Here is a 72,089-nt window from a genome sequence, read left to right on the forward strand (position 1 = left end):
ATCTAGCCTCTAGATTTTTATCTGGAGAAGTTAAGACATTATTCTAAAGCTGAAAAATTAAAATAACCTAAAGGTTACATACAAATGGATCAGACAATAAGTTATACTTGCTACCAGTGCAAGTAACTGTCACCAAGTCCGAAGGCCCATGCTTGTATATCCAAACACTAGAAAGGCTAAGGCAAGAGGATCGGAAACTTTATACCAACCTTAGTGGCAGAGGGTAACCCTGTCTCAGACATACATAACTCTTAAATGTTTAATTTTTAAAAATGGTAAAGGGCTGGGGAGATGGCTCAATGGGTAAGACCACTCATATGCAAGCTTGAGGACCTGAGTTCAAATCCCCAGAATCCATGTAAAAACCTGAAGTGGCTGGATACACCTGTAACTCCAGGGCTCTGAAAGGTGGTACGGGGGACCAGAAACAGGAGGATCTCTGGGGCTTGCTAGCCACCAATGGAGCTACAGTTTCAGAGAGAAATCCTATCTCCTGTCTTAAAGAAACAAGGTAGAGAGTGATAAAACCAGATGTTTGCCTCTGCCTTTGCATGCATGTGTGTGCACACGCTCGTGCACAGACACAAATCAGTACTCAGTATTTAGAAGAATATACTGCTAATTATATTGTACAAGTTATAAATATATCTGTCTAACTATAATAGACATATAATAGTCTCAAGAATATTAGCCCAAATCCTAAGTGATTACCACTGAGGAGTGTGAAATTATGATTGATGGCTCTTTCTTTCAACTCTTTATATTTACTGGTTTTTCAACAATGCCGATGGAAAGAAAATTTGTTATAAAAAAGTCTGACTACTGATACGCTTTCCTCAAACATTCATTTAATTCTGGTTTTCAAAAAACAACTATGAAAGAGTATGGTAAAGAAGATAGAACGACGCCAACAAAATTATGGGATTCCCAGCAACACGGCCAGAGAATGGAAGGCGTTAACTTCTACTTGAGATGAGAGCAAACTGAACAATCCTTTTCAAGCACGTGGTAATGAAGCTAAGTCTGAATGACAAGAATGATCTGCAGGGGCAGAGGCAGGGAGCACAAAGATTTCTGTGATATATATATATATATATATATATATATATATATATATATATATATACACACACACATAGTATCCAGCGTGTTCTAGGAAGGTGTTGTGCCAGGCCAAGACAGAAGGCTTACAGCAGGTTGGAATGGGTGCTGAGTCAGGACGGTGAGGACACAGCCAGACTGGAGATATAGCAAGGCGTCTCTGCACTTTCTAGAGAACAAACATAAAAGTTTCTATAACTCTATTCATCTGCAAGTCCAGAATAGGGGGACCTAGAGAAGCAGAAAGGGTTGCCCACGCTGGGGTGGCGAAGGAGATGGAAATGCTAGCGGAGGACACAGGGCTTCTTCTAGAGGCAAAGAAATGTTGTGACGTTGGCTGTAGTGAAGGCTACAAATACACGTGACCACTGAAAGCCCCTGGCTCGTACACTTTGAATGAATTTTATAGCAAGTGAATCACATCACGGTAAAATGGTTTTTTAAAAAGACATCAATCGTGTGGCTATTGTAACACACCAAGCAAAATACTAAGGAGGTTATAAAATAAAAAGGCAATGGGGGTTGGTGACACAGGGCATACATGCTTGGGAGAGGATTATTACCTAGCATGTACAGAACCTAGGTCATATACCTAATACTACCCACCCTCAAAAACTAGACTTGGGAAAAAAAAGACAATGACAAAGGCCATGAAAATGGGGGGAAGAATGGACAGAGAAATGCCACAAAGATAAATGTGGCCACATGCAGAGTGAGGAAGGACAAATAAAAACTGGTAGAGAAGTCCCCACTATAAAGGACTGGCAGAAGCCAAGCACGATGACACATCAATCATCCCAGCAGCCAGGAGCCTCGGGCAAGACTATCAACTGAGACCCTGTCACAAAAACAAGGATAGAAATGGCTGGGAGAAGATGTGAAAGCTTTGGGCAGGAGACTTGCATTCATTTTCCACACGGTGAATTCAAGGAGGAGCAGAGAGCAGCGTGCGGTTTTAATTTAGAATCCTTTTCCTGACAACCATGGATATGACTGTCTAGTGACTGGTGCCAAAAGCAGTTATTCACTGCATTTGGTGCTACCATTCGGCCCCAAAGCGGTTCTAACTCATGCCTAGGAATAGACTCAGGAGAATTGGCCAGAAGACGGGAGAAAGAAAGAAATGCCAACCTTCCGGCTACACACCGCACTCTGGGTGTTTACAGAGCTGATGCTTAAGCACTCGAAGGAGAAATTCATCAAAAGGGGCACTGCTGCCATCACTGCTACAAATGTCTTGGGTTAGCCTACGATTCCTCACTAGCTGGGGGCGGTGGTTGGTTCCTATTACCAATGAGCCTCTCCAGAGCATTATTTTGTTTATTTTAATCAAAGACGACAAGAAATGACATAGGAACCTTCCAGAAGTGAATTTGAAAGTTTAAACGAAAGCTTTTGGTCACACCAGAGTTAATAGATGTAAAATAAATGCAGAAGGGAGGAGGGGTAGCTGTGCTCTGCAAAGCAAATCACCTTCAAAAGCCAAATGGTCACTTCCCATCTTTGCATATTTCATGTCTATCAAATTAAGACTCTGAAGAACAAAGAAGTTTTTGCATGTTGTGTCCTAATGGCCCCTACCCCCATGTAATAGCTATGACCATCAGGAAGGATAAAAGTTGAGGTCGCTGTAGGGAAGCTATTATGAAACAAAAAAGCTCCCAGTCTCCGGAGAAAGGATCCAAAAAAAGATCTGAACTGAAAGATTCATCTATTTGTACAACTTCAGGGGATACATCCAATCCCTCCAGTGGGATTTTCCTGTCCGATGCTACCTGAAACAGGGGCCCAGTTCTGGTCCCTCCACTGCAACAAGCACTCTCTCCCACTCCCACATGGGGCAAAGACCAAATTTTAACTAATGTTTTTTTTTTTTATTCCTAAAGCTAAGGGATGCTCAAGAATTTAGTTGAGTCAAGGAATGAGTAATTGAACTAAAGCAGAATATAGTGGGAATTGGAATAGAACAGTAGCAGCATTGCATTCGGAGGCTCATCAGTCCAAAGGGGGGCCCAGCCAAAAGAAATGGATTCTGCGGGTGTCATCTTGCCTATCATCTTAGGGATGAGGGGGACTGCTATGGTCATAACTCTTTCTCGTGATTGAACCCCAGGTCAAGTTCAGGCCTCTACTGAGGTAGTCAAGTGACTAAGCCCCTGTGTGAGAAGTTGGAAAAGTTTCAGCAACAAGACCAAAATAGAGTTCAGAAAGGGGCTCACCTGAAAGGAGAAAGCCGACTGTGAGTGAGAAGGGACAACAGGAGAGAGAATCTAGCCTCTCCAGCTCTATCTACCTAGAATGGGGTGGAAGGCGAAGATGGTGACCATGGTCTTCAAACAGGTGTCAAACCTAAGACAATATCCTAACAGCATCTACATTCACAAAGCAGCAGTGAGTGTCTGGCACTGTCCTCAGTGTGCCATAGTAACAGGCATGTCTCATCTAAAACACACCATACAGCAGCCCTCCAAGGCAGATGTGGCAGTGACTAATTTTTACATGACAGAATCAAGAATGGGGACATTCCTCATAATCATACAAATGGTGACGTAGTGAACCATTTATGTATTTCCCCAGAGGTCCAGGACCCTACCTTAATGATGAAGACTCTTAGGCCAGCATTGCAATGGAAGCTGAAGCATCACCCACCTCCTATAGATAAGAGACAAGACCATATCCGGAACATAGCGAATGTGCAGTTCTGAAAATATTTGCATTCTCTGAGGCTTGCACTCTGGGGCCTTTGAATATTGTCATCAATCATAAAGGATGACTTCCCACATCTAAGGCTCAACTGGATCTGGTTAGTAGAGAAATATGATGTTCTTCTCTAAGCTGTGTGGATATATTAGGTACAATTCTTTTGTGTTTGAGATATTTCACCTTTTAGAAGAATTTTGTGTGTGCTGTCATCAGTCACGGTTTGTGTATGGAGGTCAGAGGACACTCTGGAGTTCTCTCATAGGAACCAGGGATCAAACTCAAGACTTCATGCTTGCCAGTAAGAGTTTTTATAAGCTGAGCCATTTCACCAGCCCTCATCTCTATTTTAAACACCTTCTAGCCTGGTCTTGAAGGGACAGCTCCTAAGTCAGATGTAAGCAGGATCCTGGTTTTCTGTGGGGTTCAGCATACTGGAACTGTTACAGCTATTGCACCCACAGATGAAGAAAACCTCAACGCCCAGGATGGTGTGGCCCTGGCAGTGTTCCTCTAACTTAGGGTAAAGTTGAAAGCTCCAGATGTGGCCAGATCTGTGGCAGAGATGAGAAGCTGCTGAGAGCTCACCCCCTAGAGCCCAGCTAACCTTCTTCTCTCTTACTCTGTCACTCACCATGTGGACCTTAGACTATCTTGTCACCTACGATATGGGACAAATTAGATATCACCCTTCTGCAAGGGCTGTGGGGAGAGAGAGGGTTCTGAGAATGGAAAGCAGGCCCATCTGAGCTGAGCCCCCTCCCCTCCCACAGGCACATGACTCTCTCAGCCCTGTTACTTTTTCAAAGCTCTTTTTCACAGATGCTACCAGATTACAAACATCAGGCTCTTGCCTCAAGCATCATACCCACTGAAATGGAACGTACTATGGGTGCTTCTTGGTCATCTTGAGCCTGTGAGCTCTCCTGCTGAGTGTAGCAGGCTCTGCACGTCTTCTAAGATACCTCTCCCTGAACGCTGCTTCGCCACTTAGATTTCTCTCCCAGTGCCTCTGTTCTACTGGGCTACTCAGCTCTCTCCCTTCTACAAGGCAACCTGGTCTGGTTTCGATGGCTGTTCTTGCTTTTTTGTATTCCTTCCTCAAAGGATTGCTGGTCTCTTGAAATATTGGTGGCCTTCATTCTTCAAGAATCAGCCAACATCTCATCTGCCCCATGCACCCCTTTCTCAATTCTGACCATCGTTACTTTAAGCATTTCTGCTCTATTACATTGTTGGCAAATGTAACTGACATCATAAAACCCTGTCCTCACAAATCATTCCACAACATTTCTCAATTTTTTTTTCCTCCAAGACAAGTACCTGCCCTCCAATTGCTTTGCAACTGTAGTAACTAAGTACAAGGAATTTTAGGCTCTATGATCTTAGGCAAAGGATTAAGAATTCAAGGCAAGGTTGAAAATTCAAAGCTAGCAACATAGAAAGGCCAGAAAGATGTGTCAAGGCCCTGTTTCAAAATCTAAAGTAAAACACACCTGTCATGCAGCAAATTTCAAGTATTACCTATTGTTATTATTGCCCTTATCTTCATTGCTACAAATATAAAGCCCCAGGAATAATACTGCTAGCTAAAAAAGATCCAGCAAAAACAGCACTGTGTTGCTCTTGAAAACTATATTTACCTAATCTTAAAAGTAGAAACCTTTTTATAAGGGGCCAGGTTTGCAGAACACGGGTCTCTCTCAACACTCTGTATTGTAGTATACAAGTAGCCATGGACAGTCTATGAACAGATGGTTATGTCACGGCCTCATGAAAGTAGATGGAATGTTATTTGATTCTTTTTACATGTCATATTGCCCTTCTTGGATTTCCTGAATCATTTTTAAATGCACAAGAAGGTGGGCCTGGTAGGAAAGATCTATAACCCTAACTACTCATGATTCTGAGGCAGGAAGATCATAAGTTCAAAGACAGCCTGGGCTGCCAAGTGAACTCAAGGTCCATTCTAACAGGCAACCTATAGGACTTTGTGTGAATATAAAGAAAGGGAAACTAAAAAGAGAGCTGTGGCCATCACTTGGTGGTCCAGTGCTTGTCTGGCATTTGTGAGACCCTGGTTCAAGTCGCAGTACCATAAAGCAACAAAATAGGGGGGAAATGTACTACAGTGTGAATGTCAAAGAATAAATAAGGCATTTCTTAAAGCAAAAACCAAATGCACTGGGACAATCTTGGCTTACAAACTATATATATATATATATATATATATATATATATATATATATATATGGACAGCAAACTGAATGTACCCTGGGTAGCTCATATGGTCACACAAGCTCTTCCCCAATATCTCACTGTATGAGCCTCGTTCCCAGAGAAATCAGTTATGGCAGGAACTGAACTGCTTTGTACTGCAGTCAGCCAGGCTCATGTGACTAACTCCGACCATGGTCTGACAGGTGCAATGGAGAATATAGAAGACCCAAGTTGTCCTCCCTGCCATAGTTTCCATGGAGGAGACACCATGAGAATCAACAGCCTGTACTGCTAAACCACTGCATAGGGCAGTTCTCTGGGAGAGTTGTCCAGAACCTTGGGGATTTTGGAGTGATCATAAAATAGATTTAGGAACCTTGAAATAACTGGGGGTCATTGTCATGCCTAACCTGCTCTCCTCACTTTAACACAATGTCTCTCTGCAAGTATAAGCCGAAGAACAGTATTAAGATTGGATCACTAGGGCCAGGAGTTGGCTCAGTGGGTGAAGTACTTGCTGCACAAGCATGAGGACCTGAACTCTAGAACCTGCCTGGTAAGATGTGGGCACAGGTGCTTATAATCCCGGCTCTGAGAAGCCAGACGTGGGTTGATTCTGGGGGTTGCTGGCCAGGCAGTCCAGCTCAAACAGTGAGCTTCAATTTCAGTGAGAGACCCTTTCTCACAAGGAAGGGAGAAGGACTATTGAGGAAAAGCCCAGTGTTGATCTCTGGCCTCCATATGTGCCTACGTGGGTAATCTCACCAGCATACAAATGTGCAAACACCCCCCCACACACACACACACACACACACACACACACACACAGAGAGAGAGAGAGAGAGAGAGAGAGAGAGAGAGAGAGAGAGAGAGAGAAAGAGAGAGAGAGAGAGATAGGAATGAATAAACAGGGCTGGAAGGATGATTCAGCAGTTAAAGGAGCTTGCTGGTCTACCCCAGCTTCAATCCCCAGAATACAGGCACTGGAAGGAGAGAATTGAGAAAGTATAGCTGCAGGATGAACTCTGACCTCTATGTGCACACACGTAAATAAATGAATATAATAAAAAAAAAATCTAAATGAGTGCAAAGTCACCAAGCATTACCTGGTTTATTATAGCACTTCATTTTGAGGTCATTTAAGGAAAAACGCCCAGGCTTATAGGCAATTCAGTGAAGTCAGATGTATTTTGTCTTCAAGTTTTCTCACCAGAAACCCAAATCATCTTGGAACCATCTTTTCTAGACATAATCTTGCAACAACCAGAGAAAAGGTTCCAAACCAAGAGATTTGATAAGTTAGGTATCTGATTTGTCTCACCCTTACATTATAGGACAGCAAGAAAAGAAAAGAAAAGAAAAGAAAGATGGTGGCCACATTAACACAGAAAAGCAAGAAGTGTTTACTGTTCACTGTTTGTAGAAATCTGGGTGACATGCGAGAAGAGTTTGTCATTTCAGAAATCCATAGCATCAGATTGGCTCTTCACCCTGGGCTGTCGGGCTCTCTAGAGATTTTAATCTTATATGGCCAGCACTCAGGGCCTTGAACATAAATAAGAAAACTTAACCCTATACCATTGAATGATAAAATAAATCTCAACGTTCATAGGAGGGCATGCCTGTGGTGCGATGCTTGTAAATGAATATTTAATATTCTCAAATGAAGGTTTCTTTTCCCATATCCCCTGGTGGCTAAAGAAGCCCTCCAATGGTCTACAGCACATGCTACGGCTCCAGAAGGACTGTGGCCTTTTTTCTAGATCATTAGTAAAAAGGAAAGCAGAGAGATAACTAATCTACCCAGGGCTGCCATTTAATCCCACTTTCAAAAATACCACCACCCGAGGTAAACAGAAGTCCCCTACCCAGGCCCACAGCAGGCTAACAGGTCGTGAGTGACAAGATTCCTATTCATGAATCCTCTCTCAAGCCACTGAGAGACCACAGCCTTCTCTGTTCCCTCCCTTCTCAGAAGCCTCTCACACAGGCTGTGAGATCAGGCTCTACAGGGTATGTGTAGCAGAGCCCTGGGTTCCCTCGCCTTCCCCAGCACATCTCTCTCAGGAAGAACCTCAAAAGACAGATCTGTGGTCTAGACAAGAGATGGGGTAGGAGCGGGGCATCGTTCATTAACAGACCTAAAACGAAAGAAACAATGGACAATTGACCTTTGGTGTCAATAAAACATGGCTGACCATTAAGGGAAGGGAGAGGAGGACAAAAGTCAGTCAGCTGATGATCCAGTCACCTGTGAAGGAAGCGAGAGAGCGGGTTTCAGGGGTGGGCACTCTCGTTCCTAAATCAGGGGTGGGAATGCGGCATGAAAGCTCACCTGCCCTCACGCCTGTTAAATACCACCTCAGTTAGCCACGTGTCCATGGTTTGAAACTTAATATCTAGACTCAGCTCTCACAGGCGTGCTTGCCTGCTGCGCCAGACGATGCTCTCTCAACTCTGGTTTTTAGAAATTTTTTTCACAAAATCAGCTCCTCCCCTTCACTGACTTTCCTGAAGGTCTATGCCAGCCTCAGGCTCTGAGCTGCCTGTACCACCAAACTCAGCAGATGTGAAGAGCAGGCAAAGGAGCGGAGGGAATCCAGACAGATGTTGCACAGTCTGCCAGGGCCTGTGTGAGGACAGCAATCAGGAGGGAGTGGCCTCACAAAAGCGAACTCCATTCTGAAGCTGTGAGGGAATTAGAGATAACTTTCAATCACTAAAAGTGAGTGCGGGGAGAGCAGCCATGTGGAGAAAAAGGAACATCGGCTTCCAAAGTAAAAATGTGATACTTCCCTCCCCAGCTTGGCCACAGCCCTATTCATTTGTTCACGACACCCCCTTTCAGCTTCTTCCACTGCAACCCTTACCTGACTCACCAAATTACCAGCAGATGGGACAACAGAAGCAGCCCTTGAGGCAGACTTAATTAAGTTCCTCCCTGATAAAGGAGATAAAGGTGGGGGATTTCTCTCTGAGCGGGACCTCTGCCCTAAAGGACCTATAAGGCTGGAACTCTATGAGTTAAGGTGAAGTTGCTGTGTAAAGCAGAATTTTATCTATTCAATAACCCAGATCCAAGCATCCTCCTGTGTCATCCACACTAAGAACAGGCTCCGTGGCTCCACCAGCTGAAATCAGTTTCTAGAACTGCTCACTGCACTTATGTGGCCTTTAGCATTGACTGGCTTGTACCCTGTATGGAGGGAAGTGGGGACTCAGTCTACCTGTGAGAGGTCGCTAGAAGGCTAAAATAATGAATGACCTTTTACATAGTTTAAACTCCCATGTTCCCAGGCAAAGGGCTACAAATCATGAGAGCTTGATCAACATTTGTAAAATGAAGGGATGGATGGGTGTACACACTCAAAGACGCTGAACCTTCTCCGGGAAAATGTTGGTGCAACATAGATACATCTTGCTTTTATTGTGTTGTCCTTTGATTATGAGGGGCTGGGGAAACGGTTCGTAAAAGCATAAAAACCTGAGTCTGGACCCTCAGCATCCATGAAAAGGTTGGAAGTAGTCCTCACACGTATGTAGGTCTACTGCAGCAAGGCAAGGACAGAATTCCCCCAGAGGTCACTGGCCAGCCAGCCTAACCTAAATTTTACCTCCAGATACAGTAATGGGACATGCTCTCAAAGAATAAAGTAGAAAACATTTGAAAAAGACACCCAGACGATGACCTTTGGCCTCACAGGCTCATACAGACAAAACATACACATACACAGACATTCACATAAGCAAATACTTGAACACATGTACATACAATGGTGATGTAAGCTAGACTGCACCCTTTTATGGACTGGTGAAATAAGTTTAACCTAAACAGTTTATGACTCTAGGCCTCAGTTTCCCTAGCTCCATCACAGAATAGACATGTTATCAACACAGAACAGATACTTCATGGGGATATAGTAAGAATCAAATGAGACAACGTCTCGACAATTTTCAACGTCTAGTTAAGTGACCTAAGGAGACATCAGAGCAGGGAAAAGGCCAGTAAGAAAGGGGCAGGGAAAGTGAGGTGCATGAGTAACGCACAACAGGTAGATTGCTGCAGCAAACCCAACGCTTGATTTCTTTGCGGAAGCCTTAATCTCTGCCTCAGCTTCCCATTCTGTAAAATGAGGGGTCATACCTGTAGTTGTGCATGGCTCATGCTAAGTACTTAATGTAACTTGACACTGAGCAAATCTCAAAAAGTGGTAGCCCACTACTTACTTTTACTATGAGCATAAGTACCACCATTTTTATGCCACCTCTACATAGGAGGAATCCTAAAGTGTTCCTAGAGATGATTTCAAACATTAGGAACGCTTACTAGCCCCACCCTCTTCTGTATGCAGTTAGACAGTATTGCCCATTATTACAGATTAAGACAGCCAACATCATCTTGCTTCTTGGGAGTAGGGCAATGGGATGCCATGGAATGCCAAAGGAAGCCAGTCACTTTGCATGCAAAACAGCCACAACACAACTGCAAAGAGGGGACACAGTGGACTAGTTCATCTATCATCGTTGAGACGGAGGGTCACAGATCTAACAGCATCCAGACTGACATAAACGACAGAAATATCCCCCGGTTTTGTTTATCTGAAGAAGACAAGGTTGGCCAATTACAGCTCCCAGCTGAGCACTGCTCTCCTTGTTGAAATGCATCAAGAGATACTCACGACAGATTTCAAAGGCAAACATCTCGACACATCCCTGTGGGACCCGAGCCAGGATGAGCCAGGAGGTATCTGTGTTAAAGTGATGTCTCATCTGAATGACAGCCAGTCTACCTAGGTCCCAAGCTGTGTATGCCGACAACAGGAGAAAGGTGCTGAGTGGTTTTGGTGAAGAGCCCAGGGTCTTTGGGCTTCCAGAAGCACCTGCGCTTTTCTGCGTTGCCTGGGTTTGCTCCACGGAGGAATGCAAACAGCTCTGGCCACCCATGTGGGCCAGGAATGACTGATGACCCAGGTTGACAGTTTACAATGCAGTACGACAGGCAAGCCCCCAAGAAAGCAAGGGCAGGAATGGCTTGTAGGGCCTGAATTCCCTGTCCCAAACGAAAAGGACAAGGCTTCAGAGCACAAGGAGTCAGTACAAGGGCTCAGCACCCCTTGGAGTGATTCCTTCTCCTGAGAAGAGCTCAGGGCTAAGCAGTCACCAGCTCTCACCACGCTTGGGAGCGTGTAGTTATTACCAGCTAACCTTGCAGAACTCAGCTCCACTCTCTGCCCTTCTCTCAAGGCCCTCTAAAGAACACTTGCACTTACAGCAGGAGAGCTAGACTTTGTTGGGGGTGGGGGAAGGGTGGCTTGCGTAGGGGCTTCTGCAAAATCCTAAGTGGCCTGCAGCCAGGCTAAGACTCCTTGCCTAACCTGCCTGATCTCATCCCTGATTCTGAATATCACCCTACCACCCACAGGAATACCCTCCCCCTACCCCAGGGCTTGGACAGAAGATCCACAACGAAGGTAGGCCGGCCGCATCCCTGCAGAGAACTTCCCCAAGCTATTCTCCTCCTACCCCCACCCTCTTCAAGGAGTTAAAGCACCCTCCCTCCCTAACCCAGGGAACCTTTCTCCTCCAAGGAAGCTGCACAGGCCGCCCTGCAGGGGTACCAGATTCCTGGTAGGACAAAGTTTTCCAAGCAAAATCTGCAGTTTCTCAAGCAGACAAAAAAGCCAGTTTCCCCCACCCGTCTGGTCCTCCGTGGATCAAAGGAGAAGGAACAGTAAGGGTTTTATTTTTAAAATAGAAGGTAAAAAAAAAATGCTCTGCCTACCTCTGCAGCTAGAAGACAGCTATCCCCACACAACTCCAAACCAGAAATTCTTTTCCTATCCCAATATTAAGCCCAGGGAGAGTCAGACACTTGCAAAGCCCCAAGACACATGACCATGCTCCCTTTGAGGGGAATTCTGGTCCCTAACACACTGCTTAGGGAGCTGCCTCCCAGAGAGGTCAGAGGCTGCCTCAGCTGTGGCTAACCCTAAGTGCCAAGGAAAAGGCTCCTCAGGGAGCCAGTCAAGATCCCAGCCCAGAACAATCCCAATACACAAGAAAGGATATCTCTGTGTGGAGTCCCCTCTCTGTGTACAACCACCGCAACCCCTCAAACTTGGAAGCTCTTTTCATTTTCTGCTAGATTCTCTCTAGAGCCTCCCAACTCCTACAAACCCCTGACACAGAGAACATGCTGGGGGGAAATACCACAGCACTATGGGTGCTAGCTGAGTCAGGGAGAGTACTCCAACTTTTTTTTTTTGTAGGGTTTGTCACCCCTATCTTGACACTTGGATGCCCACCCAGTGAGACAGGCTTGTCTCAAGGAGACCTCCTGAAGGAGGCGAGGGTGCTGCCAGAACACAGGGGAAGAAAGACGGGAGAGGATTCACCTTATCCATCCTCCACTTACCAGGAGAGCTTGAATCCTTTCATTAGTACAGTCACGAGAATCCGCTGACCATGTCCTTAGCATCCCTGTTACAGCTCCGGAGGTCCCAGGACATAGTGGAAAAGATGACGAAGTCCCAAAAGAACAGAATCCCATACAATGTGACTTCAACACAGAGAAAGGAGAGGAGGAGAGGGAGAGAAGAGAGGGAGAGAGAGAGGGGGGGGGGGGGGGGGTGCTGCTGCTTCTGTTCCCACTGCCTCTCTCCCAGCTCTCAACTGGGCTCAGATCAGAGGCCAAGGGCAGCTTGGGCAAATCCAGCCCCAGGCTGGAGCCGGCTGCCCTGGTTGTTGCCGCCACTGCCAGGCTCTGATGAGGATGGGTACTCTGGCAAGCCTGAGCTGAGCGAGCCCTTGGAGTTGCATCCACAGTCAGGCTGGCCGCCAGCCACCCACCCTCACCTCCTGCCGGCCGGCCGGCCGCGAGCAGCCTCAGGGAGGAAAAGCAAGGAGGGCCGGAAGGATCAGAGCACCGACCTAGCAGAACCTGCACTCTCCTCCCCCAGGCGGCAGCTCCATGTAATCTCCTAATCAATGCAGTACCCAAGCAAAGCACCGCCAGTCACTTCCGCCCATTTAAAGACACAGCACATGTTTTGTCCCAGAATGGGACAGATCACCAGGGATGTGAGGGATCAGCATGCGGCAAGGAGGAAAGTGGTACCGGGAAGAGGGAAGAGGCAAAAAGTTCTGAAGACACTACAGTCACGGGCACCCGACGATATTAATCAGGTGAGTTAGTAGGTCACACCCTTGGCGGGGAAGGGGTCCTGGACAACCTCAGGATTTCTTACCGGAGCAGACCAGAGAAATCCTAGCTAGTGCCTATTGTTCCAAGGAAGGCTGCTCAAGACCACCTAAACTGTCAGTTCCCTGGGAAGCGAGCTGGGTTAGCCAGCAGGCTCTGGGCAGTTAGGTCTGAGCACAGAGAACTCATAGTTCCCTTCTCCTGCTGGGGACACTGCCCAGATTACCAGAGCATGTGGTGAGCAGCCTTTTGGGTCACCTCAAGTCAGGAATCCTTCCAAGGTGGTCCCAGCAGTCTAGAGACAAGCAGACTGACACCAGGAACACTAAGTGTAAGAGAAAAAAAAAAGTGGACTTTGAACTTTTTCAAGTGTGGAAAATGCCCACCACTCGCCAAACCAACTCTCTAGGTTGGAGGTTCCCGTACTAACTGCTTCTCCGGTTGTACCACTCGCTCCTCTCTGGCCTTCCCCCATATTATCCATTATCTGGGTCAGTAATGCGGATGGGTGAAAAAGAACAAAGAGGAGATTAATTATGAAATAGCAACCTTCAGCTGAACCATAATAAGCTTTTCTACTAAAACTGGCCTGAAACACTCTACAGCCATGCCTGGGCTAACTACACAACACCCCAGCTTGACTTTCTAAGGTAATGCTCTTTACGAACACAGATGGGCAGACACTACTCATCTCCTGCCCCCTTCTGTCTATTGGGTACCCCCAGGAAGGCAGGGAATAGGCATCTCCTCCCACTCAGTGTAAAATCACCCTAGATAGGAGGCTTGTTGGTGGAAGGGGTCCTGTTAGTAATACTTCCTTAATATGATATTAAGCAAACAACCAAACTCTTGCTGTCTCCCTCCAGCATTTGACCAGACAGAAGCAACACTAGGATCCTGAACTTTCAGAGATATGCCAGCCAAACAGCCATGACTGGTAGACTTCCTCTCCATCCATAACCCCTGCTAGGTGATGTTCAAATGCCTCTAGGACTTCTGAACACATCCCCAATTGTATGTTTAAGGATCCTTGGGCCTGTATCCGGGCCATACATTCAGCAGAGGAATTGACGAGATATACCAGATTCCAGCATGCTCAGAATTGTACTCCATGACTGGGTAATTTGATCACTGGAACTCGCAAATCTCATGATACAGCCCCTACGTTAACATCGCTCTAGATCGGTGTCAGTGTTCTCTTTTGGTCCCATTGCTCCAATCATGGGGACACTTCAACACCAGCCCAGAGCACCCCAAGCATCACCCAAAAACACATTTCTGAAAAGGTGAAATTCTTTGGCCTTTAGCCATCAGCTACTATTGGAAAACTTCATAGAAACCCTTTTTTGCCACTGCTAACTAGAGTACATGGCAGGGCTGTGGAGCTAGCGGTTGAGCTAGGCACGTAAGTCCGCACTTGGGTTCCTACATGCAGAGGCTGAGGTGTTTGCCAGGGCTGGGCCTCAGACACGACAATTGAACAATGCCTAATGCTGAACAGTCAGGGAGAAGTGAGTCAGTGATATGAATATAGCCATGTCAGTCTCCAACTCAATACCTGAGCATGTTTAATAAGTAGACAGACAGACAGACAGACAGACAGACAGATGATGATAGATAGATAGATAGATAGATAGATAGATGATAGATAAATGATAGATAGATAGATAGATGATAGATAGATAGACAGACAGATAGATGATAGATAGATTAGATAGATAGATTAGCTAGCTAGATAGATGATAGATAGATAGATGATAGATAGATAGATAGATGATAGATAGGTAGGTAGATAGATAGATAGATGATAGATAGATAGATAGATAGATAGATAGATAGATAGATAGATAGATGATAGATAGATAGATAGATGATAGATAGATGATAGATAGATTGATTGATAGATAGATAGACAGACAGACAGACAGATGATAGATAGATAGATAGATAGATAGATAGATAGATAGATAGGTAGGCGTAGAGAAAGGAAATGGCTCATGGCTCCAAGGATAAAGATGACTTCTGGCCTAAGTAGAAGGCCCAGAGTTCCCACCCCTGGCACCAGTGTAGCAGCAGACACAGAAGCTCACATTGGAATCCCAGCGCTGGCAGAATGGAGGCAAGCAGATCCCTGGCTTTGCTGACCCACAAAATCAGTGAATTCCAGGACCAATGAGAGGCTCTGTCTCAAAACCAAAATAGAAAATTACAGAAGATACTTAACACCAACTTGACTTCACATATGAATAATAGGTAAGTATGCATGAATATACACGTGCACACACACATACACACACACCACACACCTTTTCTCTCAGACATGCTGGTTTAGAAGAGCTCATTTAGTCCAAGACAGAGACTAAACCAAGGCAGCCTCTCCATTACTGATGAGTGCTGAATGCCAGTGTATGTGACATGGAGGTCTTGTGGGACGGGTGACAATCACCCCACAGACTCCTGGGACGGGTGACAATCAACCCACAGACTCCTGGGACGGGTGACAATCAACCCACAGACTCCTGGGACAGGTGACAATCACCCACACAGACTCCTGGGACGGGTGACAATCAACCCACAGACTCCTGGGACGGGTGACAATCAACCCACAGACTCCTGGGACGGGTGACAATCAACCCACAGACTCCTGGGACGGGTGACAATCACCCACACAGACTCCTGGGACGGGTGACAATCAACCCACAGACTCCTGGGACGGGTGACAATCAACCCACAGACTCCTGGGACGGGTGACAATCACCCACACAGACTCCTGGGACAGGTGACAATCACCCCACAGACTCCTGGGACGGGTGACAATCAACCCACAGACTCCTGGGATGGGTGACAATCAACCCACAGACTCCTGGGACGGGTGACAATCAACCCACAGACTCCTGGGACAGGTGACAATCACCCCCACAGACTCCTGGGACGGGTGACAACCCACAGACTCCTGGGACAGGTGACAATCAACCCACAGACTCCTGGGACAGGTGACAATCACCCCCACAGACTCCCTTTGGCCGTGGATCAAGAATTTTTCCTAGTGCTCTGAAAACCAATGCCATGCTTTTCAGGCCATAATGAAAACTCTCCAAATAGTATCCAAACATGGCTAATGTGACACAGAACACTTCATATTCCTAGAATAAATTCATCATGATGGAGACCATGAGGGACAGACAAACGCTCATCTTACGGACTCTCCCTGCCTTACCTTCTTGTGGACAGAATTCTGTACAACCAAAACAGTTCCCTTCTTGGGAAATGGAACACACTGGCCTAAGTTCTAAGAACGAGCATGTGCCTTCTCCTGAAGTCACCCGCCTCTCCATGGGCTGGCTGCTCCATAATATTTATGTATCTGAAAGCGCACAAATTATTGTAAAGAAAACTAGACTGAAGGATTCTTTATCTGGCAAGATGACCTCACGGACTATAAAACAGAAAGCCAAAAGGAAATTATTTTAAAATGCCAAAAAAGTTAGGAATATGTTAAGTTCAAACACTTAGTGATGGCAGAAACAAATGAGCCTGGGCTTTAGTTCTCATGGCCTCAAAGCACAGAAAGAAACTCTAAAAGCCCACTAGTGGTAGGGTTTTAAAGGAGATTTTGTAATACGGTGGCATTGCCCAGATGACTTCCTGCTTGGCTACACCTCACATTCCTGGTACAGTGGATCCCCCAGGCTCTTGTTTGGCCTCATCTCATCATAATGATGAACTTGAAAGCGGTCAGGCCAGTCCTAAACCTTGATCTACAACAACGGACAGAACAAATGGTCCTCAGACTGAGCTTCCTAGCAACTTGGTAGTTAGAGTGTATGAATTTCCTAAACAAATCTCTCTCTCTCTCTCTCTCTCTCTCTCTCTCTCTCTCTCTCTCTCTCTCTCTCCCTCCCTCCCTCAAACTCAAACACACACAGACACACACACACACACACACACACCTGCAAAAGAAAAGGATACCTGACCAACTTCTTGTCATTCAAAGAAAAGTTGGGGAAGGAGGTCGCAAAGGTTTTGCTAGGAGGAAATATATGTAGCACATATTGAGAAAAGGACTGTTTGGATGTTTATTAAAAAACTCCTATAAATCCATGAGAAATAAGCACAAGGAAAATAGGCAAAAGCCTTGAATGAGGGCTTTCAGAGGAGGAAACAATAAACATTTGAACAGACTCACACCTTTCACAAGAACTTGGGAAAAATACAAATTAAGAAAACTAACACAATGCCACTTCAGACCCATCTATCTGATTTGCCAAAATTTTTAAATCAAATAATATCAAGTATTGAGAAAGAGCTAGTGGAAGGGCATATTGACTCAACTACTGAATTATGGAAGAGATGAGCATCCTTACCCCATCAATACTGTGGGCCATTCTACCACACTGATGAAAGTAAATTACACAAAACCTTGCACACACAAGAATCTCAATACAGTACACCATCTAATAATGAGGACCTGTGAGAAAAGCAAAGGTAACTGTAGTATTTTCATGTAGAGTATTATACAGCACCGAATATGCACAGTACTGCAATATACAACAGGGTGGGTAAGTCTCAGAAACACAACACTGAAGCAAAAACAGGAGTTGGTGAAGATTTTATATATTCTCCTGTAAACATACAAAGACTAAAACGCATACATGTATTCTATATCCATACAATTAAAAACTAATCCTAAACCTTGACGTTGAAGAAAAGAGCAAGCGATAAAGAAAATAATAAGTCCTTCAGAAAGTTGGCCAAGGGACCAGTGTTAGCCGAGAGGAGTTTATTTTCTCTTCTCTATGCTTTATGCCTAATTTGCATTTTGTCTTTATCTTTTCTCCCCAAATTGGAATATGACAATTAAAAGTGGTTCCCTGTCAGTAAGTTTTCTAGAATATTTTTTAGAGCTTGTAAATATCCTTTTGTATCTTCTCGGTGCTTATGAAAACACATTTAGGAAAACAGAGCAATCTGAAACCACTCCCACATCAATCTTCTTTGATATGGAGCGAGGTCTGACCCTGACAGTGTTTTATATTATTCATGGTTCAAAACTTGTTTGGGGCTGTAGCTCATAGATACCCATTTGATTATCATAAAGTTGCCTTGTGTTATTCTAAGCCTTTTAAGGTAGCTCTTCCAAAAGGTAGAAAAAGTGTATTTTTATTTTACCTGCTCCATTTTTTTTTTTTTTTTTTTTTTTTTTTTTTTGGTCTTGGCCTCCTCCAAGTCTTGAGGTTTCCAACACCCTGGTGCTCTTTCCTGTCTAACCAAACAAAAGCAATGACTGGCGTTTCTTGCCTCATCTGCAGATAAGGACTGGAAAAGTGACTCAGCTGGAGCATGCCCCATCCACATACCCAAGATCTGACCAAAGCCAAGTCCAGAAACGTGTATCAACAGTCAGGGTCCATGGACAGATTTGGACAACTAGAAGAACTCAAGGGTGTATTCAAGACTTTCAACTTCATCTCCCCATGAGAGTCCTTTCCCAAGAGCAGAGGGTTGGACCGCCTCCTGACCTTGCTAAGTCACTTCAAGCAAATAGTTCTGTATCTAGAGCAGAAAATGAATGGCGAGATTCCTGAGGCTCTCCTTGTATCTCAAGTCCTCAGACTCTGGCCACAGTCCCTAGGCCTACTCCTTCTCCAGGGCAGCAGAGCTAGCTGCAATAGAGCGGCATCTCTAGCTGCTGGCAAAACTGGGACAGAACGGTGCTGCAGTCACACGCTGGGGAATCAAAGCTCCAAGCTCCGGCAGGAGAGTCATCAGGCGCTGAGTGTTATATTTAAGGAGCATTTTGGAGGTCAGGAAGCAAGCAAGAGAGGAACGAACAGTGGGGGAGGGCATAGCCTCCCAAACACTCCATTTCAACAACAAACCTCCTCATCATCCCCTAGCCAGAATCCTCTTCCAAACTCCAAATTGCAGTCAATAGAGGCTGTGTGAGGGGCCGGCAGATGGCCAGGGCTGCACTGATCAGGTGCTCCCTACCACTTACTTCCCTGTTCCTCCCCCTCCCTCCTCCCTGCCTCCGCATTCACCACTCCCCACCCTCTGCCACTATTAGTCACAGGTTCTGGGGTGACAGTGTAGGCTGGAGGCATTGGCCTTGCCTTCTGGTCTGTTCATCTGTGTCAGCTCCCAGCCTGGAGCCTCCTGAGCACCCCCCTTGTCCTTAATATCCTTGGTGAACACCCAAGCCCTCTAGCCCCACATCCCATGGAGTCAGCGCTGTGCAGGAGGATGGTAGAGGTTGACAGACCTGTAGGCAAAATAAGCCAGGATTTTTGTGTCTAGAGTGTTTCCTTCTGCTTCTGTGACCCCAGCCAGGGATTCACTTAAGGTCTTGAAATTGATATATTTAAACAAAAAAAAAAAAAAAAAAAGACAAAAACCACTTCCTCTTCCCAGCCTTCCCTGCTCCCTCTTCACAATCTGTTAATCCAGAATGCTCCTTCAGGCAACAACAGCAGGAGCAAAGCCAAAACCAGACTCCAATCAACTCTAGCTTCCATCCTGCCCCCAGGAAAGGGAAAGCAGGACCAGGGCTGCCAAGGACAGACAACACACCACTCCAGAATGTTAAGTGGGGGTGCATATATGGTGTTTCATGGACCTCAGGTGACCCAGTTGAAAGTTAAACAAAATTGAACAGGAAAGAATTAACACTGGTTTGAGGAAGAAACCAGGGTTTGGTGATGTCCAGTTTTTTTTTTTTTTTTTTCCCAACACTACCAGTTACCACCAGTTTCAGTGTAAGTGGTACTAAGGCCCTCTGCCCTCACAGGTCCTGCATACAGGATTCCAACCTTGGCTACAACACATGCCGAGAAAAGCTGCATGTTTACATGTGAACATGCTTGAGTTCATGTCTCATTATTCCTCAAACGATACAATATAACAACCAATTACATAGTATTCACATTGCATTAGGTAATGAAAGTAACCTAGAGACGATTTAATATGAATACTTACTTATACAAACATGCCACTTCACATAGACTTGAACACTGGTAGATTTGAGAAGCAGAGCATCCTGGGACCAAGACCCTGAGTAAGTCCAAAGAATGCTGTTGTGGAGGTTTAAATGAGAATGGTCCCCATGGGCTCATATATTTGAATACTTTGTCACCAGCTGGTGGAACTGTTTGGGAAGGATTAGGAGGTATGGCCTTGTTAGAAGAGGTGTGTCATTGGGGTTGGGCTTTGAGGTTTCAAAAGCCTACACCATTCTCAGTGTGCTCTCTAGCTCTGTCTACTGCTTATGGATCAAATGTAAAAGATCTCAGTTGCTGCTCTAGCACCCTGTCTACCTGCTGCCATGTTCCCAGGAGGCCATGATGATCACAGACTTTAACACTCTGAAAATGTAAGCAAGCTCCCAATAAACTCTTTACCTATAAAATTGTTTTGGTCATGTCTCTTCACAGCAGTAGAAAAGTAACCAAGACAGAAGTCACTGGTAAAAAATGGGAAAAGATAAAGGGACACCTAAGGACCACAAGACCTCTGTCCTCTCTAGCCTGGGAACCTCTATAGCCAGAAAACACATAAATGATCTGTTACACTCATGCTGGCTGAGAACCCAGCTAAGCTTCTTTTTCTTTTCCATGCTCTTGACATACCTTTAAAAAGACAAGGAAGGTCTCACTTTGTAGCCCAGGCTGGCCTTGAACTGGAGGTGACCTTCTACCTCTACCTCCTCCGTACTAAGGTACTTACACCATGACACCCAACTTGGCAATCCTCTTCCAAAGAAACGGTCTTGATGACACAAGACATGTCCTTAGTTCTGTCATAGGAGCGCTCAAAGATGGCCCTCAGTTTTCCTTCCTACTTTCTCATCCCCTTGGAAACACACCCCCACTTCCCAAAGGCTCTCCCGCTTGCCTCAGATTTGGTTTATCTGCATGCCAAACACATCCCCATGTCTTGGCTCACAGGACCTCTTCTGCCCATAGACCGAAGGGCAGCTCCAAGGAAGCCAGAGCTTCCCCACTAGAGAAACCCTAACCCACAAAAAAAAAAAAAAAAAAAAAAAAAAGCACTGGACTCCCTTTAGCATTCTAAGGTCACACACGGCCGGAACACACCTGACCCCTGCCACAGGAATAGGCAGGCAGATTTGTAATGGCCTGCTGCTCCTCCAGGCTCAGGACAACCTCCGGGTGAGTCAGTGTGAGAAGCCAGGCAGGGCCTCCCAGGCTCTGATTCCCCCAGGAGGGAACACCTAGCCACCCACAGCCAGCAGCTGCTTGCTCCCCTACCAACATGAGCATTTCTCGTTTCCGACAAAGCCAGAAGGTACATGAGGACTGCCGTGGAGGGCGGGTGGGGGGACGAACGGCAGACGAATTGAGGGTTCCACACTTTCACAGTCAAAGTCTCCTGGCCGAGGAGATGGCGAAGGAATCTCTTGTTGGCCAAGAAGTGGCTTGTCCCTAAAAGGAACCTAAAGGAGACACATCCTCAACTGACCCCAGCCTCACCTTAGTCCCAGGGGAATAGAGATGCAGGTTCTAGAAACAGACATCAATTCAACTCCGTACTTCATAGCCACATGGCCTTAAGAAAGTTTACTTATTTCTCTCCTCAGCTCCATCACTTATTCAAAAAGGCAATGATGACTGCACCATCAGGCTGTCAGGAGTCCATAACATACACAGAACATGCAAGGGCTGAACAGATGCCAGCATCTACGGGAATTGCTAAACCAGTGTCCACAGATCCACCGCCATACTCTAGAAGAGCCAACGGCTCTGGCTATCCCTGCTGGCATACGTTTTCGCTACCTTTTCCAAATTTTTCCTGTTAGGCTGTCGTTAGGGACCTATACTCGTAAGCCTAAAAAATACAGCAGAACATCAATTTACAGGGAATTTCCACAGAATTAAGTATTATAAATAACCTAGAGATGTTTGTGCCTTTTGGGTGTGTGATACTTTTTAGATCAGTGGGTACTATGCTCGTGACGCAGAAACAGCATAAGAGCATTGCAAAGACAGGCCCAATGAACTCCTTGGTCTCTAATTTTAAAAAGGATAAGACATGGCATTAACTAAATAACAAAGTATAGATCAGTAATTCACAGGGAGAGGCATATCTAGTCAAGACACATTACCTCTGTCTTTCCAAATGAACACAGTCTGTAAGCACTATGCTAATTTATCAGATGACAAGTCGCGGTGGAATGCTTAGCTAACCTACACTAAGTCACTTTGCAATAAAATAAATATTTCTTTTTTTTTTTTTTTTTTTTTTTGGTTTTTCGAGACAGGGTTTCTCTGTGGCTTTGGAGCCTGTCCTGGAACTAGCTCTTGTAGACCAGGCTGGTCTCGAACTCACAGAGATCCGCCTGCCTCTGCCTCCCGAGTGCTGGGGTAATAAATATTTCTTGATTAGTCTTCTCTACATGTGAAAGTGCTGGCCAGAAAAGGTATCCAGTATGTGTTGCCATCCTTTACCGACATGGCAACTTCCTACTTGTATGGCAGGTCCAGAAATAGTGCAGTTATGTTTTCTGCTGCCATCACTGCTGATGAATACAGGCTTTTTGGGATGCAGCAGACTGAACCGCATGAGCGTGGACTTTGAATGTCTCACTTTCCACCAGCAGGACATGTTCTTATCTCTGCATAGGACTGAGAGAAGGCGGCAGGTGTGGGGGTTGAGGGTGGGGGCCTAGAATCACCTAAGGGTTCTGACACCAGATGCGTTCTTTCAACATTCCAATAGACATTAGACCAGCCTACTACAAGGTTCCTTCGTCCTGTAGCTGGTGCCCTTAGTAAATGTACCTACTGCTTTTTGAATTATGCCACAGATCATATTTGGTGATTATGGGGCTATGGGGCACCAAAGGCTTGTATGGATTATCAGAAAGGATTGTTTTTGTTTGGTTGAGACAGTGTCTTACAATGTAACCCTGGCTGTCTTGGAACTCACTATGTAGACAAGGCTAGCCTCAAACTCATAGAAATCCTCCTGCCTGTCTCCAAGTGCTGGGAATAAAGGCATGTACCCAAGACCTGGCCCCCATGATGAAGCTTGTATATGAATCCATGGTGAGCTTGGGAATAGTTAGAGGAACATAGTGAGTTTTAAAAGGATCGATGTAATCAATTATTTAATTTTCAATAGTACCTCCTTTTTAATTTTGTGTTAAACTACGTCTTAAATATTAAGTAGGGCCCGTGGTAGTTTTATATCTTAATTTGGTTACCTTTCATGGATTCAGTAAAAAGCTGGACATATTTCCCTCTAGAAGAAGGCTATTGTGATTCTAAGAGTTCATGATCCAGTATAGGAGACTGAGAACTGAGACAGGATCTTCTGAGAGCTTCTGTCATTCCGTGCTATGGTAGTTTGACTTAAATTGGCCCTTACAAGCTCACAGGGAGTGGCGCTACTAGGAGGTGAGGAAGTGTCCTCACTGTGGGGACAGGCTTTGTGATCTCTTTTGCTTCAGTTTTACTCGGGGTCACAGTCCATTTTCTGTTGCCTTCTGACCAAGATGTAGCCAGCACCATGTCTGCCTGCCTGCCACCATGCTCCCCACCATGATCATGGGCTGAACCTCTGAACTGTGAGTGATCCATCCCAGTTTTTCCTAATAAGACTTGCCATGATCATGTTACCTCTTCCCAGCAATAGAAACCCTAAGACAAACACCGTCTGGGTCACAGAGGTCCCTAATGAGTACACGAAAGTTTTAACAATGCCTTGAAGATATGCTGGTAACACCCAACTTTATGTGGGCTCCTACAACCACTCCCTTAACCTCAGCAACAGAGTCCCATTGCTCCTGAACAATTTCACCAAGATGCCTCCCGGCACTCAGGTTATCTAAGCCCGGGTCTATACCTCCTGACTGGCCTGCTGCAATACTGCAATGAATGGCACCATCAGTGATCCAGTCACCTATTCAGAGACAGAGAACTCACCTTAGATGCCTTCGCTCTCACCTCTCATTCTAATTAGGTAATAGGTACAGTGCTCCAAGCTAGGGCTAAAGTTTATCTTGGGCCAGCACTTTTTTACCCATTGGTCCGTATCTTTCTGTCTGAAGCTATACTCTTGCCTACTAAGAACCGTAAAACTCATGGTCTAACAGAGAAAGTCCAACATGTAAAAAATAAAATGAGCAGGCATGGTAGATCATACCTATAATCCTAACAATAAGTAGATTAAGGCAGGTAGAATATTTTGAATTTAAGGCCAGTCTGACATAGTGAGTTTCAAGCTAGCCTGGGCTATTCTTTTGAAATCATAGCTCAAAAGAGCAGTCCACTGATAACTAAATAAAATATCAAAGCTGGAGCTATGAACACGAGAGATGAGGAAACTATCATATGTGTCTAATGGGGAGCGGGAGGGTCTTCTTCCTAAGCAGGTCTGATGACAGCTCAGAGTCCCTGTCCCCAGCTTTTCGGCTACCTCATTACATTATGAGGCGTCAGGATGTTTTTAGTCCAGGCTTGTATTTTTCATTTCCTCTTCAGCCTGTCTTCTGCACAACGCTAAACCCCAAGCATGGAGACACCAGCTTGCTGGCTCCCTCTACTGTCTAAAAGGCCTCCACAAAAGCAGCTTCCATCAGTGGCCATTCATCTCAGCTTAGCAATGTCCTTGAGTCTCCATGGTGGCTCTTTGGTGTGATTCATGAAGAAACAGACCAGCAAAGCCCAAGGTAACTCACTGCAACTACCACAATGTTCAACAAGGTGTGGCCTTGTTGGAGGAAGTGTCCTCACTGTGGGGACAGGCTTTGAGGTCTCTTTTGCTTAAGTCTCACTCAAGGTCACAGTCCATTTTCTGTTGCCTTCTGACCAAGATGTAGCCAGCACCATGTCTGCGTGCGTGCCACCATGCTCCCCACCATGATCATGGGCTGAACCTCTGAAACTGTAAGCGAGCCACCCCAATGAAACAATGAACATGCAAGAATCCACCTCCACTCATAGCTATTCCATTTCCCTGTGATCTACCCCACAGCCACTTTCCTGACCACCTCCTTTACAGGCTGCCCAGTCAAGAAGTACGTCTGTCTCACCCTCCCCGTGACAGCCATTTCCCTTCTGCTTATTACCTTGTTTTGTTTTTGTCTTTGTTATTGTTATTGTTTTGGCCTTTTGAGACAGGGTTTCTCTATTAAAGAGCTCTAGCTCTTCTGGAATTCTCTATGTAGACCAGACCAGCCTCAAACTCACAGAGATTTGCCTGCCTCTTCTTTCCAAGTACTGAGATGAAAGCTGTATGTCACCATGCCCAGCTGACCCTCATTATCTTGTACTGCCGTAATTTGTTTACCTAGCTGCCTCCCCACAAAACTGGTAAGCAGCCACCACAGTAACTATGTGCAGTTCTTCTCTGAAACCTCACACTTGACTCTACTGCCATAAAAGTGGCATTTCCTCCACCTTTACTGAAGGATCCCTAAATGCTTTTAGTCTTTCTTCTCAAGAGATTAAAAACTGTCTGAACACAATATGTATCTTAACAGATCAAGATGTGAAATAGCACAGTCTTAAACCAAAACCTTAAACAAAACAGGGAGTGTCACGGAAAGGTAGTCTCAGAATCCAGACTCCCGGAAATGAAGTCACACCTCTAAGCCCTCCTCCAGGAAATGAACATAATCAAAAAAGGATGTTGTCACCAGAACTGGCCACACCCCCATCAAAAAGCTGTTTCATTCTGTAGTAACTTAGCCCAGTGTGTTGAAGCTGGGGGGGGGGGGGAATTCTGAAAGCCACACGTCAGAAATACAACATGGAAGGCTAAGGTAAGAAGGTGCATTTACGTGTATTTAGACCCATGAATCATAATATGAATTTTTATTCAGCTATTTGCAGGCTTTTATACATTCTCATGGGTCCAGGGAATCCAGTCATACCATAGTGTCTCTGTATCTGGGCTTCGGGCCTTCTCCCGGACCTACACAACCGAGCTCCTCATGGAAGGAACATCTTGGATCAATTTAAGACTGTTCAGCTTTGAGTTATAAACTTTGTGTAGAACTGATGGAAATCATGGGCGGTATCTTCATAAAACCACATACGTTATACTGTATAAAGTTCTGTGTCAGAGTGCAGGAGGCTCATGGGCCCTCTACTATAAAGCCCAGTCGTGGCTTGATGATCCACAAGCCAAGATGGAGATTCCTGGAAGAGCTGTTCCAAAGAGCTTGAATCAGAGAAAGCTAAAGAAGTCCCCAGGTTGAATGCTCTCAGTTCCAGCAACTTTGTGGTCCAGAACCTGAGGGCAAATGCTAACCTCAGGAATGATCCAGCTGAGTTCTGCCTTTACCCCAGATGACCTGAGATCTAGACTGAAGAGCAGAAAGGCCTAAGAAAAACAGAGCTGTGTCTGCTTCTACCTCCACAAGCAAGTAAGGACACAACACAACCCATCTCTCCAAACTAACTCCAGAACCCAGTGGCCCCCAAGGCCACACCTTGCCCAGGCTTTATCCTACTAGTATGGCCCAAGAGCCAGTAGGTTGATGACAGACCACTTACAGCTTCAAGAGCTAGGTCACTCACTGACCTCAGCATGACACACATCAGGGACAGCAGCATTCCAACCAGACATCAGACAGCACACAGCAACCCAGACACGGCACAGATGCCTGCTCCCACAGCTGCCAGTGCACACTACCAAGGAGGAAGGGGTCACAGCACCCTGGGCCATCCCCTGTACAGAGTGGATATTTAAATATTCGTGAATTGGGAAAAAGAGAAGCAGTCCTGGAAAATCTGTTCTCACTCAGTTCTTTTCCCTAGCTCCTCTTCAAGTGTGTGATAGGTCTCATCCGATATGAACAACAGATAAATGTCATTTTCACCTTGGAATAGGCTAGAAGACAAAAGCTCAGAGAGGTTAAGGAACTTGGTTCCGACCATGCAGCACATAGGAATGGAAGAATGACTAAGATCTATATTCCAAGAGACCTGTCCAGGCAGTTCTGCTTACAGCATTCTGGCTACTCAGGCCTCCTTTCTCATAATCTCAGTCATACACATCACAGGGGACCCAACCTGCTCCAGAAGTCTGAGCCTCTCCTGGTCTTCCACCTCGGTGAGAATGGAGACACTGCCATCCGGCCAAACCTGCAAAGCCAGAGTACAGGTGTCTCTGCACACACACAGGGGTTGGGGAGGGGCTGTTGAGACTCCCCTCCTGCAATACCCCATCCACTCCCAATGGTTCAGGTTCCGTGTTTGGAAAAAAAAAAAAAAAAACAGAAAAACAAATTCCCAATTGCCAGCAGCAGTCAGGAGAATAAGAACGCTACTCAACAACGCCCTCTAGTGTGTCCAGGACCACAGGTGCAGCAACCAGCCACAGTTCTCTGGAGGCTCAGACCAGCGTGGAGGGAGGGGACAGCACAGCAACTGCCACTCAGGCACCAAGGCCTCACCAATCCCAAGGCCAATGTCTGCTACCGGATAAGGTGTCTCTGCTCCTGAGCCTTCAGCTCACAACTCCTCTCAGCCCTTACACAACAGCAGGAGAAGTGCAAGGTTGCCAGTGTCGGGATAAACCCATGGAGCAAGAGAGTCAGGAAGAGGTAGAGGAAGAAGCCAAAAGGAGACAGGGCAAAGATAAGAACGGAACACTGAAGAATAGCTAGAGAAAAAGACAGTCATGGAAAAGTGAGGCCAGGCAAATGCCCTAGGCACAGCCACCCTCCCAACCTCTTCCATCCACAGGCTCCCATGGGTGGACACAGGAGGTGGCCAGTGGGCTGTGGAGCACCAGGCACACCCTCCCCTCTCCTGAGGTCATTTCCCTGTACTGACACAGCCCAGACTGCTCCTGAGTGCTAGCCGAGGGAGAGGAGGGGAGAGAAAGTGAACCAAAGGCGGAACTCGCAGAGCGAAACCACTTACGCACAGTGCGGCCGGCAGCATTTCCATCCTACCTTTGCGGTCGCCACGTCGGCCGGATCCATGATTCCGGCTTGGCCTAGGCAGCAGCAGCACCATCCAGGGAGAAAAGGCAGAGTCACAAATGTCCACCCAGAAAGAGGCCACCACCCCTCTGGAAGGAAGGCCAGGAGGATGAGACCTACTTCCATTCTCCAGAGGCCCCCCTGGGACCTCCTCTGTTGGCAATGGAGGAAAGCATCCTGGGTCTCCCAGTCAGCTGGGGAAGCAGGCAGTCTGTATGTAGCCTCACAAATGCCCATGAGCCCCAAGTCAGTCCATTTCCCCTCCCCTGCTACCTGGTCTCAGAAGGCCAGTGTGGGTCTCCCCAGGCTCCCCCTGCTGGGGGAGAGGATGCAGAATAGAGGCCCTGCCCCCCATCACTGTCAGTTGGTACCCAGAAATGAGGACTAGGAGCACATGTGGGCTGGAAGGTGCTGAACCAGTGCTGGGGTAGAAGGGAGGGCAAAGGCTTGGGTTGGTGGGGACAGGTGTGAGGTGCAGGCACTCAAATGGAAGCAGGGGAGAGGTACTGTGCCAGGAGGAGCTGGAGGCACAGAGCTGAGTGGCACAGCAAAGTAGAGGAGGCAAAGGGAAAGGAACTCCCGCAGTGAAGCCACTCACCTTGCAATAACATTCAGACTGACTGAGGCCTACACAGAAGCCAGGGGCGGGCGGTTCACACACCGCCCCCCAACTCCACTCCCAGAGACTCCCAGCCTCTGTCTAAAAGGTACATGAGAGCAGCAGACAGCGGGCTGGATCTGCAGAGGCCCCTAGCTCCGTTGGAGCAGCCTGATTGGCGGAGCAGGATGACTTCATCCAGCCCCATTCATCACTCTAGGTTTTCTGCCCAGCAGGGACAGTCAGCTCAGCTTGCAGCCACGACTGCTTCCTCTCCTGCCTTTGGAGCAAGCCACTCAGGGTAGGCGCTCTCGGTCAGGGGGCCGCTGGGCAAAGGGAACTGGCCGGAGTACTCCCAGCCTCAGGGAAGGAGGAGCACGCTGCTGACACTGCCAAGAAAGAGCGGAGCTCTCACAGCACCTTGCCAATATTCACAGGACGTATCCTGTCTGCCGAGCCAGCTCCGCTAGAAGAGAGCAACATCCCTAAGAGGACACTTGGTTGGAGGCACTGACCTTCCCGGAGCAGCTGTAAGGTGTACTTCCCCACAGAAAATAATACGTGGAAAAGACAGCCAAGTCCTCAAGCATGCTTCCGTCCCCCTCTGTGGGCATTTTCTCCCCACCAGCAAGGCTCCCCTGACCCAGCTGTAAGGACATGGATTACCCTTTTGTCCAGCATGTCAAGCCCATAGAGTTTTTCCAAAAAATGGAAGCTTACAAATACACTTTACGAATTATGGATCCAAGTCCCAGAAAAAAAAATTAGTGGATCAATGCAAGAATATCAGCCTCCAGAGGTCATCTCCACAGAGGCTTTTACTTCTAGAAATCTACTATTGGGCTAAGGAGATGGTTCAGTAGGCAAGGCATTTGTTGACAAACCTGAAAAACCGGGTTCAGTCCCCAGGATACACATGATGGAGTGAACAGATCTCCACACGTTGTCCTCTGACCTCTACACTGAATGCTATGCCATGTATGGGCAAGCACAGACCCAATAGATGTCATTTTTAAGATATAATTATATCCCCCCAAAAGCTATGGTTCTTAGAGAAATGATCTGTCTTTTTTTTTCCCCAACTCCTACCTTCCTCCCTGGACTGCTCAAAATCCATCCCCTAGACCACAGGAAAACCCAGGAAGGCAAAGATCAGACATGAACTTCGAGTGGAAAAAAGCCATGAACCGAGTGATGATGTGTCCGCTTCCTCTCCAGCTTCTCTTCATTCTTTTTCTTATTAGCGCCCTTAGTTCAAGCCCAACTTCACAGTCAGGAGTTCAGGCAGGCACAGAAACCCATGGAGAGACACACAAAGAGCATCAGGAGTCAAGGCTAACATAGCTGGTTACAGAGAGATGTGAGGCTTCTGACTGAAGAATGCTCACTACCTGGGCAAGCAGGGAGATTGTGTCTGTATGCTGATATATTATAGCCCTCCAGAACAGCAGGCTTGTTTAGAACTCAGCCTGCTCTCTTCTGCCTGGTGGGAAGTACTCCTGACACCGAATCACCATCAAGGAACACAAAGTGTCCATAACCCAGCAACTGCAATCTGGCCTGCAGTCCCTAGACATCTCCTTTGCTATCCACTCCCCTGAGGAAGACTTAGAAAAAAAAAATCTATGAGCCATGTAACTAAACAAGTCAATCTAAGAGCCATGAAGTCTTAACTCCATAGCCCATTTTCGGTCATGGTTGCTTGAATCAATCATGGTGGGCACAGCCCTTAAGGGGAACAGCTTTTTTTTTTAAAATGTTTTGAATTACTGCCATTTCATTAAAGAGAAAACGACTCAGTTTTCTTTCTCAAAACATCACCACACAAACACCATTCCCAGTACTCATCAATGCTCAGGAGTCCGGCTTAATAACCACAGCAATAAAACTGCCCACTCTCCATTTTCACAGGACTCGATAATTTGTGTCTCCAAAACCCTTGTATACCCTAGAGAAACATGATCCGGAGATGACTAATCTGAGCCTTGAAGCTGTCAAGGTCATACAGTAAGCAACTGGAAACAGGACTCAACCTCTTAAGAACTGGGTGCATACCTTCCTCCCCGAATCTCCAAATCCCAATTTCCCACCACTTCTCTGTGCCTTCTCAGTCTGCTCCCAATTACTGAAGATTCAGAAATATCAATTAAGGCCAATTGAGAGGTGGAGAATGTAGTTCAGTTGGTAGAATGCTTGTGTCCCGTCACGAAGCCCTGGGTTCAATCCCTAGCACCTTAAAAACAGGACTTAGTCATAAAATACAGACAGCAACCCCAGCATTTAGGAGCTGGAGACAAGAGGATCAAAAGTTCAAGATCATCCTTGCTACATAGCAGGTTTGAGGCCAGCCTGAGCAGCATAACCCTGCCTCCCCAAATAACAACAAAAACTAACTCTAATTTACAGCCAAGAGCAGCTGAAAGATGGATACATAACTAGCAACATGGCTCAGCAGGTAAAAGTACTTACACATAAGACTAATGGGTCAAGTTCAATCCCCAGAAACCAAAGCGTAAGGAAAATTGTCCTCGGATTTCCACATGTGCATCAGCACCTATATACAAACACATCTCTCTCTCTCTCTCTCTCTCTCTCTCTCTCTCTCTCTCTCACACACACACACACACACACACACACAATAATAGTGAGAAATGAAATACACCTTTTAATTCTAAAAATATACAAAATGGCAATTGATCCATAATTACCTTTGAGATTTTCTTTTAAGATAGCAAATTACGAGATCAAGCATAATCAATAACTGAATTTGATTTGGAGGAGGGAGCTTGAGAGCATCAGAAAAGGTTAGCGTGCCCAGTTAAAGAAATCTCCTATAGCTTGACAGTGGTGGCACACGCCTTTACTCCCAGCACTTGGGAGGCAGAGGCAGGCAGATCTCTGAGTTCAAGAGTAACCTGGTCCACCTAGTGAGTTCCAGGACGGCCAGGGCTACACAGAGAAATCATGTCTTAAAAACAAAAACACAAAACCGGAAGTCTTCTGACCCTGGTATGCTGACTAATCCAGTACTCAGAGGAAGTGTGAATCCAGGCGGGGAAGAATTTCCGGTGAAGATGCCTGTTTAGGTAAAAAGGATCGATGGTTTAATCACGTTCACTTTAGGCAGAAAAGGAGAGCAAGGACCCTTACAAAAATTCAACAACACCAGTTAAAATTAAAGCAGGAGAGAGATACATATCTTGGAGCCTGGAGATCCATGTTCTTGTCATCACAGACACATAACGTGTGCAGCATCCTATGAAATGCAAGCACACATTGTGTCTTTCTTATCTGAACTGGTTGCGGTCAGAATTGGTATTTATCTGGAAAGTGTGTCCTTTTTTTTTAAGATATTTGCTTAGACTTTCTCAGCTGACCTTTTCTAATTCAAAAATTTTTTTTTAAAAAATCCTCACCCAGGAGTAAAGTTGAGGTCAATGAATAATTCTCTGTAACTCTGCTTAATTTTTATAAGCTCCCCTCTACGGTCATGGTTGACTCTACCGGTGGGGGGCAGGAGAAGCCTTTCTCCTTCTCAGTGAGGGGCACCCTTACTAGAGTCCTTGAAAAAGCCAGCAGCACTGAGGCTGTGCCACTCCCCATACACCATCCTCTCTAACCAGGAGCCTGACAAGCTCCCTCTGGCTTTGTGTGGCCTACAATCCTCCCTCTGAGCCTGGGCTGACAACCAAATGTGTAGATGGGAAGGAGGATGCCGGGATCTACAGAGTAGGAAGCTCTGCTTCCCCAAAACCACACAGAAACCAATTCTGTGATCCCTGAAGTCGGCCTCGCTTCTCTGATGATCCACGTCATCTACCTATTCTGTTCTTAAGGAGCTATTACTAGGTACAGCGGTGTACAACTGTAATCCCGTATTCCTCTTAAGAGGCAGAAGCAGAAGGAATCCCACCAGCTTTGAGGCCAGCCAGCCTACAGAGTGAGTTCCAGACTAACCGGGGCTACTGTAAGCTCTGCCTCAATCCAACACATAACAAGAGCAACAACCAGATCCTTCCACGCATCCCTGGAAGGCGAACATGTGTTCACAGTGTTGAGAAAGCACCTGCATTTCACCAGGCAACTCAGGCCTTGAATCTCAAGCATCAGGGAGAGTGCTATCTGGTACTGAGCATACAGCCTGGAGGTGTGGCAGCATGAGAGGAAGGGGGTGATATGGGGTTCCAGTGTGGAGGAGGTATATAATTCAGAGTAGAAAGAAAATTCTGAGAAGAAAAGAGAAACTGGAAATTATATTTAAAGGGGACAAACTGACACAGGGTGTGTAAGAGGCCTCTGGATCCATACCTCTTCTACTAAGCAGAAAGGACTAGACAGAATTCCCTATGAAATAACCCCTCTCGCCTATGCACTTACTTTTAAAAACAGCTTCCTGAAGCTCCCTGTTCTCCAACCCATTTCATCTCGCCTAATATTCAGTGAGAGGGTGAGAGAAAGACACTCCTTTCTAACGTTCTCTGTCTAGGGCAATTATTCTTACCAATCACTCTACCCTAGGTAATACTTTCTGACGGCTTAATCGCGGCACTTAGGAACTAAGTTAAGGAGAGGAAATGATGAAGACCCAGAAGCCTTTGGGAAGACCGGGTTTCGACAGCAGCGTGGAAGGGGATGTGGGAAGTAGAGTTTCCAGCTCCCTGAGCACTGATTTGAGGCAGAATACCGCACCTGCTGCTGTTAGAAGAGCCTTGTGGCAGCAGCCAATGTGGTCGCTTCAAACTTAGGTCAGATAAACGTTCCTCGCACTGCATTTTGGGAGTTGTAGTTCTGAGCCGTAGGCATTTGGCAGCCATGTTTGCACTGCTTAGAGACTATGCAGTTGGTTAATTTTTCCCGGACCGAGACTGCAAATTTGCAGTCAGATGCCCTTTCTCTAGAGTCTTGGTGCTGAGAGTAAACTGAAAAGAAGGCAATGAGAATGGGAGAGATTCACAGAACTGGAGGCAACTTGAAAAAGCGGAGAGCCTAAGAGGTCTCTTGTAGATTCTCTCTGCTTCTAGAAGACAGGTTCTTTGGAAGAGGAACAGAAAGAGGGAAAGGGCCCTGGGTGTTCCCTTGCAGGTGTATGTCTGCATGGGTGACTTTCTCATCTTTTGCTTGTTAACCATTAACCTTCAGCAAAGCACTGAGCATAAGGAAGTGTTCAGACTTGAATTTTGACTCGAACACTCACCTCTGTGTAACTTTGGGCAAATTACTTAGCCTGACTGTGTCACCATTTCCTTATCTATTAAGACAGGGATATTACAAAACCCAAAAGCATATATGAAGTCAGAAAACACTTTAAGGGGTTTAGACATATAACAAATCCTGTCGGAGTTAGATGTGTGCTTGCTTGTTATTCAGTGGTAGACCACCTGTCTTCCCCTTCTCCAGGTAACCCCCTCCCCACGGTCCATTTTAAGTCTTCCCTGGAGCTGATGTAGGGATGCATGCATAGCAGAAGCCCACCTGCTGTTTGAGGTAAGCAGAGACACTAAAGGAATAAAGCCAGGAGGAGAATCTGTGCCATGGATGCCACAGGGCACTACCAATGGTGCTAGACATTAAGGAGGAAGGGCAGACCTGGGATCAAACAGAAGGAGGCCATGGGCCTGATGACACAGGTCTGTAATCCCGTCACCCAGGAGGCTGACATGCGATTGCTGGGAATTCAAGGCCAGCCATAGTTACCTAGCAAGACTTGGGGGGGGGGGGGGAACAAAGATTAGAAATGTGGCTCAGTTGGAAGGCTTGCCTAGAATTCATGAAGCCTGAATCTGTTGCTCAGCTCTGCACAAAACCCTGCACGGCCACAGTTGCTTGTAATAACAGCCCTTGGGAGGTAGAGGCAGAAGGATCAGAAGTTAAGGGTCATCCTTAACTATATGAGTCTGAGGCCAGCCTGGTTTACATGAGACACCCCCCATCTCTTTCTCTCTCAAAACAAAACACTATAATCCACAAGACAGTCAGAGAAGTAGGTCTAGTTGAGCACAGAGGGAAACAGAGACTAGGTATTTAGAGTCAGGGTGGGAATGACCATGAGAAGATAAGACAGCACCAGAGAGCTGTGGATGGAGACAAGCTGCCCAGCATAGGGAAAGCCAGAGACTTGGGAGCCACCCCTGCACGGGTCAGGTACAAATCTGTCTTGCAAAACTGAGCTCTCTCTAGATAAGTGGGAATGTTGGGAGGGCCCTCTGCATAAATGGGTGTTCTGGAAGGGCTCTCTGGATAAGTGGAGGTGCTGGGATGGCTCAGAGTAGAGGAGTTTCTCAAGAAGTTTAGGTAAGGAAGGACCAGGGGTAGGGGGAAGGGATATGTTAGGAGAGAAGGAGCTGGCGACACCTTATAAACTGTTCACCTAGATCAGTGTAACCTCTGTGCACTGTGGGGGAGGCAGCCAGAGAAAACAACAGGGATATCTCAGTGCAGGCACTGCTGGCCAGAGGAAGGGGAAGCCAGGTTACCGGGCTCTAGAGCACTTTGCTTTGGGAGGTCTGTGGGCCTGTGCTTCTCTCAGATACACCTCGTACCTGAAGTCCCCCTGGGAAAATAATAAAATTAGCAAAGGAGAGACCCACCTTGCTTAGCTGCTAGCAATTGAGACTAAATGGGCAATATGAATGAATAAAAATAATATTACCTCACCTCGGCTTCTTGAACTTAATAAAGACTAGCATAGTGCTTAAAATCTAAGGTCCCGTTGCCTGGTTCAAATTCTATCCCATTATTTAATAGCTGTGCAATCATATGTAATTGGGAGACATCTCTACACCCCAGTTCTCTTATGTACAAGATGAAAATGATAATGCACCTTGAGTATCCCTTATACAAAATGCACTGGGCCCAAGTGTTTTAGGTTTGGTTTTTGTTTTGGATGTTGGAATATTTGCATAAGCATGATGCAACATCTTGAAGATGGGATCCAAGCTGAAATGCAAAATTCATTTACATTTCATATATACCTTGTATACTAGCCTGAAACTAATTTTATGCACTATTTTTGGTACACCTACAGTTTGCCTGTAACCTATCACATGAGTCCAGATGTGGAATTTTCCACTTGTGGTAAATTAGTACTAAATCTATTAGTACTCAAAAAGTTAAGCTTCAGCAAGCATTTTGAATTTCAGATGTTTACCATAAAGATGTTAGTCTGTACATTTCACTGAGGAAAAAAATGATAAAATTTAAATGACCACAATGACTGACAGCCAGCAGACATACCTAGTAAATGTTAGCTAAAGTAATTTCTTTAGAATTCCAATTTGGGGGGCACCAATGGGTGTCTTACGAGCTCCCGCATTCCTCCAAGCCATCCTGATTTGGTGCCCATGCAAAGACAGAACTGTTTATGCAACCTCCCTATACACCTACCCTCTCTAGACAGGATCACTCCAATACAATTGGCACACACAGCCTTAGGCTTTCAGATGGCAAATTGTGCAGATCTCATACAAACACACACACACACACACACACACACACACACACACGCACGCACGTACAAAAAAGGAAACGCTCATAGATGCATATGGCAGCTGGCTTTCCCTGCCTTGAAAGTTCACTCCAGCAAGTCACAGAGGACACAGCTGATCACACTTGGGTTCCAGGTGTCGGGAAACATGGGATCAACTGAGCCTGGTAAGGGGTGGGGATGGGTGACTCAGCGATACTGCCTGACCTTCTCTTGGTCAATGAGCATTGGGCGCTGTTGGGGTTCTGACAAACCTCTCCCTGGCAGAGAAAGAAGGAAGGTGCTGGGTCAGGATAGAGTTGGAAAGGCGGGTGCCTGCAGTGCACTCTAGTGACTACTGCTGAAACTGAGAGAAAGCAGGGAAAGACGGCAGACAGCCCATAGTCACAGATCCCAGACAGTCCTGGAAGAAGCAGCAACCTCAGGACTCCTATTGGAGAAGAGTTGGAGAGGTTCTGGGGGTGCTGGCAAACCCCAAGGAAAAGAGAGGGCCCACCACAGAGGTAGGTGTCAGCCGGTACCTGCAGGGCGCTGACATGCAGTCTGCTCTGTTCTACTGCAGATAGTAGTGAAACCTCGAGCTAGCACCAACCATGCTGTCAGACAGAGATGCCCTGCAGCCTCTACACAATACTGGGTAGAGTCCACAGGCACTGCTAGACCCAGAAACAAACATCTCTAAAAGACTAAAATAGAGATGCTGCTGCTGCTGCTGCTGCTGCTGATGCTGCTGCTGCTGATGCTGCTGCTGCTGATGATGATGATGCTGCTGATGCTGCTGGATGATGATGATGATGATGATGATGATGATGATGATGATGATGATGATGATGATGAACCAACAGCCCTTGGCATGGACACTCACCCATATAGGTATGGGAAATGTTACAACTTAAGATTTGGAGGTGTGTTTTTATCTTGTACTTAAAAACCTCTACATCATCAAACACACTGCACACTGGGATGTTATACAAACAGGCATATACTCAATGCACTGGTAATACATACTGAATAGGGCCTTGTCGTCATGCTGATGCGATCAACACACTCTAGTACAATAACTGCAGGGCTTAGGTGGGGAAGCTGCAGAGGGCTGCTCTGAGCTTCCAGTGTTAATTCGTGGTAGAGAAGAGAACTCTGACTTTCTTTTTTTTTTATTTTTATTTTTTGTTTTTGTTTTTGTTTTGTTTCTTTTGGACTCTGACTTTCAATTTCCCATCTCAACCTTGGTGTAAGAAGGAAGCAAAGACTGCAGCACACTGTGTTAGGACAAGCCAGCAGTTAGATTCTCTGCATGGAGAGTCCAGGTCATCTCCCACTCACATTCCTTCTTGATGCTAACTGGTAGGTGGATGCGATTCTCCCAGCAGCAAGTAGGAATGCTGGGGAGGGAGACTTCCCATCCAGCCTGCCGTTGTCCAAAGCTGAATCCCAATTATGGTGTCAGCAGAGAGCGGGCACTTGGCTGAGCTATAATTAACAGCCCCCTTTCTCAGGCGGGGAAGAAGTGCTGGAGTAGGGGAAATGCGGAGCAGGTGATGGTTACACCTGCAGACAGTTCTGCTGACGGCTACAGAAGCATCCGGAGCTGCCAGCAAGGAGATAGATAAGCCGGAAATACTGAGAGGGACGGCAGAGGCTTCCATGAGCGTCCCTGCTATGCCTCTTGACCTAAAAAGTTCTGATCTCTATTATCCAGTCTACACGTGCTGTCTTCCATAAGACCAAGCGCTCCCCCGAAGCATGCATGTGAGACGAAGGGGGACACGTGATGGGTGGTCACAGAGCAAACCTTTTCCACCATCGTTAGAAACCCAAAGAGCCATAACAGTCTTCTCTTTAGGACAACATCACTGGATCTCATAATCACAAAACATTGGAAGTTATAGCAGAAGACCTTGTCTCAGCTTTTTTTCTAAAAAAAAAAAAAAAAAAAAAAAAAAAAAAAAAAAATACTTAGCCAATCACTGATTTGGATTCACCCAGTAGATATTTGAGGACCTATTGGGTGCTAGGCACTGGCTAAGCATTGGCACTACACCGAATCAAAGAGGACCAATCCTACTCATTTTAAGTTTAAGGACTAATGGTGGAGAGAACACCTAATGCAACAAGCACAACTCTAACTTGGGGTTAGCACTTAGTGCTTAGACAGAAAAGGCCCGTTGTAGTGTCCTATACCTGTAATTCCAGCACTTGGGAAGCTGAGGTAAAAGGTTCACTTTGAGTTATAGATCAGCCTGGGCAACCCTCATGCAAACAAACAAGAAGAGAAGAAAGGAAGTGAGGGGAGAAATTCTAGACTTGCACAGGGTGGTAAGAGGTGTCCTGAGACTGTATGAGCTACCAGGAGGAAATCGCAGCTCTGGGGATTTGGGTGGAAGGATCTGACAGGAGCGAGCACTTGGGCATTCCTCTGCACTCCATTACCTCCTGCATGATCCTCTCCGTGAGATCTGACAGGGACTCACAGGGTCCCTTCTGGAGTTATCTAGGGTCATGACTACGGCAGCATCAGATCAGAGTGAGCACGGGCTGACCCAGATCCATCTTCTGAATCTGTTGGACTAGCCAGAGCCACATACAGAGTCTGGCTAGATGCCTGCAGGCTCGGAAGCCTGTCCCCGTGCCAGCCCCTCCTCACCCACTCAAGGCAAACGTCACTACTGGGAACAGCAAGCACCGAGTGCTTTCTGTACTGATTTCAGGCTACAGCGAACAAGCCCACCCACTTGGGTGCTCGTTTGTGGATCACCTTAAGTCAAGTTGTCAAGCTCCCAGGTCCTAGCTAACATACACTTCCCCTGCATCTCCAGGCTTAGCCTGTGGTTTGCTGATGACAAAAACTCAGCCTTGCTCATGCCAGTTACCGCAGTAAGAGCTTTTTTCCCCATTTCATAGTAGTTTGATCCCCACAACCTTTACAAAGTAGGCTTAATTCTTTCTGTATCTCCCCTGAAGGAGGATGAATCAAAGGTATAAAGTTATTTTGCAGAACAGTAGCACACTGGAACCTGAATTTCAACATGGGTCTCTTCAAACCATTCTTGAATGGTGTCATATGCTTGTAATCCCAGCACTGGGGGAAGCTGTGGTAGAAGGATCACTTCGAGGTATAGATCAGCCTGGGCTGCAGGGTAACACTCTGCCTCATGCAAACAAACAAAGGGGAAGAAAGGGAGGGAGAGAAATTCACTAAAGGAAGAATCCTCCTTGGCCACCAGCATTGTATTGTGTGAAGAACTCTTCTTCCAATGTTGTCTTCTGAAGGCCTACTGGGTGCAGGGCACAGCCCGTGGTGCCAATCCCCAAAGTACCATCCCAGGAGGAGACTCGGCCCAGCAAACCAACCACCAAACCTCTGGCCACGAGAAAGCCTGGGAAGGCAGTTGTGCCTCACAGACAGACTGATAGACAAAGACAAGTTGGCCATCCTCTGATCCCTACCTACTCTGAAGTCCATTTAGCCTCTAACTACCTTATTTTTTTCTCCCTTTCTCTCCTCACAATTTGTCCCATTTTTCCTTTCTCGAACGTTAACCTCCGTTTTCACACGAAAGAAAAGAGATGCTCCCCCCCTCCACCCCCGCAGCTTGCACAAGTCTACATAGGCCCCTTGAGCCATTGTGAAGGCTTTGAACCGACCTCTGACTCAACACTTGAACCTCTTCCTCCCAACAAGCCGCCTCCTCTGTGTTTGTCACAGCAGCCAAGTACAGCATGGTCCTCAAGGAGCCACTGGAACATGGGTCTGCCAGACGAGGGGGCTGTGTCCCACATCTGGACTGCACGCACAGCTCTGCGTCAACCTGCACAGGCTCTAATGTCAGAGGCCAGTCCCGGAGCCCAGGGGCACAGTAGGTGACTGCATGAACCCAACATCCCCAGACACTTCAGTATTAGATCATCCTATCCGTCAGAAACAATTCTCGGCACCCACAAAGGCCCAAGCCACACAGAGGACTCAGCTCTCTAGAGCACCTTATCTTGGGTCCTCCAAATTCATTACTGACTGATGTTCTAAGAAGGGCACAAAAACTGGCATCTGGCTGGATACTTATGGAGAGTACAGGGAGGCAAGTCACCTCTTAGGAATCACTCAGTGGGGCAGAGACTAAATCTCCCAGCCGACACCCCACCGGTTGCCCACACTAGCTTTTCCCTCCGGCCTCCTGCAACACATCTGTCTCCCCCTAACATACCTGTCACTCAGCTGCAAGCAAACATGCAAAGCAAACCCCAAAGTATTTCTGCCTCCATGAAGAAACCCAGGCCATGGCAATCCTAACCTGTGGGGCCCCTGCCACTTACTTGCCTCTCAGAAAGGCCAACTTCTTCCTCAGACAGGAGACATGGTAGTAGCAAGTCTGCCTGACGGCTGTGCTGCATGAAACAGTCTCTGTGCGCAGGTTCTGCACCATGCCGGGCTCACGGGAGGGCTGGCCACATGGCAGCCAGGACCTCAAGGGCTGCGGGATCACTTTGGAGGAGCATGGGCACACTGCACTTGGCCCAGCAGTTGGCAGTGATCTCCCCCACACACGATCTCCATGCTCTGCTGTCCCATACAAAACACAGGAAGGTGAGACAGCCTGGTAGTCTATGCAATCACAGCCTCTCTTGCCCTCTGTTTGAGCCACAGTTCCATGCAGAGCTCGCCTCCATCCTTCCACATCTGGCAGTGCTCTGGTCTCTGGCAAGTTTCTGCTCCCTCTGTCCTCAGATGGGGAGGATGGAGGAGTACCTGCATATGGTGTCAGCTGCTGGCGCTGGAGGGAAGGGAGGGGCCCTGGGCACTGCTCCCAGAGGGATTGCTTCTTGGCTCCTTCCTTAAGGTAAAGATCACCTGGGTAAAGCAGGGCCATGGAGAATTCAGTGGTTGGACAGGTGGATGGAGCCAGAGTGCTACAGAAATCTGCTGGGGGTGGGGGGGGGGAGGAGGAGGAGGAGGAGGAGGAGAAGTTCCATGCTAGAATCAGCAGAACTGAAGCTAGCTCTCCTAGCAGGACATGGTGGCTATTTTAGTTTGCTTTCTGCTGCTCTGAAAAGATGCCATGACCAAAACAACTTGAAGGGGAAAGTGTTTGTTATATTCACAGGTTAGATTCCATCATTGAGGGATGCTAAGGCAGGAACTGAAGGGAAGAGCTGGCTGGGTGCTATATGTGTGTGCATGTGCACACGTATGGAATCAAGAGACTGATTTCAGAGGTCTTCCTTGCTCTCTGTCCTTGTTACTTGAAGCAAAGTATCACTGAACCTGAAAATGACTCAACTAGCCCAGCTCACTAGCCTGCCCACAAGAATACCCAACCTCTCCGGACAGTGGTGGCGCATACCTTTAATCTCAGCACTCAGGAGGCAGAAGCAGGCAGATTTCTGTGAGTCTGAGGCCAGTCTGGTCTACAAAGAGAGTTCCAGGATCCAGGACAACCAGGACTATTACACAGAAAAACCATGTCTCAAAAACAAAACAAAACAAAAAACAACCCTATCTCCTCTTCCCAAGTACTGGGATTGTGGATGGGCCACCTCCCAGTTTCTTTGTGGATACTGGGAATACAAACTCCAGCACTAGGGCTTGCAAGGAGAGCACGTCATCCTTTACATTCTCTCTCCAGCCTCCCAATGGGTAAGTTGTTTTGTTTTCTTTTTCGAGACAGGGTTCCTCTATGTAGCCCTGGCTGTCCTCGAACTCAAGAGATCCCGCTGCTTTGCCTCCAGAAGATTTTTTTTTTTAAAGCCTAGATGAAGAGGCCAGCAAAATGGCTCAGCAGGCTGAAGTGAAGGCTCTGGCTGAACAAACCTGGAGAGCCAAGTTAAAATCCCGGAACCAGAGAGAAGGAGAGGACAAACTTTACAGAGTTGTCCTCTGGCCTCCCACATATGCTGTAGTATTCATGCCCAGTCTCCCTCTCCCTCTCCCTCCCTCCCTCCCTCTCCCTCTCCCTCTCCCTCTCCCTCTCCCTCTCCCTCTCTCTCTCTCTCTCTCTCTCTCACACACACACAATTCTAGTTTTTGGACACTCAACAGGCAAAGGCACTTGCCTCTACAACTGAGAACCTGAGTTCCATCCCTAAAACCCACATGGGAGGAAAGAAGCTGAAGTCTCAAACCCTGGGGCAAATGGCTTGAAGTGCTTACTTGACATATCAAACTGAACCTGGCCCCCAGGTTCTCCCAGTATCCCTCAATCTCCACCTGTTACAGGGTATGGCCGGAATACCCCACTGAACCCTGAACTCTCCAGCCCAGGGACTGGGCTGCCCCTACCCCAAGCTCATCTTCCCTATGTCATCCAGCCATTTTGGTTACCCCACCCTTTTATGTACCTTCACCCTCCTGGCTGTTGCACCTGGTTTGCACCTCTCCCCCTCCCCCTCCTCCTCCTCCTCCTCACATGGCTCAGTCATGTCCACTGACTCCCGCAAAGGTCTCTGCCTCTGGCTATGCTCTCCCTTGTATCTATAATAAACTTTCTCTTCCACCATGTACTTTCCTTTTTATTTCGTTTTTTCATTCATCTGGTGCTTGAAACCCAGAAGGGGCACAAATGAGCTCCCCTTCCAAGGTCTCAGCCACGCCTCGCTGAACCAAACTGTCAATGTTGCCCTCCCCGGTACAGATCCCTTGCCTGTGCAGGCTTCTGCCATCCGACGTATTTAACTTCAAATTCTAGAGACGATGTTAAGTCTCAGACCCTGAGACAAATGGCTGAGGCGCCTATTTAACAATAAATAAATTTAATTTTAAAGTTTAAATAATAATAATGATGTAAAACGAATACCCAGCCTCTAGACTGTTTCCATCCCACCTTAGAGATGTCATTACTTAAGTGACCCTCTTCCCTTCCTCCTCTGTCACCTATGACTTCAGCCCATTTGCATGTGCATGTGCCCCTTCTTGCTACTCGCCTGGGAGGGTTCCTTTTCTTACACTCTGGGTCTCTCCTCCTTGTCTTCTTGACACCTGGCTCCCTTACATTGCAATACCGCCCGGCCCTGCAGAACAGGCTGGGGTCCAGACTCAGCTGAGGACCCGCCCTCCACTGCACATCTAATTCCTTGGGGCCTAAACCAGATCTTTGTTTGTTGGCAGTGCTAGGGATGGGATCCGGGACCTCCAGCACACAAGGGCGCGTGCTTCTCCACTAAGCTACTCCCACGGCTCCGAACAGGTCCTTTTTGACCTGCACTTCACGGTCCCTGTGACTTTCCACGTGCACCTACCATGAGCAGTTAACACTCTGTATGCCAAAATTAAAACTCACTAGTCATGGCTGGGCTTCAAATTTTTCCAAACATACACATTATATTAATAATACTCAATGCAAGCACATACAAAACACTAGCCGTGAACCAGGCCTATCCATGTAAATCATCACCCACACAATGAATCATCACTCGCTACACCCATCTACAAAGGAGAAGAATGTGGCTCACAAATTGTTCAGTTAGAACCTCCAGTTTGCCCCCGCATGACCTCTCTCTCTCTCTCTCTCTCTCTCTCTCTCTCTCTCTCTCTCTCTCTTTACCTCCCTCCCTCCCTCCCTCCCTCCCTTCCTCCCTCCCTCCCTCTCCAAACCCACCCACTCAGATAGTCTCCAAACAAAGTAAAGGCACCAAAAAACCCAGTTCTGCCCTGTAGGCAGCTACTACAGCTTTCTCCCCTGAAGTTCCCAGTAGCCAAGTGCCCACCTAAAGCACTCAGCTTTTGAGCATACTTGAGCACAAGCCTAGCCTGCGGTGGACACATCATCACCCCTCACCTACAACCTATAAAGTCTTCCTACTTTCGCTGTAGGTGTGGCTTCTCTGGCTTTATCTCTGGGACTGGAGAACTCGCCTGGGAATCGCTTTACTCAAATAAACCTGTTGTTATACTTTTTCAATTGGGCTTGATCTGGCTTACTATGTCAGCGGAGAAACCTGTGGAGGGATGCAGAAAGCCTCTTTCAAACGTCTACTGACTTCCCCTAATGTCACAAAGCATGTGCTAGAGCCATGATGACAGAGAGGAAGCGCTGAGCCTCTAGGTTGTACTGCCTTCTGCTGCCCAAGCCAGAAAGCTCAGGTTCCTCCTGGATGGCCTCCCAACTTGGATGTCACTCCTGTTGGCTCTATTTCTCACATGTTTAATTGGTTCCTCTTTTTCTGTCCTCAATACCACCATTCAGAAATACCATCTGGTCTCAGTCCCAGTGTTGCCATGGCAGAAATCCCTCCCTGCCCACCTCACTCCTCATCACCTCCTTCATTTTCTCCAGAGCATTCCCTACTACTTGGTAGCTTCTTTGTTTGGCGTCTATTTCCTCTCACCAAACAGCAAGCATCAAAGCGGATGTCTCGGTCCTAGCTGCCTATCACAACTCAAGTGGATGGTGTATGTACTCAATAACTACTTAAGAGACTGAGTGGGTATATTGTGTATATTGTTATCTGTTTCCACTGCATCTGTTTGTCCTCCAAGTGTTTGATTATCAAATCAGGTTTCCCCATGGGATCGATGTGATTTTTCTCACAAGAATAGCTAGGAGTAGGGCTGGCTCAGCAGGTAAAGGTAGCTGCTGCCAGGCTGGCAGTCTGAATTCAGGCTTCTGAAGTCGCATGGCAGGAGACAACCAGTTCCCACCAGTCGCCTTCTGACCTCTACATCCATGTGTGCATGCTCATGATGATAAATGTATCCTAAAAAGCCCTTTAAACAAGAACAGTAGTAACTTGGTGCCATAGATTGAATGAATCTCCCCATACTCAGATGCATGTTGAAATGCTAGCCCTCATCCCACCAATGTCATGGAATTAGAGGCAGATCTTCTGCAGGGTTAATATAAGACAGCAAGGGGACAGCCGGTGATCTAACGGTAGAGACTAGGGTTTTTTGGGTTTTTTTTTTTTCCTATCGGGACACAGAAAAAAATGGCTGCATATGAAGAAAATGGGCTTCAGATTAGATACATTGACACACCATCATCTGGGAAGCTGAGGCAGGAGAATTATGAGCTGATGAGCTGGAGGTCAGATTGTACCACACAGTGGGACCCACTTTTGTTGTTGTTTAGGGACAGCTGATTTGATAAAGAGGCTTACTACACAAGCATAAAGACCTGAGTTCAGTCTCTGCAAACACACACATACACACACACACAGACACACAGACACACAGACACACACACACACACACACCAAGGCTCCAGTATGTAATCCCAGTGATGCAGAAGCAAAGTCAGCCAGCCTTGCCCAGTTAGCAAACCCCAAAACCTAGTAGAAAATGATCTCAAACCTTGCAACAACAACAAACAAGGCTTCACCTTAACAAGGACCCCCAAAGTCAATCTCTAGCTCTGGCAAGCACACATATCTATACCCATATACACATGCACACAAACACATAAGGATGAGGGCTCCTCAGGCTAAAGATTTATAGGCAGTTAATGGTGACTGAGGGGGAAAGACATTTCTTTAGTGGTGTTGTCACTGGAAAGTGGTTCATACACCTGTAAATAAACCCTCATTGATCCTGTAAACAACTCAAATTAAACTCACTAGGGAATTCAAAAGATTATTTTTGCCAGTTTAATTTTTTTCAACCATCAATAAGGAAGATAAAGAAAAGAAAAAGCAGACTTCATTAGAACATTAACTCTGAAAGTACATTAATCTTAGGTTGCCCAGCCTCCAGAATTTTCAAAAATAAATGCCTGTAATTTAAAAGATGAAGACAGGAAGATCCAGGTATTCAGGGCCAGTCTATGCTACAAAGCAAGTTTAAGGTCAGCCTGAGCATCTGAGACCCTGCCTCAAAAAGGCTCCTGTTTATATAAGGTTACCCAGGCAGACACAGGGTGCTCTATCTCTCAAGATCCCTCCAGGATTTCCTATTAATGAAGAAGGCAGAAGCAGGCAGATCTCTGAGTTCAAGGCCAACCTGGTCTGCGAGCGAGTTCCAGGACAGGCCGGCTACATTGAGAGAAACCTTGCCTCAAAAAATGAAGCAAACAACCACACCAAAAACAAAACAAAACAAACAAACAAACAAAAAACAACTGGTATCAAAGACACCACCACCTGTTCAAATAATCTTTTCTGGCCACTTGCTAGAAGTCCACTCCTAGAACACCATGCTGCATAACTTATTGTAGTTCCTGAACTCTCCCTGCTTTCCCCTGTTCTCTCACACCACGTGCTGGTGTACATCCTGTTCCCTCCCTGGGAATGCTGTCCACGTGACACTCCCCCTCACCCAGAAGCTTTCAGCCAAAGCATCACTCTCCAGAGTCTCTGTGGATGCTGCTTACGCTCCCCAATGCTGCCACCCAACAGTAAGCCACTCCTGGGCAGGTTCTTAACTTCACTGGGTCTCAAGTCTCCTTAACGCTGGAAAAAACAGCACCAGCTTGGTAGGGCCACAGAAAGAGGGATGTGTTAAGATAATATGGAAGGGATTCACTGCACAGTTTGGTACCTAGCAAGGATTTTATGCTCATTACTGAATGCCTAATTCCACGTCCATAATACCATCGTACATTCATTTGCAAGTGCGTCTCACCTTAACAACGAGACTCTTGAGGGGTGATGTCACACCTCACTGTTTATCCAGTGTCTGTACTTTGAATTTGCAGGTGCTCCAAATTCCACCCACACTTCCTATCTGGGCGATCTCTTAGATATATAGTATTTTTTTAATTTATTCTTTGAGGATTTCATATACGCATGTACTATATTTTGATCATTATCTACCACCCATTCCTCCATGAGCCCTCCTCCCCCTCCCAACTTCATGTCCCCTCCTCTTTGTTGTTGTTATTTTATAGTCCACTGCGTCCAAATTAGTGCTGCCCTAGGCACAAGGGTGTGGCGCCACCCACTTCCCTCGCCCAGCAGCTATCAACTGCCAATCATTCCCAGCTGGGTGAGGCCTCATGCGCCCTTCCCCATCTTTCGGCCAGAAGAGCGTAGCTCTATTCAGGAAGAGTCAAGTCTCATTGGGAGTCAAAAGGAGAGCAAGAATACCCACCATTTATTTAACACCTACTAGGTATCTAGTTTGACAGTCATGTGGAAAAGCCCTGGATTTGATTTCCAGTACCTCCAAAAAAATAAGTACAACAAAAATGTTCATTTAAGAAGAAAGTCAGGTGTGACATAGATCTTTAATCCCAGCCCTCGAAAACTGTAGAAAGAACAAGACTTCAATATGATCCTCAGTTATATAACCAGTTTAAAGCCAGACTGGGTTGCTTTGAAAACAAAACACACACACACACACACACACACACACACAGCGGGGGGGGGGGGAGTGGGAACCTTGCGAACACGAACACAGTGTGGCGGACTATGAGGTATTTGCTCTTACCGGACCGCAGGCCCCATCAATAGCCAGCGCACCTTTACCCGTCTTGCTTGCAGCTGGGCTCTTGCAGCTTTCCTGTTGTCTATGGCTATTTCACAAAGGCTCACGGCCTGCATGCGGGGATGTCTACATGCACGCACACTCTGGCCCCTGCTGCAGCCCCACCTTGGCAACCACATATACACACCCTCATTCCGGGTCTCAACTCTTCTGTTTCTGAAAGGCATTCCGATAGCTGAGACCACACTCGATGGAAACTCCCCTGCTGCACACAAAGGTCCTTAGTAAAACAACTCCTTTGCCTACAATCCATGCTCTGTTTACAAGTCCCCGCCACTCGGGGAAATGGACTGAATGACGCTCTGGTTACCTGAGAAACTTTAATAACTGGTTTAGTGTGGGGTGAACCTGGAAACCAATGTTTCATCTTGCCACTGGCTTCACCTAGAATCAAGAAAAGTGGATTAATGGGCCACACACACACACAAACACACACCCTAAAACACAAACCTGAGGAAGTTATCTCTTTTCCCTTTTATTGGGAACCTGGCAGGTGGCCCACAGATGTGTCTTACTTCTAAGACAGCCCTCCTTCCAACCCCTCCCCTATTTCCTAGGAAAAGGGTTCTGAATCAACCTTCCCCAGCTGCCCTAGGAACCACTGCTGCCCTGTTTGACCAGACAGAGACTTTTCCTTTGGAACTGTTAAGACAGCCACGGGATGCGTAGGCACACTTCGGTCAACACTGAAAGTCCAGAGAGATTAGATTCCTAGATGGCTTATGACGTCTACACAATGAGACAATGAGACCATCACGTGGTGATTGTCCTGTTGTCAAGTGGCACATGGTTGGAGCAAGGTGGTTATCTTGTCTCTAAATATTATGTCCATCCTGAACTTCACGCAGCAATGAAAAGAATCAATGTTTTAGTCAACCAGCCAAAAGAACATCTTATACAAAAAAAAAAAAAAAAAAAAAAGACCAAAAAACCTGTAATTTAAAGAAATCAATGCTAATTCCACCCGCTTTGTGAAGCAAGCTTTCACGACCTGGAACAGAAGAAGCAGTCATAGAAAGCCTCATTCTTGGCCACTCTCAGTCTGTGACAGTTCCTGCAGCATTAGTCCCCCCCAGAGGAATGGCACAGAGTAAATGGCAAGATTACAGGAGAGACTCGCAATGTAGAAAAGGTGGCCATTAATGAGACACCGTCTGTCAAAGGTCCAAAGTGAAGGGCTGGGAGCACAGCTCCGTCAGTATAATGCTTGCTGACATAAGCAGGAGCTCCCTCTCCAGAAGCCCTGAGCTTATAATCACAGCCAGCATGGGGCAAGCAAAGACAAATGGATCCCTGGGGCTCACTCCTAGTTTAATTACTGAGTTACAAGCCAATGAGAGGCCTTCTCCTCCACTCCCAAGAAAGAAAGAAAGAAAGAAAGAAGGAGGGAGGGTAGGTGGGAGGGAAAAAGACAGGACAGCAGAAGAAATACAGAGATCGACCTCTGACCTCTGCCAGCACCACCTAACCCTCTACACACACACACAGAGAGAGAGACAGAGAGAGAGAGAGAGAGAGACAGACAGAGAGAGAGAGAGAGAGAGAGAGAGAGAGAGAGAGAGAGAGAGAGAGAGAAAGGCACAACACAGGCCACATCCTCACTACTACATAAAATTTTTTCAGATTCAAATCTCAGTCCATCACAGCTCAATGTTCTCAAAGCAGGAGACTCTAAAATGGGTGAAAAACGCACTAAAGGAAGAATCAGTCAAGAACAGGGTGTGACCCTGGAAACTCGTTCTCACCAGTGAATGGAACCCAAGAAGGGAAGACGTCACTGAGAGTGGCCGTGACAAACGCCGGGCGGCTCTGGGTATCTCAGATTGGGGAACACACAGGGACTGTCATCCGAAGCACACTTCTGGCATGTGCCACACCACCGATGACAAGCAAGCAGAAGCAAATGATGTCCACGTCCCCATGAAGAACTTAGGCAACTGAGCAGGTGTCTTAGGGTTTTCTATTGCTGTAAGGGACACCATAACCACAGCAACTCTCATAAAGAAAACTTTTAACTGGGGTGACTGGCTTACAGTCTATCCTAAACTGGGCGGTGGTAGTGCACACCTTTAATCCCAGCACTAGGGAGGCAGAGGCAGGTAGATCTTTGTGAGTTCAAGGCCAGCTTGGTCTACAAAGCAAGTTCCAGGACAGGCTCCAAAGCTACACAGAGAAACCCTGTCTCGAAAAACCAAAACAAACCAAGTTCCTCCTAACCTGAGCTGTGCAGACCAGGCTAGCTTTGTGCTTTCAGGGATCTTTCTTGTAGAACTTTAAGATAATTCTGAAGCCATTTCTGACAACTGTCAGTACTTCCCCTCCTCCCCTGGGAACCAAGGACACAACAGCTATGCGTGCATGTACTGGGATGTTGGGAACTTTCCATCTCCCTGAATAAGGGCAAGATAACCCTTAGGTGTTGACTCAGTGACTGATGTTTTGACTTAGTCCCTGGGAAGGGGCAAAGTGACCCTCAGAAGTTTCCCTTTACCTCATCTGATCTGGCAACCACTCTCCAGCCAATTATTGGTAATAGCCTTTTTGAATAAGCCAATCATAATAGTTAAAGAACAACCCCCAGACACCCCTTTCTTCTGTGGTTTTTCCCTTTAAAAATAGCCTGTACCAGACATTCAGGGTCTTCTAGCCTCCCGACTGCTGGAAGACCCTGTCATAGCAGAATTAATAAAATCCTCATGCTTTTACATCAGCTGTGATATGAGAGATGGTCTCTTGGGGCGACTCCTCCTCCTCGGTGATTGGACGCTAGGGTCCAACATTCCTATGCCTGATCTCAGAGTGCTGGGCTATAGGCATAAACTGCCAAACCCAAAAGAAACACATCTTGAGTAGGCAAGATGGCTTAGTGGGTAAAGAGGCTTTCCGTCAAACCTGAGAACCCAAGTTCAGTCCCTAGGGCCCACATGGTAGAACAGAAAAGATTTCGGAAAATGGTCCTCTATCTCCATATGTGGTCAAACATACAAACACACACACACAGGGGGAGAGAGAGAGAGAGAGAGAGAGAGAGAGAGAGAGAGAATAAACTATAATGTAATTTTTAAAACTTTAAGTAAACGAGTCTTTCCTAGTATACAACTGATTTCCTCTTTTGAGACACATTATCTCAGGTCCCGTACAGGGCCATATGCCTATAATTCTAGAACTTGAAAAGACCGAGTCAGGAAGCTATCAAGTTAGGGCCAGCCTAAGCTACATAGCAAGAGGCTCTTCCAAAATAAGCAAAACCCAGAACCCCTATGGTAGGCTAGTTGAGTTTTTTTAGTTCCTCTTCTGCTGCCTTGCTCTCTCCAGGTATGAATTCAGAATGTATTCTCAGCAAGCTACAGGCTCTGGGGTCAAGGTCCAGAATTTCAGATCAAATCATCTTTCTTTGACTTATATAAAAACTAACAAACTTAACTCACGCCCAGAAACCACTCAGTCTGTACTGACAACAGTAATGAACCAGAACCTGGCCAGGCCTCACTGCCAGTGCAGAACCAACAGACTCTCAGATCCTCAAGCCAGCATTTAGGAGCCGCCGCATTCACTGCCCTGGTGGACTCTTTATCAACCTCTTTGCTGATAACCCCCACCACACACTGTCTGCTTCACTCAAAGACTGCAGCCTTCAGGGACCACGGGTGCCCAGCCCGGGACACACAGATTCCTCGGGTACAAAATACACCAAAGAAGAATGAAACAAAATCCCTTGTCCCTATATGAGCCAAACTACACTCAGTCTATGAAGCGCGACTCAAATCCTACAGCCAGCGTGGTCACACGTGCTTTTAATCCCAGCACTTGGGAGGCAGGCCCAAGAGGATCTCGGGTGCCAGCCTGGTCTACACAGCCAGTACCAGGACAGCCAAGATTGTTACACAGAGAAAGTCTGTCACCAAACAGAAGAGAACAAAACAAAAACATGACTCACACCCCAAACCCGAAGTTAGTTCAGAGCCTTTGGTGCCCTCCCTAGGAGAGCCAGCCCCCTGCCTTCAGCAGCTTCCGGAGTGTTACTCCCTCTGGTTTCTGGGACAACAGTTTGTCTTTCCGACCGTTCTCCAAGGACAAAGGCCAGATGCCCCCTCTTCTGCTTCCCAGAGCTCTCTCACACGCACGGCAGAAACAACGGAGGCACTTCACCCCATTCTCAGCCATTTCTCTCCACCCACCCACCCCCCACCACACACACACCAGTCCCGTTTCTCAATTACCTTTCTTGACGCACTCGGGGACTCAGGAACCTGCTGGAGTCATCGTCGTGGCTGCTCTGCTGGCTGCTCTGCTGGCTGCTGAGGGAAGACACAGGATGTGAACCGTTAAAACTGCTCCTGCTTTCTCAACCCTGGGGGGAGGTCGTCCAGACCTCAGCTATACAAAGAAAGGAGGTTACAAAATCAAGCGAAAGCAGTGTTCCTGTGGAAGCAGGGGTGTGCGCTGAGAAGACAGTAACCAGCTGAAAGTCACTCTCACGACATCTGCATCTCTGGGGCTGCCCAGACTGGAGAAGGAAAAGCCTAACCAAGGACCCAGGTCCCTAGGCACGCAAGCCTCTGTAGCTCTGAGTCTTTCACCTTTGTGGTTTAAACTTTCTACTGGGACTGGGACCCATTCTTCCTCAACCCACCCAAGGCTGGTTTAAGGGAAGGAGACTGCCAGAAGGTAGAGACTAAAGATTCTGCACCACCTTACTAGGTTCACTGCCCTGCCCCCAGGGGGGCAAAATCTCTAAACTTCCTATTCTGTGGGCTAGACGACTACAGAACTCAATTCAAAAGCAGAGTTCTGAAGCTGGGCGGTGGTGGCACATATCCTTAATCCCAGCTTTTGGGAGGCTGAGGCAGGCAGATATCAGTGAGTTTGAGGTCAGATTGATTTGCAGAGTGAGCTCCAGGACAGAAGGGACTACACAGAGAAGCCCAGTCTCAAAATAAAAAATAAAATAAAATAAAATAAAAGCAGAATTCCTTAAGGAGTCTACACAACATATAAATATATCTAAAACTTCTTTGTAATAGAATTTTGCTCCAGGGTTGCTGAACCATGTAATTTTATATTCTTATCAAGCACCACCGGGATGGAGCTGGAAAAGAAATTCCAAGTGACTTGGCTCTAGAGGCAAGCCTCAACAGAGGTGTACTAGTCTACTCCTGGGAAAGCGCAGAAGAGGAGTGTCTAAAGTTCAGGGTTTATGCCATTTATAACAGTCAACGAACTCAACTAACCCAGACGACCATGAGGAGTATCACAGCCTCTCTAGGAAACAGGCTGGCTTTGATCTACTTCGGCATAACAGGCTGCTACTTCCTGCTTACCCTACCCTTCCTCTGGCAACCAAAACTTAAAATTAAGCTAATTTAAAGAGAGCCCAGACCAAAACGATAATCAATATACCAGTTTCAGAAAAAGCAATGTTACCAAATTATTCCACTAGATGGCACTGCTGTTTCCCAAATCGCAACCAACCCAATGCCACAATCAACCATAATGGGTCAATTTTTGGGCGCCCTCTTCTGGTCTTCCCATGGTTTTGAAAAATTCAGTTTTCAGAAAATAAAAACTGGTGGCCTTCAAAATGTGTACTGGTTCCAAGTAACTAATAAATACCAACTGAGGGCCAACAAGATGGCTCAGCTGGTAAAGACACTTGCCTCTAGGTCCTGAGACCCGCAACCTGAGTTCTATCCTCAGAATTCATACTGTGGAAGGAAAGAACCACCTACCAGAAGCTGTCTCTGGTGTACACACACACACACACAGAGAGAGAGAGAGAGAGAGAGAGAGAGAGAGAGAGAGAGAGAGAGAGAGAGAGAGAGAGAGAGAGAGAGAGAGAGAGAGAGAGAGAGAGAGAGAATTAAAAAAATCCAGCCTGCACACATTCAACAATTATGGATGTGCACTTAAGCTAACAGGAAGCAGCAATAAGCCAATGACTGAGTCTAGACCACAAAGCCTGGGCCACATAGCAAGACCCTGTCATGGGAAGGAGAGCCGTCTACAGTGTGGCAATATTCTGCTGTGGATTGAATTCACACTTACTTCTCCACTTCCTACTTGTATGACTGAGTGATTTCTTTCACAACCTTCTCCTCCCCTGCTAGAGACCTTACTGATAGACAGTTCTGTCAGGCTTACAAACACATGGTAAGCATGGAGGCCGGTGTCTGGTACACACGCGAACTGCCGTGTAACGCCAGATGGCACGCGTTTTGTAGAGGACGATGCAGCAGTACAAGATATGGGATCAGACATGGGCTCTGCTTTCAAGAGTAAAAAAAAAATGGTGGCTCTCATGAAACAGGAGATGCTTCAAGAACAGAAAACAAAAGGTCACTTCTTTCTGGGTTCCATCAAAGCAGAGTGTCTCAACAGCATTGAAACTTAAAAGTGGGTGGAGTCAAGTACGGAGGGACTTGCCTGTCACCTCAGCACTCGGGGCACAGAGGCAGGACAGTTCAAAGCTAGCTGAGTCCCAGACTCGGAACCCACATTGAAAAAGCCAGTTGTGGTGGCTCGTGCCTGTAACCCCAGTACTGGGAAGGCGGACACAGGCAGATCTCTGACCATCACTGGCCAGTGAGAGACCCTGTCTCAAAAAGCAAAGTAGGCAGCTCCTAAGGAAGGACTCCTGAGGTTGACATCTGGCTGCACACACACACACACACACACACACACACACACACTTATTGAATACAACAGAGGGAGCCAGCAGACTCCTGGTTTTGTTCCCCACGTGCCTGCTACAGCACAGGTTTATCCTGGATGTTATCACTAAATACTCTCACCACTGGGAAGATATCCATGGTAATTCACGGAGTGCGCTCCAGAAGGCAGGTCAGGTCGGCAAGCTTTGCAATGCATGCTGGACAAATTCCCTTGACTCCACTGAACGACCATCCTCCTCCCCACTCCAAAGAACAGAGACATATAGAAAGACAGGCTAACCTCACAAACCACAAGCAGATACCCTTGTGCTCTCCCAAGGCCCAGCTTGAAGACTGGGGAGATGGGACCTGACAGTCTTTGGATATTTTAGTTTAGTATCTTATTTTATTTTTGCAGTACTGGGGATGGAGCCCAGGGCCTCGTGTGTGTGTGTGTGTGTGTGTGTGTGTGTGTGTGTGTGTGTGTGTATTTCGAGACACTCTCACTGTTTCCAGGCTTGACCTTGAACTCACTAGGTAGCCCCACGTTTGAACTCTTAAGCCTCCTGCTTCAGTTTCTCCAGCAGCTCAGATTGCAGGCGCAGTCCACCACATCCTGCCCAGCCCCATTTTCTGAAAGGACATTTCCTGACTTGAGTCAGCTCTTCCTCTCCCAGGCAATGATGAGCTGCTCTCCTAAGCCTGGGGAGCTTTGGAGACTTCGGTGGACCCAAGCTGCCTTGAGGCTTGCCAGATGAAGTTCAGTATTCCCCAAGCTTGATGGAGCCACCCACACCGAGTCTGCAGACTAAAGTGCCCGTTTTTCTCTGCTTTTGGCAATAATCTGCAGACGGCTGCAGTAGCAACAATTATCTCATGCTAATTGGGAGTTTCAAAACACTGCAAGTGACAGTTACAGCTGTCTTTGATTAATCAACAAGGAGAAATAAATTCTCTCGGGCTGTGGATATAGGAACAGATGAACTGAGTTTTCCCCGACTTGGCTTCTTATTGGCCTTCTAACCGCAGCTGGCTCACTTAATCCTCTCTTAGCCTAATTCCTCAAGAAATGGAGACTTACTGTGTTTAGTCACTACCTAATCCTTGGTTTATAGAGCTAGGGATTAAGTTGCAAGGAATCCGATCATCATGCCCAAGATCACGGAGACTCCAGTTCTCCTCTGGACTCTGCCACTTAGCAGACAAGACGGGATTTACTTTTTGGAAAGGGCAGATGTGCATAATAGCACATGGCCTGAGTGTAATGTGGTTTAGAAACGGCAGAGGTCCCGGCAGATGGGGAATACCAATTGCATAGAATGGCCACAGGTCGCTTGACCAATAGATACTGTGACACTGCCCAGGAACCACAGGGTAGTAGCAGAAGTCAGGCGGTAACAGAGGCTTTTGCTGTGTGCTCTTGTTTTTGAGGTGTCAGTATCTTTGAGGGCCTCAAGCATGCTAGGGCTAGCACTCGACTGTGGAACTGTCATATCGGTAGAGAGGAAACTTTCTTTTTGATTTTCTTTTGAGTGGGAGGGTATATACATGTCACAACATATGCGTGGAAGTTGGAGAACAACTTACAGGAATCGGTTCTGTCCTTCCAGTGTGTGGGTCCTCAGGGCTGGTGGGAGGCACCTTTCCTTACCTACTGAGTCATTTCCCTCAGCCCTAAGAGACAGGATCAATGAGAAAAATGTCACGAGCCACTGGCTTGAAAAATAGAGTCATACCATCACAACTGGAAGAGAAAACTGCATTTCCATGCTGAATTATTTTTATGTATAAAATAATCCCAGTACTCAGGAGGCAGAAGCAGGTGGATCTCTGTGAGTTTGAGGCCAGCCTGGTCTACAGAGTGCGTTCCAGGATAGTCGGGGCTATGCAGAGAAGACCTCTCTCGAAAAACCAAAAGGTAAGAGAAAAATAAAATAAACTGACTCTAGTGTTTCCAATTTTGGTTTGGGTAGGGAAGTCACATTCAGAAAGAGAAAGGAGGTAGCAGAGAAGTGGAGAATAAAGAAAGTCAGTTTCTGTCACCTGGCAGGAAGTACGGGAAGGTCTAATAATAGAAATAAGCACACAGATGTGATAGGGACATTGTGAATGACTGCCAGCCTCTTACACAACATCCCCAATAGTCTCAGAGAGTACTTAGAAAATCACAGGCTGGAAGCAAACTGCCAATCTGCCTACAGGGTTTGGAGGCTCAGTTCTGCTTAAGGGCTCCCAGGAGACTCTCCAGCTAGAGAGGAAACTGGACAAAGATTTGGGGATTCGGAATGCAGCTCAGTACTCCCCTCATTCATCCAAACCCACAAACACTTTCACTTCTAAACATGTCTGTGTCTGTGCTTTCTTTGGTTCTGGTTTGCCCTGCTCTGTGTGAGACCCGGTGTGGTCAGGGGTTTAGGCTGTCTGAAATGTAGCCCAGGCTGGCCTCCAAGTTGCAAGGGTCCTCTTGTGTCCACCTCCCCAATGCTGGGATTACAGGGGGAGGCTTCCGCACAGCTGTGCTTTGTTCTGTTTAAACAGAACCTCACTGTGTAGCCCAGGGTGGCCTCAAAGCCCTGCTCCTTCAGTCTCGGCCTCCCTGAGCAGCTGAGATTACAGCCGCCTCTGTGCTGGGCAAAGGGTAGGTGAGGTCTCTTTCAACTCCTTTGTTTTCCTTTTTCTTTATGGCCATTGACGTAACAGTTCCAGTGACTGTTAAATCTTTGTCAAAACAGAATGAACTGGTGCTTTATCATGCAGTTTATCTAAGCCAAAGTCCGCAGCTGTTGATCTAAGCAGTCATTTGTGGCATCTAACCCAGGGTCCACACAGGCCAGGCAAGCATGCTACTGCTGAGCTAGTGAGTAGTGTCTCGAAGCTTCCCAGGGACAGCGAGGGGCAGGATGGAGGACCCACACCTGGATTTTTTAGTCAATCCATTGTAATCTGGATCCCCATGCCCACCACTCTGGTTTTGTTCCCTAGGACACTGGAAGTGGTGACACACAGCTGTGGTCCCAGTATTTGGAGAGGCTGGGGAAGTGGGGGAGGGGCACGAGTTCAAGGACAGCCTGGGCTACAGCATGAGACTGTAGTTCGAAAACCAAAGCAAACAAACCAGAATCCTAACCCTATCGGACTGGCCAAGCAGGTCAGATGTGGAGAGTGATCCAGGCTTTGCAAGGGCCTCCTTCTGGACTTCCCTCTGCAGGACTTCTGCTCTTTTGTCTTTCTTGGGAGTTTCATAAGTTCTGGTTGATCCTGAAGTGTTCCCCGAGACTCTCTCAGCCACTCCTTCCATAAATATTCAGGACGTTATACTAACATCATTCTGGAACCCAGAACAGTAAACAAAAAACGGAGGTCCTTGCTCTCAAGGTAACATGCTATCAGGTTGCATCTTCGTGTTTCCAACCAGGGAACCTACCCCTCAGGGACCCCTGACATCATCACAACTAACTCGCAGGAGCACTGTACATTCCCCAGAGAGGTTATAATGCTTATCAGATTCTCAAATAAGCCGTGACTAGTAAGAAGCTAAAATGATCTCCCATGAGCCTGCTCTGGTACTTCAGTTGTAATCCCTGGTCCTGGGAAGCTAAGGCAGAACTGCCATGTGTTCTAGGTAAGCCTGGGCTAAACAGTGAGGCCTTGACCAGGGCTGGAAAGATGCTGTTAAGGGCACTGGATGCTCTTGTAGGGGACCCAGGTTCGATTCCTAGCACACACAGGGTGCTCAAAACCACCTGTAACTCCAGTTTCAGGGGAATCTGACCCCCTCTTCTGGCCTCTGCAGGTATGAGGTACCCATGTGGTGCAGAGGTACAGGCAAAACACCCATACATATAAAATAAAAATAAATAAATCTTTTTTTAAAAAAAAGTAAGACTCTGACCAAAAGCAAACAAATTTTAAAACAAACAAATGAATGAATGAATGCAATTTAAATGTTAAAAACAACTAGAAAATCCACTGCAATCCATCTCTGGGCGTGAGTGACCTTCACCCTAAAGCTCCCTACTCATGGCAGATGTATAGACAGCTCCCAAAGACAGCAGAGCAAAGAGTTGGGTGGACCCACACCGTGGCCACTAGTCACATCGGATGGTGCGATTTTCAAATAATTAGAAACTCAGTCCTTAGCTGCATTTTAGGTACTCCATATCCATAAGACTAGTGGCTTCTGTAGTGGACAGTTCAGAAAATTTGCCTTCTCCTAGAGGGCCTCCCTAAACAATATCCATATACAAAGTTTCCAGACACCACTTATGTTCGGAACAACTCAGAGAAGCAAACCCAAGTCCTCTCCATATTCCCACCGCCCCGTCTGCTCAAACGTAAGTTCATAGACTCCTTATAAAGATGGAGTGACCTGATTAACATGAGCCTTTAACAAAAAGGTTGGCACAAGCCTTGTGTTTATCATAGCGTCCTGAGCTCTCTTAACATCCAACAGGACTCGCGTGATGAGCAGGTCCATTTCTGACCTCTGTGTCTTTCCCCTTTGTGCTTCACATAAATTCATTTATGAGAGTCACATAAACTGGAAGTTCTACCCCACCTCCCACCCTCAACACCAAGGCTGGCAGACGCCACTTCCTTCTGTCTCCCAAGTCCCCATGGCCCACTCGTCACTCCTCCCTCAGGCTGCTCAGATTCCTCTCTCATCACTCTTGCGCTCCCAACTGCCTTTTCTGGTGCCAGTCTGGGCCCCTCTCCAGTCCACCCGCCACGATGACACAGTGATCTTCTCTGACACGGTGATTCTATTGCTTCAAGTCACCCTCTGGCTTTCAATCATGGGGCTAGCCCAGAGATATAGTCCAGAGGTTAGAGAGCTTGCCTAGTATGCTCAGGACTCTGAGTTTGATTCCATGAACCCCTGGGGGAGAGCACACACAATGCACGCTTGCACACACACATGCATAAACACACACACACACACACACACATGTGCACACTTGCGATCTTGGGGTTTCCCATAATTTTGGAACAAAGTTCACGCTCTTATTTTAACAATAAAAAACCCCCTAGCCCTGATGCTGTCTCACTTCCCAGCTCCCTCATCTCCTACAGCCAGGCTTCTTCTCTTCCTTTGAATTCACTCCTTCTCTGGCCTGTCACATCCTCTCCAGTTCTTTGGTTCACCCAGTAAGCCCAGTAGACCCAGTAATCCCTGCCCTGAGACAATAATGGTCTAAGGATTAAGACTCAGGCTCTAGTGTTTTACTGTCTATATTCCAATATTTGTGAGGGGGATGTTTCAAGACAGGGTTTCTCTATGTAGCCTTAGCTGATCTGGAACTCACTTTGTAGACCAGGCTGGCCCTGAACTCGAGATCTGCCTGCCTCTGCCTTCTGAGTGCTTGGACTAAAGGCATCAGCCACCATCGAACAGCCTGTATTCAAATCTTAGCTCTTCCACCCAGGACACCCAATTTCAACCCTTCTACGACATCCCACATTACAAAATAACATCTGCATTATTGGACTGTTATAGGAGCTAAGGCTCACAAGACAGGCTGGCACTGAGAAACATACGATGTGTGTAGCTATTATGCCTCCATTGCTCTTCAAACTTAGAATCATCAGGAAGGATGTCTTCCTGGCGGCCATCACCTCCACTCCAGCATGCATCAGCCTGAATAATTTGCTTTGCAGCCCAGCGTGGTGTCATATAGTTATAATCCCGACACTTGGAAGGCAGAGGTGGGAGGAGCTGTAGCTTGAGGATAGCCAAGGCTATACAACAAGACCTTGTCTCAAAAATATAAGATAATAACTTCACTTCACTGTCTCCTCTACTGTAACTATACATTATGAAAGCAAAGGTCCCATTTTAATTGTAATGTCTTTCCATTCGAAGGGACTAGCACATAGTAGGTGTATACCTATGTCAAATAAGTGAATGAGTGAGTTTTCTCTCTGGTAAACTTATAAAGTTGCTCATCCCACCAGCCAGTCCAGAAAGACTCCTTTTTGAGCTCTCAAATCAGCACAAACTGTGTGTTTGCCTTCTCGCTCCTCAACATTTTCCATATCCCAAAGACAAGACACAATCTATCTTTCAGTCATTAAAAGTCAGGAGTGTTGTCTCATGCTTGGCAGAGGCTTTGTTAAAAGGTGGGCAACAAATATTGAGGCTCTTTAAGTCCACACTACAAGAAAACACCGGCAGGAGGCTGAGATTCCCACTGTTAGCCTCTCTTACTAAATGTTACGAGTTTCAAATGTCCATGCCCGCCTTAGACTGTCACAGATCCGGATAATCACACTATGGCTGGGGAAAAAATACATATTCTATCCAATGCCTTGTTCTATGTTTTGTTTTGTTTTGTTTTAATGAAGAGTAAAGATCTCTTTAGCCACAATAAAATTCTAGACCTCTGGCCCCACACGATTCAAAGATTTAAACTTACCCCATTACATTCCTGGAATGGCTTCTGAGGAAGGGGCGAGTGAGTTAGTCTCAGCTCCAACCGCCTTCAGCTGCTCTTAGCTGAAGTAGAACACGGCCTTTCCCCTTGTTTCCACCATCCTAGCTGCCGCTTTGGCCCCAATCACTACTTAGCTTCAAAGTGAATCTTATGTACTCTGGAAAGAGTAAATGCAAATTAACCAGGTCACTCAGAGGTAAATCTTTCACTCAGGAAGTAATGCGGTCAACTTCTCAGAACTTGAAGCCTGTGAAGATTGGTCAAGACTCCGGACAGCAGGCCTCATAAACCTTGCCCCCACAAATGTCTCTCCCCTTCCTGCTCTTAACATCCTGTGCCCCCTCCCTGAAGGCAGAAAAGCCCTTGTGTTCCTCAGCTTGGACAGAAGTTCTCTCAGGGATGGAAGACAATGCAGGAAAACTGCAGGAGGGGCTCAAAACCAAAGCAAGGAGGAGCCACGGTATGTAGACACTTCTGAAGCTTCATTTGAGACAAACACTCTGATCCCACGGCTCGCTAATCTATAAAAGGAGTTGAAGTTGCTTTTCCATCCACTTCCTGTCATAGGAGTAGAACAACCCACAAGCACTCTGTCTGTTCCCTCCAATACCCTAGCTTCTCCCCATCAAAGATCCTTAAACTGTAGCCCCAGCTGACATGTTCTGGAAGACATGTCTATTATTTGATTCTTATTAATTTACATATATTGTGTGTTTCTAGTCAAAAGTAGTTAACTACCATCCAGAAACTCAAGGCAGCATTAAATAACATGCCTTCCCACAGTTGATTGAGAAAATTCCAAGAAACCTGTTGTAGAATATGATTTTAACTATGTAAAGATGTGTTACATTTGCTTATACTGCATTTGTTTACCAATATAAGGCTGTGTGCTTAATGACGTAAAGATGTGTGGCATTTGTTTATACCTTACCTACCTAAGGCACTTCATTGGTCTGATCAAGAGCTGACCGGTCAATAGCTAGGTAGAAGAAGGATAGGAAGGGTAGGCAGAGAGAAAGAATAAATAGGAGGAGAAACCTCGGCTCAGGAGGAGAAAGAATGAGAGAAGGAGGAGAGAAGGAGGGACACACCCCGGGGCCAGAAGCCAGGCAGCCACCAGCCAGCAGACGCAGAGAAGCAGTGATAGCAGAAGATATGCAGAGGTAAGAAAGGTAATAAGCCCTGAAGCAAAAGATAAAGAGACACAGGTTAATTTAAAGTTAAAAGAAATAGCCAGAAATAAGCCTAGGTTAGGTCAAGCAGTCAAAACTAATTAAGTCTACAAGTCTCCATGCCATGATTTGGGAGCTGGTTGGTAGCCCAAAAGAAAAAAAGCCTGGTACAGAAATCTAACATGGGTTATTGTGTGTTATGGTTTACATATGAAATGTTCCTTAAGGTCCATGATTTGAACACTTGGTTCCCGGCCATTAGCACTACTTGGGGAGGTTGTAGATACTTTAGGACAAGAGACTTAGGTAGAGAAAGTGGACTTCTAGAGACAAGTACCCGGAGGTTCTGTCTTTCTGATCACTTCCTGTTGCTTTCTCTGCTGCAGCTCTACCATAATGTGGACAGTGTTTGCCCACGCTCCCGCTACCAAGGTGTTCAGCCACACTCTGGGTCAGAAACACTGAGTCAATTTACTAGAATGATCTGGAACCACTAATTTAAATAAGTGGTTTATTTGTTAAGTTTTCTATTAGTAGAGAGAGCGAGAGCAAGCGTGTTTGGCATGTCTATGATGTCTATGGGGGCATGCATGCCATGGTGCATCTGTAAGTCATATGTGAGAGCATGCATGCATGACGTGCATGTGCAGATCAAATGACAACTGTGTGAAGTTGACTCTCTCCTTCTGTCTTTACATGGCTTCCAACAATCGAATTCAAGTCTCCAGGCTTATGTGACGAGCACCTTTGCCCCCTGAGACATCCCGAGGTTGTCCCTTGAGTTTTGACAGATGCTTCTCTGCTATGATATCCAAAGTAACTATTACATTTTGTTACACGAGGATATTTGTGTGGTTGCTGTTAGCCTCTGGGAATATAAAAATGACTGGAAAGCTCTCCTCCCTCCCTCCAGAAACCACCAACTTCCCAATCAATATACACATTGCTATTGGCTTGATCTCCTCATGGCTTCTTATCTTCTACCTGATTCTGAAAAGCTGAGCTCCCCCCAAGTCTCTTCTTCCTCCCACACCACATATCCAGTCTGTCCATCTCATGTGAACGCACAACTGCTCAGTCCCTAACCTGTATCCCAGCCCTGGCTCCCTGTATCTGGCTGCTTCTATCACTGAAACCTGCCTCCCCTGGCTCCTCCAACAACAAGTACAAAATAATGCCCTTCACCTTCACTTCTCCAAAGCAGCTCATAGCAGCCTTCTTTTTTTTTTTTTTTTTTTTTTTTTTGGTTTTTCGAGACAGTTTCTCTGTGGCTTTGGAGCCTGTCCTGGAACTAGCTCTTGTAGACCAGGCTGGCCTCGAACTCACAGAGATCCGTCTGCCTCTGCCTCCCGAGTGCTGGGATTAAAGGCGTGCGCCACCACCGCCCGGCATAGCAGCCTTCTTAAGGCCAGTTACCGTCATCATCTTCCATCTGCTCAGTGGTCCAAATGAGGCAACCCAGAAACACTGTTACCTCCCATCCTCTCTATCTCTATCCCTAACATCCCAGCCCAAGGACCAGTCAGTCACACTGGCAGCATCACTTTGAGACTGTTTTAAAAATAGGTTCCTATCTCCTTGCTCATCCTGGATTCTGACCCAAGGGATCCCAAGTTGCGTCCTGACTTGGGGTGTTTTATTGTTGTTTTGATTTGGGTTTTAACTGTATGGTTTTTTTTTTTCCCCAGAAAAGGGTTTTGAAGAGGCAAATTTGGGTTTACATAGTCTCACTCTATTGGAATGGACCTTTAACTCCTCAACTCTACAGAAAAAAAAATGTTTGCAAACCAGCCTGGATTCACTGATTTGAATCATCTGCTAATTTCTGTGGTGTAAACACTGTCACCGTGGTTGGTTTCTCATGTCACTGAAATCAATGTTGGGAAACTACAAACATAATCACTGCTTGCTGCCTGACAAAGACCACCACAAAACATGAATATGCCCAGATTGCTTCCTACAGCCTTGTAAAGCAGCTTCTGAAACAAACCAACAAGCCAGGCGTAGTGGTACATGCCTTTAACCCCAGCACTCAGAGGGGATCTTGACTGCGAGTTTGAGCCCAGCCTGGACTCCATAGTGAGCTCCAGGACAGCCAGAGCTACATAGTAAGACCCTCTCTTGTAAAAAACAAAACAAAAATAAAACAAAACCCCAAACAAGCAAACAATAAGGCATTTAGACATTCTTCTTTCCAGGCTCATAGCATCTTTTAAATTATATTTTTATTTATTTTTTTTATATGTCACAAAATACTCTTGTGTGGCAGACAAGTGGAGATCAGAGGACTGACTTGCAGGAGTGAGTCCCAGGGATAGAATTCAGGTCACCAGTCATGGCAGTAAAGTATCTGAGCCATCTCAGCAGCCCAACGGGGGCTGTATGTCATCAATACACACTATTTACATGTATGGAGATATTAATATGTATAAACATGTTACGTTTTAAAACAACACATAGTATCTTGGTTTGTTTTTTTCTTTTCTGTCTTTCTTTGGGGAGGGTAGACTTACTTTATTTTTAATTTAAACATGTTGAGGGGCAGGTGCCCTTGGAGGCCAGAGGCATTGGATTCCCCTGGAACTGGAGTTATCGACAGTTTGGAGTCATCTAATGAAAGTGCTGGTAACTGAACTCAGGTCCTCTGCAAGAACAGTAGTTGTGCTTAACCACCAAGCAATCTCTCCATCCCCACTTCCCACCTTGATTCTTTGAGACACAATACCTTGCAGGTTCTGTGTAGCCAAGAATATCCTCAGACTTTGATCCCACCACCTCTGCCTCCCGAGGGTTGGGGTGTAATTACGTGTAATCACGCTTGGTCCAAAGTCAATTTTTAAAAAGTGCAGAAATATATGTTGATCTCCATTTTAAGGAATAAAAAGGCTTTTGGAGATGCAGGACATGGCTAACATTAGACTATGGATGAATTAGAAAAGAAGGGTTTCAATCTAAGGCTTTTGCCCCTGCATTCTCTTTGCCTTGAGCTCACAACAGTACTGGACTCCAGTGTTCACATGGAACCTCAAGAAGTAGGGTCTCAGAAATGACATCACTGATTAAACTGGGGACAGATCTGATCTCTGGTTAAGGACAGGGGACTCCAAAGGGCTTGGACATTCATTTGCTGTGTTGACTTGAGGCAGCAGAAGCAAGAACATGTAGGAGTGCAAACCAGCAGCAGCCTTGACACAAAGGTAACAAGAACCTTCCGTGACCACTGTGAGACCGTTTGCTAGGTGACATCACCACTGAGGTCACTAGATCACAGGTGAAAAAAATAAGTCTTACACTTGAGAGCAGATGTATCTCAACAACCAGCTGGGGCGGGGAGTAGGGTCAGGCGGGCTGGGGGACACGGACGGACACAGTCTACTGATAAGCCAAATAAGGAAGAACAATGAGCCAGGAACCAGAACAGATGTCCGTGCACTAGATCCAGGGCTTCGGTGACTTCTAGGAGGCAAGCGGAGGGTTGGCCTATAGCCCCAAAAGAAGTCTGGAGACCACAGAGGCCAGTATCATTCCAGTGAGGATGACGGCAAGACTCCCAAGAGCCAGGCCAGCTGCAGAATTCTTGTGCCCCACTGGCTGACCTCTCCACATAAACAGGCATAGGAAACAGTCTGAGCCGAGTGCCAACTTCATGTCACCGCCAGCAACACTCAGGAGCTTGACTTAGGAGCCAGCCTGAAGTCGACTCCTGGCAGCGGACTCCTCCAGAACAACACTAAACTGTGGCAAGAACATTTAGGAAGAAACCTGAGGCTCCAGAACACTCTCAAGAGACCACACTCTATTAACAACATATGATTTCACTTTTGTTGCTATGACTTCTCAGCATTAATTTTGTTACCCACTGCAGATGCCCCTCTAGTTTAGCTTCGGGAAAGGTTTAAAATAGAGGGCTGGGGAGGTGATTCGGTCAAGTGCTTGCAAGGCGAGCATGAGGACCTGAGTTCCAGGCCCCAGCACCTATATAAAAGTCAGGAAATCCCTGCACTGAGCAGGCAGGGACATGAGGATCCTTGTCCAGCCATTCTAGTCTAATCAATGAGTTTCAGGTTCAATGACAGACTCTATCTGAAGAAGAAAAAAGATGAAATATCCTCGAGGAAGATATCTGACATTAACCTGTCACCTCTACACACACACACACACACACACACACACACACACACACACACCACCACACCAGCTTTTACACACAGGGAGACATACATGCACGTGGAATACATACACACTGAGGTTGAATACACATGAATCATGAAAGGTCACAAGGTCTGAAAGATTTTAAAGCTCTGAACCCTGCCATAGAAAGCCAAGGAGAGAGGAATCCCAAAGAGGCCCTGCTGATGCTTCGGAAAAGAAGGATCAGTTCTTGGGACCAAGAGGACAAGAAGCGGGAGGGTGAAACATCACAGACTGATTACCAGCCTTGAGGACAAACAGCCTGCAAGCCTTTCTACATTCTAGAAGGAAACCCCTCAGTTCCCTGCTTCCCTTTCTGACCCAGTTCTCCTGACTCAGCCCAACTTCATTTGCCTTCAGCACCAGGAAAACAACAACAACAACAACAAAATTGCTTTTTTTTTTAAACACAGACCGAAGCATCCATTTAATTCTCATTCTGAAGCTTCACAAAGAACAAAGGACACTCACACAGGATACAGTACGTCTCCTTCTCATAATTAATGTCCTCTTCCTCGGAATACAGAGGAGAGGACTGTGTTTCTCCTATGTTATTATAGCAGCATATATGCACACAACACTCTGAAGTAAGCCCCAGAGAGAATTCACTAGCTAGAGGCTAAGCACTATGGTGACCACACTTTTCTCTGTGATGTTCCAATTTGATCTAAGCTGGTTGATAAATTCCATTCCCATGATGATTGTTTATCCTTTTCTTTTTTTCTTTTTTCTTTTTTTTATAATTCATAATATTCTTTTTTTTCATGGTTTATTTTTTTTTATATTTAAAAATTTCCATAAACTGTTACCTTGTTTTTCAATCGGAAGAAATAAAAACGGTCCTAACCAAGAACTCTGATCATGTTCTAACTGACATGGGGCCCTCAGGGCCTGGAAGGAAATGACACCACGGACTGGACCTGAAGGCAGGAGGAACAGAGTCATGGCTGACCTGACCCTTCTGCTACTTTCCACACAAGACTAGACAGCATGTGTGCCTGCCCTGTGAAGCATTTGGGAGTTTGGTGATGGTGGCAACTGTGGTAGTTTACTGGAACAGGGTCTCAATTTGCAGCCCTCGCTTGTCTGGAACCCCTGAGACCCAGGCCTCAGACTCTCAGTGTGGGGTTATAGTCTCACCTCACCTCACCCTGCTCTAGTCAAGCATGTGACAACTTTGGTTTTCTTGTGTTTTTATTTTTTACTATTTTTGTTTTGTTTTGTCTTAGAAAAGGGTCTCCACATGTACCACAAGCTGAACTTGAACTCACTGTGTAGATCATACTGTCTCTGAACTCCTGATCCTCCTGCCTCCACCTCCCAAACACTGAAATTATAGGTGTTTGTAGGTGTGTATCACCATGCTTGGGTCACTTTGAAAACTCTCTCTCCCTCTCTCTCTCTCTCTCTCTCTCTCTCTCTCTCTCTCTCTCTCTCTCCCTCCCTACTCCCTCTCCCTCTCCCTCTCCCTCCTCTCCTCCCTCTCCTCCCTCGAATCCCTCTCCTCTCCCTCTCCCTCTCTCTCTCTCGCTCTCTCTCTCTCTCCCTCTCTCAACAAACATTTCAATTTTAGCATGTGTGTGCATATAGGTTGGGTGCTCATGCTACATCCATCTTGATGGCCCCACTGTGACTTCTATCCAATGAGCCATTTATATCATGCATGTCATTAACATGCAGGTGGCAGGTATGGAGCAACTCAGAACACTGAACAAAAGCACATGCAAGTTGAATCACCCACAAATCTTTTATTTAGGGTTTGAATAATTTAGTGAAATTCGCACATATAGAATATGACACTCCTACCACACATCCAACTAACCCTTTCTCCTCCTTTGCATCTTTGAGACTGGTCTCCCTGTAACTCAGGCTATCCTGGAACCCACTTTGTAAACTAGGTCTCAAATCCCTCCAGTCCTGTCTCTGTCCCAATTTTGGTGATGGTTGCTCTTTTCTTGCTCCCTCCACAAAAACACCCCACTTTTTGCATGGTGGCCTGTACTCAGAGGAAAGATGAAAAGCAAGCGCGGAATGGCCAGAGCTTGAGCAAAGGTAGAAGACACAATGTGAAGAGTCTGCCCTCCAGGGTCTAAATCTGAACATTTGAGGCTGGCGATAGTGGCCCAAACTAACAGTCTCAGCACAGAAAGAGGACACAGAAGGACCAAGGTAAAATTAGGCCAGCCAGGCTACAGAGTGAGAGTCTGTCTCAAAAAACAACCACAATTTTTAAGAAAGAAATCTAGAAGACAACTATGAAAAAAATACCAAAGTTCCCATCCCACAGGAAGGTGAAAGTGACATATGCCAAGTACTACCATAATAATTTTTCACATAGAATTTCATAGAAAAGTCAGGGGTAGAATGTAAGTTGGTTTTGCTGTCGTTTTGGTTTTTCATGTTGTCTAGGCTGGCCCCAAATTCACTAGCCTTGAATTCCTGGTCCTCTGCCCATACCTCTCAAGCGCTGAAATTGCAGCCTTGTGCCAAAAGTCATTACTAGGCTCAAAGTCAGTACTGAAGGGAAACAATTCTCCTATTCAAATTCAGTTTCTGTTCTCTTTTCCTTGATTTCTTCATACTTCAAAGAATCCCATAACCGAATGCTCCGGTCTTCCTTAATGCAAATGATCTTCGATGAGTGTGACCTCCCCATCTTCCCCATCCTGCATCCCCCTGCTCAGGCCTTTCTGTACCCAAGGCAGACCATGGCCTGATGCTTCTCAAGCCCATCATACCGTGCTGCCAAAATACTCCACACTGAGCCTGCCACGCTGAGAACACCGGGGTTCCTTCCCAGGCTCACTTACTGAGGAGACCTGACTCATGGCTAAAGGAAAGTTCCAAGAGCACAAGGGTCAGGTCTCAGTAGCATCCTCCCCCGACACCATTTCCCAACCTGAAGCACTGCCGTGCAGCTAGAATACTCCGCCTCTGCAGACATGCCCACAGCTGAAAGCGGGGCATATCCCTGCTCTGCAAATGTCAACATGTTCCCTCTCTTCTGCTACTCACTCAGCCAGGGAAGTGTAAAAAAAAAAATCAGGAAATTCTAATTGCTTATCTAAGATATCGTTCATCCTAAAGATACAAAAAAAAAATCTGCTTCCGACTCATTCTCCTTCTTTAAGATGGGATCTTACTGTGTAGCCGTGGCTGGCTTTGACCTCTCCATTCTCCTGTCCCAGACACACACACCACATCCTCCCTCAAACCCGCACATCTCCGTTTGTCCCTTTTTAAAGTTTTTACTCTCTACGTTTGGCAGTGCCAGGACCTGCAGCCAAGGCCTCGCAGTCTGGGGACATGCTCTCCAGCAGCAACAAACACCCTCAGCCCTGTCGTATTTTCTCCGCGTGGTGGCCACAGCTGGGAGGTCATGAAAAGCAGCGCAATAGGCACTGTCTGTCCCTGCATGGCTCAAGGAGAATCGCACATGGATGAGGCAAGCTAGATTCTCTGGTGAGCAGGTGGTTCGGGAGTGTGAATATTTACGCAGTGGCTCAAGACAGTTTTTCCACCTCACCATCCTTCATGTGTGGAAGTCATCACCTTTTCCATCGTCCTTTTACGACCTTGTCCCTATGACTAGTAATTTCACCCCGCTGTGTCTATTTCTTCTCTGCTTCTTCCTTTCCTGCAATCAGACCACCATCCCTATTGCTTGACACATGGTATTATCTACTCAAAGACAACTACCTAAGGTCCTCCTATCCTAATTCTTTTGGATGCTTCTATAGCATTTAAAAATGATTTCTCCCTTGGGAGAAATAACAACAACAAAACCAAAAACAAGTATTTCACCCTGAGTGTAATTTCAGTGGTACCCAATGAATTCACACCGCTTATTCAATCGCCCCTTGTGCTTGTCCCACTATGTGCCAGGTGCCATAGAAGAGAACGTAAAGATTTAAATAGAAGTTGGGCATAATGAGTCCTGCTTCCAATTCCAGTATTCAGGACACTGAGACAGGCAGATTGCTGAGAGAGTTCAAGGCCAGTTGGGATTCATAGTAAGGCTTTGTCTCAAAAAGTCAAAAAGAAAAAGAAAGCATTTAAATAGAGAGTCAAGATTAGGGAATGCAGTTCATCAGCAGAATGCTTAATTAAAATGCAAGGCTGGCTTGATACTCAGCAACACACACGCATACACATGTACACACACACACACACACACACACACACACACACACTGTACAAAAAGAATGAAACACACATGATTTCCTTAAGCAGTTTGCTCCCTGGTAAAGACAGCCATTTGCTGAGACACACAATGCCCATGCAGCTGTGTGGAGGGAGGGTGGGGCTGGGAAGCACATCAGCAAAGCTCAGCATCCACGTGAGAGAAAGGATACCTGAGGGTCACAGGAGGAAACAGACAGGGCTTCGCAAAGGAGGACACACTTGACTGACATTTCAAAGTTGACTGCATTTTTACACGAGGCAAACCGCATTCCAAACAGGGACTGTCACTTGGCCAAGGTGGCAGCCTCAAGAAGGTTCAGGCTCAGTCAAGCATCACGAGCTCCACATGACTGGAGATGAAGGCTGAGATGGCAGTGGAGCAAGGCGAGCATGGCAAAGATTGTAGGAGTGCTATGGAATGCTAACTTCTGCTATGGCATGACTATTGCCACCACAAACATGCTGCAATTGCAGCTACCTGCACAAGAGCTACACTTGAATGCACATAACACACACACACACACACACTAGGGTAAGAAGAGGAACTAGCTGGGAAGAAAAGGGTAATCAACAGGAGCGGAAGAGAGAGAAGAGGGGGCTGGAGAGATGGTTCAACAGTTAAGAGCACTGGCTGCTCTTTCAGAGGTCCTGAGTTCAAGTCCCAGCAACCACGTGGTGGCTCACAACCATGGGTAATGAGATGCGGTGCCCTCTTCTGACCTGCAGGCATACATGCAGGCAGAATAATACATAAAAAAATAAATGATTAAATTAATAAAAGAGAGAGGGATAAGAAAGGGTAATGAGGTGAATGTAATCGTGATACATATATGTATGCAATCGTCAACATTTAACTAAAGGAAAGAAATCCAGGCTGCCCTGTTTTCTCTGCTTTCAAGCTCCAGGGACACTGCTGTCTTCTCTACTCATCCCACCTGAGCACAACACAAAACAAATGTAGTAAGGCAAGCAATTGATACCAAAGGACTAGCTAATTCCCACCATCTTCATCAGTTAACAGCCACGCCTCCAGCAAGCCCTGAAAGCACTGCACCTTGGAATAAGAGCAGGAAGAATGCTAAAATAGGTCAAGGGAAGATTCCCGGGACTTCTAGCCAGTCTCTATGTAACAAACACATGCACAAGTCTCAGCCTTGCATCTAGTAACACTCATCAGCTAAAACAATATGTGAAAACCAGTAAAGCCTGGGGGAGCAACAGTGGCAGGGCCAGGTTCAGAGGTGAGCCCAGCCCAGACTCCATCATCCAGTTTGTAGAACACAGAATAAGTACACCCCCATTCCGAACCTTGGTTGACCCGTCTGTCTGATGAAGAGTGTGGGAGATGATCGTGTAAGGCCCACCTAGCCTTATAGAGCAGTGATGCTAAGTGAAGAAATCTTCTCTCTCTCCCTCTCTCTCTCTCTCTCTCTCTCTCCTTTCTTTTCTTCTTTCTTTTCTTCCTCTTCCTCCTCCTCCTCCTCCTCCTCCTCCTCCTCCTCCTCCTCCTCCTCCTCCTCCTCCTCCTCCTCCTCCTCTTCTTCTTCTTCTTCTTCTTCTTCTTCTTCTTCTTCTTCTTCTTCTTCTTCTTCTGTTCTTCAAAACAGGGTTTCTCTATGTAGCTCTGGTTGTCCTGGAACTCGCTCTGTAGACCAGGTTAGTTCCAGACTCACAGAGATCAATCTGCTTCTGCCTCCCAAGTGCTGGTATTAAAGGCAAGCACCACCACCTCCCGGCTAAAGTGAAGAAATCTTGGGAGTTTTTCAAATCTAAGTGTAAGGCACA

The sequence above is a fragment of the Arvicola amphibius genome, chromosome 3, assembly GCF_903992535.2.
Source record: "Arvicola amphibius chromosome 3, mArvAmp1.2, whole genome shotgun sequence".
NCBI classification, from domain to species: domain Eukaryota; kingdom Metazoa; phylum Chordata; class Mammalia; order Rodentia; family Cricetidae; genus Arvicola; species Arvicola amphibius.